This window comes from Cnephaeus nilssonii (genome assembly GCF_951640355.1).
Source record: "Cnephaeus nilssonii genome assembly, chromosome: X".
Lineage (NCBI taxonomy): Eukaryota > Metazoa > Chordata > Mammalia > Chiroptera > Vespertilionidae > Cnephaeus > Cnephaeus nilssonii.
The window spans coordinates 120,051,013-120,122,395 of NC_137071.1; the positions used below are offsets into that span (position 1 = coordinate 120,051,013).

Below are 71,383 nucleotides of genomic sequence, written 5' to 3' on the forward strand. Positions count from 1 at the left end.
AGAGAGATGCAGGCAACGGATGAGAAACTCCTTGTGGGCAAAATGCTTTCATGAGGAGAGCCAGAAGAGATGCCCCAGTAGATTAGAAAAGCTCCTCTTTGAAGTAGGAGCTTAAACTCCGCTAAGCCAGAACTTTACCTCCCAGCCAAGGCCCTCACTGAAACTACAAATTCTGCCTCCAGGGTGCTCCAGACTAGAGGCCTTTTGAACTTTCAGGCAGCACCTAGGACATGTTCTTCCAAACCTGACACTGCTCTTCCCATGCAGGTAAGTGTGGAGAAGTGGCTTGGAAGACCCCAAGAGGGAGGGGAAAGATGCAACAAGCAGGGGGGGGGGGGGCCAGGGAGGAGGAGCTGGCCAGAAGTTCAGCCTCTTACTCCTCAGGAAGGCAATAGACTGCAGGCTGTGAAGTCCCAAGCCCCAGTCCCCACCTTGATGCCCTGAGCCTCCCCTATCATTTGGGAGCCCTGCCTCCCCGATGCACCCACGATGGGTGACTGTTGCACCCATCAATCACCTATCATGGAGCCTGTGCACAAATAAGAACCACTGCTGAATGCCCAGACAGTATTTAGGGAGTCTCCTTCTAGGCAGCAGGCCATCCTGGGTGAGTGTGTGTCAAGTGTATGTTGTGTCTGGTCCTAGGAGACAGAGGGCCAGGCTTGCCCATCTGGGCCCTGCCCGCCTGGACCCTAAGGCTGCCTGGCTGGATAGACCCTGGGGGGAGAGGCATGGCCTCACTTGCCCCACCTGCGCCTGTGGGTGAGAGAGTTTTGTAGGATGGATATAGGGGTGGCTAACATCAGAGCACAGGAAGGGAGGGGATCCTCTCTTCAGGACTTCACACCCTGGGCCTTGAATTATATTCTTTCCCACCTGTGTCCCCTCAGTCATGTTCATTTCATCTCAGTTTCTTCCTTCTCTACCTTTATACCCTCAAACTCACCCTATCACTCCCTTCCCTTATTTACCCGCCCCCCCCATTTAACTTATTATTATTTTTCCCTCTCCCTCCTCTTCCTTCTCCTTGCCTATGCCTAGCAAGGATGTCAGCTTTTGGGGATGAAGCTCTGGCTAAATGCTAACATTCCCTTGTCAAGTGAACCCAGTCTGCTAGCACATATCTTTTAATTACCTGCAAAGCACAGGAATGGCAGGTGCTGTGGGGAAGTAAAGCCAAATAAGACATAGTTCCTACCCTCAGTGCACTTGTAATCTAGTTAGGAAGATAAGGTGTGCTCACATGAAAAGGTAACTAGCAAGTCAAACATAGCAAGGCATCTTGGATTTAGGCAGTTTCTAATTAAATGTGGCTGAGTGATGTGCTTCAATTCTAAAAGGGCTACCAGTCTATACCAAAAAGGGGAAGGAAGTGGTAGGAGCCCAGGACCTTTCCTAAGCTGAGGCCCATCCTCCAATAGTAAAATCCACAGACCTAAAATACAGTACTGGGCAGTCCCAGATGGGCAGACCCCTGAGAGTCATGATATCACAAAGACCTCTCAGAACATTCCAGCCATCCTTGAGCATGCAGGGCTGCCACAGGGCAAGTGCATCATTGAACAGTGCCTTGGTTAGAATATGAGTACTATAGCAGAGCTGTTCCTGGTTGCCTGGACTTTTTTCTTTTAAATCTATTTGTATTGATTTTAGAGAGGAAGGGAGAGGGGGAGAGAGAGAGATAGAAACACCAATGATGAGAGAGAATCATTGGTTGGCTGCCTCCTGCACACCCCCTACTGGGGATTGAGCCCGCAACCCGGGCATGTGCCCTTTACCAGAATCAAACCTGGGAGCCTTCAGTCCGCAGGTCAATGCTCTATCCACTGAGCCAAACCAGCCAGAGCTGCCTGGATTTTTGATAGTGATGCCTTGTTGTTCTGAGCCACAGTCATTACAGGCACTGGATGAAAACTCCAGGGTTGCCCTAGAGACCCGACCTACCCCACCCCAAAGACTAGGCTCTTAGAGATAAGAGAGTGGGCTTCTAGGTGCTGTGTGTTTTCTGGCCTATAGAAACAAATGGTATTAGACCTGAAAGGAAAACTATCCGCTGAATGGAACTGACACTCCCTAGCTGTGTGGTAGATGGCACACAGGGGGACAGGTGAGGTAGAAAATCTTAAACACATGGGAAAGATTTCTGTCTTGTTGGGGCAGTAATGCTCAGTGTTTCCACTGTTTCCCCTACCTTTCTTCTACTGCTTTTGGAATTATAGTTCTTTGGGGTCATAATTGAAATTATGTTTACATACTTGTTTGTAAATTTTATTATCTGGTCACTCTCTAGCCCATATATAGGATGTTCCACAAAATGTATACATACAGTTTGAATAATTATAAAGGCAGCATTTATTAAAATACATTTCAGCCCTAGTTGGTTTGGCTCAGTGGATAAAGCATCGGCCTGCGGACTGAAGGGTCCCGATATGGATTCCGGTCAAGGGCACATAGCCAGGTTGCAGGCTCGGTCCCCAGTGGAGGGCATGCAGAAGGCAGCTGATCAATGATTCTTTGTCATCATTGATGTTTCTGTCTCTCCCTCTTCCTTCCTCTCTGAAATCAATTATATATATATACATTTCATTGCCCGGCCAGTGTGGCTCAGTGGTTGAGTGTCAACCTACGAACCAGGAGGTCATGGTTCAATTCCCGGTCAGGGCACATGCCCAGGTTGCAGGCTCGATCCCCAGTGGGAGGTGTGCAGGAGGCAGCCGATCAATGATTCTTTCTTATCATTGATGTTTCTATCTTTCTCTTCCTCTCCCTCTCTGAAATCAATACAAAAATATTTTTTAAATACATTTCATTTTCAAAATGGAGCTATCAGCTGTTAAAGTATGTATACATTTTGGGGGGATACCCTGTATAATAATTGGTTTCTCTATGTTTTCCGGAACTGAGGAAGATACCTGCCAAGAAACAAAACAACAGATTGAAAAATGTGTTCAAATTAATTAAGAGCTAATAAAGCAGCAATTATATGTTTACACAAGTAAGATCTGGTAGGCCATTTTCTCAGTGATGCCTTGAAAAGAACAATTAGGTCTCTAACCCTGAATCAAATTTTGTGGAAATCCCCAAAGCAGTGATTTGGCTCTTCATTGCAAAAGAGCCTTTGGCGGTGAAGAAGGTCTATTATAGCCAACAGCATCAGACATAGAGTGTACACAGATAAGCCAAAGAAACGCTCGACAATTATAGGTTATGCAAACATAGCTCTGCATTTATTCTTGACATTTCCTTCTCTTGTCTCTTATCAACAATATATCAAAATATGAATGTTATAAGAATACTAGAGGCCCGGTGCACGAAATTCGTGCACGGAGGTCCCTCAGCCCAACCTGCACCCTCTACAATCCAGGAGCTCTCAGGGTTGTCCTACTGATGGCTTAGGCCCACTCCCCATGGTTCTCTGCTCTCTGCAGGGCCTGGAGGTTTCCCTGCAGCCATGGAGATGAAGTCCCCATGCCCTGCTGTCTACTCTCTGCCTGCTGCTGCCATGCGCCATGCAAAGGAAGCCCCAATGCCCTGCAGTATGCTCTGTCTGCCAGGCCTGGGGGCTTCGCCGACAGGGACACACTAAGGAAGCCCCCATGCCCTGTTGTCCAGGCTCTGTCTGCAGGGCCTGGGGGTGTTCCCACTGTCATCTTGCTAAGGAAGCCCCCAAGCCCTGCTTTCTGGGCTCTGTTTGCTGGACCTGGGGTGTTCCCGCCACCTCTGCTCTAAGAAAGCCACCATGCCCTGCTCTATGGGCTCTGTCTGCAGGCCTAGGGCTTCCCCTCTGCCGCAGTGCTAAGGAAGCCGCCATGCCCTCCTCTCGGGGCTCTGTCTGCAGGGCCTGAGGCAGCGATCAGGAAGCTGTCATGCCCTGTTCTCCCCGCTCTGTCTGCAGGGCCTGGGGCTTCCCGGCTGCCGCGATCAAGAAGCCGCCATGCCCTGTTCTCCCTGCTCTGTCTGCAGGGCCTGGGGCTTCCCGGGTGCCGTGATCCAGAAGCCGCCATGCCCTGCTTTCCCCGCTCTGTCTGCAGGGCCTGGGGCTTCCCCTCTGCCGCATTGCTAAGGAAGCCGCCATGCCCTTCTCTCTGGGCTCTGTCTGCAGGGCCTGGGGCTTCCCGGCTGCCGCGATCCGGAAGCCGCCATGCCCTGCTTTCCCCGCTCTGTCTGCAGGGCCTGGGGCTTCCCGGCTGCCTCGATCCGGAAGCCGCCATGCCCTGCTTTCCCCGCTCTGTCTGCAGGGCCTGGGGCTTCCCGGCTGCCGCGATCCAGAAGCCGCCATGCCCTGCTTTCCCCGCTCTGTCTGCAGGGCCTGGGGCTTCCCGGCTGCCGCGATCCAGAAGCCGCCATGCCCTGCTTTCCCCGCTCTGTCTGCAGGGCCTGGGGCTTCCCGGCTGCAGCGATCAGGAAGCCGCCATGCCCTGCTTTCCCCGCTCTGTCTGCAGGGCCTGGGGCTTCCCGGCCTCCGCGATCCGGAAGCCGCCATGCCCTGCTTTCCCCGCTCTGTCTGCAGGGCCTGGGGCTTCCCGGCTGCCGCGATCAGGAAGCCGCCATGCCCTGCTTTCCCCGCTCTGTCTGTCTGCAGGGCCTGGGGCTTCCCGGCTGCCGGGATCCGGAAGCCGCCAGGCCCTGCTTTCCCCGCTCTGTCTGCAGGGCCTGGGGCTTCCCGGCCTCCGCGATCCGGAAGCCGCCATGCCCTGCTTTCCCCGCTCTGTCTGCAGGGCCTGGGGCTTCCCGGCTGCCGCGATCAGGAAGCCGCCATGCCCTGCTTTCCCCGCTCTGTCTGCAGGGCCTGGGGCTTCCCGGCTGCCGGGATCCGGAAGCCGCCATGCCCTGCTTTCCCCGCTCTGTCTGCAGGGCCTGGGGCTTCCCGGCTGCCTCGATCCGGAAGCCGCCATGCCCTGCTTTCCCCGCTCTGAGGTGACTGGGCGCAGCCATCTTATGGCTAGGGGGGCCGCCATTTTTGTCTCGGAGTGATGGTTAATTTGCATATTACTCTATTATTAGATAGGATTCTTCAACTCTAATTCAGTGTGCTGTAGGGTCTGCTCCAGCTTTGTCTGGAAAACAAGGAAGAGCACATCCCAAAAGAATATTCTAGAGTATACACACTTCAGAGGTGAAATATTTGGTTAGGGGATGGGGGGTGGAGGGAGAAGGGGAGCATTATATAAGCACACAGACCCAAACCAGGAAGTTGAGTGCCAGTCTCTTTAGTTGCCTAAAATCTGCATCACCATACTCGGTAAAGAAAAAACTCTAATTTTTCCATGTGTTTTGTGTCTCACAAGAGTAGGAGAATTTGAGTTCTCAAGTCACAGAAGTATCAAGGTGATATGAAATCTTAAAAACCAAGTGATGTTTAACTTTCACCCCATTCCCCACTCTTACCCAGAAGCTTCCTGTTGAGTATGGTGGCCGGCTTCAATCCCATCTAGTCACCACCTTCTCTTAAAACAAGTGGCAACTGCTGAGAGGGGTAACCAGGAACTCGGTTCTCACAGTGGCATTTAGCTGGGTTTTCCTCTCTGTTTCCAGAAAATACTTTCAGAGCAATTGAGGTCAGTGTGGTCTGTTGTCTTTGTTTGCAGTGCTCTGAGAATATAGCACTTTGGTTGTGATCACTTATTCTAGGTGGGAATCCAAGACTGCTGCCAACCCCTACACTCAGTTATGCACTGGGACCAAGGATCCTCCTGACATTACATTTGGATAAGTGCCTTTGAGAGATCTGGGGGTGGCCTGGATAGCTGTTCAAGGGGTGCTTATAACACCAGCAATGATCCCTTCCACACACACAGGGTTGTACGGTTACAAACTATTTTATATACATGACTTCATGACAGTCTCACAAACCCAAGGACATATGCAGAGGATGTAGTATCTTCACTTGAGAGATAGGAGACCTGAGGCTCAGAGCGGTGAAGTGACTTGCCTAAGGTCACACAGCTGACAGGTGGTGGAGCCTCCTAATGTGATGGTCCTCCCAATTCTCCCAACATTGCATATCAACTCCTCAAAAAGGGAAGGGTTTTTTTTTCTTTGCTTTCTCAGCCTGAGGCACAACACTGCAGTGAGTTGGGATACATTCTTTAAAAAAAAACACTATTTATTTATTTATTATTATTATTTTCTTTTGTTAATCCTCACGCGAGGATATTTTTCCATTGATTTTAGGAAGAGTGGAAGAGAGTGGGAAAGACAGAGAGGAACATCGATGTGAAAGAAACACATCGATTGGTTGCCTCCTGCACATGCCCTGACCAGGGCCTGCAACCGAGGTACACGCCCTTGACCGGAATCTAACCTGGGACCCTTTGGTCCGCAGGCCAATGCTCTATCCACTGAGCCAAACCGGCCAGGGCCGGGATACATTGTTGAGAAACAAATGTCTCCAGGGAAGTGATAAAGTTTGGGTTTACAGAGGAGCCAAGGGAGAACCTGGGATCTTCAATTTAATGAAAAAAGAACTAGGAGTGGGAGAAAGAAAGGGGATTGCTTCCATATACTCCTGAAAAGGAGAAATTAAAAAAACAAATACTTCCTGTTATCCTCTTTTATGGAGGTCCTGCTACTGTTTTCAGGGTTTCTATCTCAGTACTATCGCCACTTTGGGCTACCTAAAACAGTCCGGGGGCTGTCCTCTGCATTGTAAGACATTTAGCATTGCTGGCTTCTAACCACTAGATGGCAGTAACAACTCACCCAACTCCCCATGTTGTGACAATGGAAAAAAGTCTCCAAACTTTCCAAATGTGTCTTAGAGGGCAAACTCGCCCTGGCTGAAAACCACTGCTTCAGTCCATCCTCTTCAGATCAGCCAGATAGATGTATGCAAATCACCACCATCTCACTCTCCTGCTTCCTGCCTTGCAGAGGCTGCCAATGTTTCCAGTCCCTTTTCCCTCTACTTCCTGCTTTGAGATCTTTGTTCTAGCTCTGCACAACTGCTTATAGATTGTTCCCACACAGTCATACTACTTTGTGTACCCACACTCATGCTATTTTTTTCTGCATGGTGTCCTCCTGTCAGTTGTTTATCTCGTAAATTCTACCCAAGCTTCAAGATTTGGCCAGGTGTGGGCATCACGTGGATATCTATCCTAAGCCCTTTCCCTCCTCCAGAAGACTGGGTCAAGCGCCATCTCTTTGCTCCCAACAGCACCTTCTGCAAACCTCTGTCATAGTACTCATCACCCCATCCTGTCATTGTCTTTCACTCTGTGAGCTCCTGGAGGGCAAGGCTGTATTGTATTCAAATCTGAGGCACAGTGCCTGGCATGTAGCATTTCCTTAGCAGTTTGTTGAAGTGAACTGCAAAAAACAGTTGAAAGCACACTAGGTTGTGTCAAAACACTAGGATTCTAGTCTCACTTCTGCCACAATCTAAGGTGATCGCTTCCCATCCCTGAACTTTTGTTTCCTCGTCGGAGGAATCAGAAATGTCTTTAAGAGTTGGAATTACTGATAGTAAAATGTTCCCTTTTTTTTCATAGATGTTTCCCAAAGGACAGGGCCATGCCCCACCCCACCCCCCACCGCTTCCTGAATGTGCATTCATAGGTTCCTCTAACCTTCTCTAACCCTTTTCCAAGTCTTTTCCTATTGACTATTTCACTTGACCCTAGAAATAATTATGGAAGCCTGGTAAATGTAATTTCAAATGGGATTATTCTTCATTACGGAAGACTGAAGAATATGTGTATATACACACGCCATAAAGAGACCTTTCTGGATGGCGTGATAATTGGGCAAGTGCTGGGCAGGGGATTAGAGCAAGTTTTTTTCACTGAATACCTTATATTGTTAGACTTTTGAATTATGTGAATATGGTATCTATTTAAAATCAAAGATAGTAAATATAACCAAATAAATGGCAGTGTTTCCCATTTCAACTCCTTAAGAGCAGGTGAGTTATGGACCCGAGGCCAGTAGCCAGACCACCCCATCCTGTAATTGCTGTATGAAAACCCTTCTGGCTAGCCGAAACCGGTTTGGCTCAGTGGATAGAGTGTCGGCCTGTGAACTCAAGGGTCCCAGGTTCGATTCCTGTCAAGGGCATGTACCTTGGTTGCGGGCACATCCCTGGTAGGGGGTGTGCAGGAGGCAGCTGGTCGATGTTTCTCTCTCATCGATGTTTCTGGCTCTCTATCCCTCTCCCTTCCTCTCTGTAAAAAAATCAATAAAATATATATTTAAAAAAAAAAAAAAGAAAGAAAACCCTTCTGGCTAAGTGCACTTGCAAACAATCAAGAGCAACGCAGGCTACAAAGTACCACTGTAATCTAGCTTCCAAGTGCCTTAATCTGGTTCACTCCCAAGGAGTAGAACATAAAAATAAACCTAAATTTCATAGCAGATGCCTCACAAAAAAAGAGGTGAAGAATTCAGACCCTAATGTTGACCAACTGATTTCTACCTGTCATCTTGTAGCCCCTCACTATACAGTCCTGACATTCACCTAAGGAGATAAACTTAGTGGATGATCCCTGCCCAGAGGAACAGTGGAGAAATAACAGGCCTAAAACTCAGTAGATTTAGTGACAGATTTAGTAATGTTGTCAATAAGTCTTCTGTATCCCTATTTGTACTACTTGCCCTCTTTCTTCCTTTCCAGGTAGTTCTCATAACTATCAATTAAATGAGGCCTGTGCAGCACTAAATGTAGATCAGAGGTTATATTAACTTTGCAATCATGACCATGACTTTCCTTGAAGAGTTTCATCATCATAAGATAGCACTGGAGGGTGGGGCGGTCCCTCAGCCCGGCCTGCCCCCTCTCACAGTCCGGGAGCCCTCAGGGGTGAGAGGCGACCCAGCGATCAGGGGAAGGCGATGCCCCCATCACACCTCTGGTGCTGCCACTGTCAGCAGCGCAAGCCTAGGCCGGCCCTCATTACCTGAGCCTCAGGCAGCCCTGGGCGGCTGGGCAGCCACCGTCCGAAGCTTGCCTGCACCTCGGGCCGGCCCTGGGCAGCTGAGGGGCTGAGGGGACTGAGGGACTCCGGAGGCAGATGCACGGAGCCCCCAGACCTGCCTGGAGGTGGGCCCGGCCGTGCCACGCGCCTGTCGCCCCAGAGGGGCTGAGGGGACTGGGCACCACCATCTTGTGGGTGTGGGCACCGCCAACTTTGAGGGTGTGGCAGTCAATTAGCATATTCCCTTTTTATTAGATAGGACTAGAGGCCTGGTGCATGAAATTCATGCATGGGTGCAGTCCCTAGGCCTGGCCTGCAATCGAAGCACAGGTCCCAGCTGACCTCTGAGCCCTGGGCAGCACCTGGGCCCCCAGGGACCCGTGTGCCCCCCTCCACCTGAGTCACAGCGCCTGAGTCCCCACCCGGAGATGCGGTGAGCTCTGCCAGACGCCGCGGGCCAGGGCGCAGCCTGGGCCTCTGGGCCGCACAGAAGCTGGGCAGGCAGCACGCTCTCTCCAGGCCAGCCTTGCAGACCGGCTCCTGCGGGAACCCACAGGGAGCCCGACAGGCCCCTGTGGTCCTGCTGGCTGCGGCCTGGCTAACCCGGAAAAACCAGGTGGATGCGGGGCAGGCTCCTCTCGGGGCACCCAGCCCCAGCCCCAGCCCCCAGGTAGCCAGCGAGAGGTCTCGCATCACCAATGCCCGCCATGTTCCATGCCGCCCCCTGGTGGTCAGCACACGTCATAGCGAGCGGATGAACTACCATTGGTCGAGGGGACAATTTGCATATTAGGCTTTCATTATATAGGATAAGTGTGAATACTGCCTCCTTACTCTGTAAACCCTGCCCAGTAAGATGAGGTCGACGAAAATCACACAGTGCAAATGTTTGTCATAAGCAGAACAAATCTCAAAGTGGATAGAGGATGGAGATAAAAAATAATTTTGTCTTCTAACCTAGAGGTCCTATGATCACCTGAGGTGTTGATCTATACACGCTGAGTTTCACCTTTTCAGATCTTTATGTGGTTACTTTTAGCAGTGAACATGCAATGCTTTATTTCAAGTGGTTAGTATACTCATTTTTTAAAAAATTGTTTTATTGATTTCAGAGAGGAAGGGAGAGGGAGAGATAGAAACATCAATGATGAGAATCATTGATCACTGCCTCCTGCACGCCCCACACGGGGATGAGCCTGCAACCCAGGCACATGCCCTTGATTGGAATCAAACCCGGGACCTTTCAGTCCGTAGGCCGACGCTCTATCCACTAAACTAAACCTGCTAGGGCTTAGTATACTCATTTTAATAAACAGAATGATTGCTGCTGCTCTACCATTAAAACAAAAATCAACACTTAAGCAAATATTATGTGTTAGATATAGAATGCATGAAAACTGAAAGAAAGTGCAGTCTCAGTTTTAAAAGCATCCTAACTGGAATTTTAAACAGTATTTGATTCACCCAGAAAAGGAACTAGAAAAAAATGTCTTTAAATATCTATTACAATAGCAGCAACTACCATTTATGACACATTAGGCACTGGGCATAGTAATAGGTGCTTGGTGTACATTATGTCTATAATTTTACAAGGCTCAGCTACCTTCTTGGTGTGTTTTTTTAAGTGATAAAGCTATCTTGGGTAGATTGCTTGATCTTGTGGAGTCGTATTTTAAAAAATAAAGAAAACCTTTGATTTTACTTTTTAACTTTTATTATGCATTACATAATACACTGCATAACCTCCTAGCAGGGGTAGATGAGCAAAACTGAGTTATTTTTCATTAATCAGGAAGTGCTTCCTTAATCAATATTCTCCAAACCCTGAAAAATAAATTAAAAAGGAAAATGTGAGAATTCTGTTCCCGTCAAAGATGTACCATGTACTCTTATTTCTAGTGTCACCAAATGGCATTCTCTGTTAGTAAGATACTTTTATATCCCACATTTCTTTCACTGCAACAATAACTTAGACTGAATTTTATAATCACTAACGTAAGAAAGAATAACTTATAATGACTTCTAGTTTTCATTTTCTTTAAAATGTTTTTATTGATTTTTAGAGAGAGGAAAGGAGAGGGAGAGAGAGATAGAAACATCCATGAGAGAAATATCAACATCTATCAGCTGCCTCCTGCACACCCCCTACTGGGGATTGAGCCCGAAACCCAGGCATGCGCCCTGACCAGGAACCAAACCCGAGATCTCCTGGTGCATAGGTCCACGCTCAGCCACTGAGGCCACACAAGCTGGGCTAGTTTTCATTTTCTGACAGCAGCAAACATACCATTTTATATGAAAAGACCCCCCCCCCCCCCCCGCAGTCAGAACTAAAGTCTAACAACTATTTAGAGAAATCTCTAAATCACTCTCAGAGAGTCAGAGAATACTAAGGTAAAACCATTGTATAAAATAATAGTCAACGTGAGGAAAATACTATTAGCCTCATTTCACTTATTTTTACAGATGAAAAAAGGAGGAGCGGAGAGGTTAAAAGTCGTTTAAGTAAGTAAGGAAGTAGCAGAGCCAGAATTCAAGTTCAAGGCCCCCCAACTCCAGAACTCTTGCCCTATGTAAGCATAACATGACGCTAGTTATTCAGAAGACCCACTCTATCTAAATCAGTTCACAACCAAATACTAGTACTTCAGAAATTATAGAGTAAAAGATTAGTGATTAGCATTTGTGGATTATAATGAACAACATAAACCGATGAACAAAAACAGATCCAGAGACAGAGAAGCATGGATCAGACCGTCAAACCTCAGAGGGAAGGTAGGGGAGGGTGTGGGTAAGGGGGAGAGATCAACCAAAGGACTTATATGCATGCATATAAGCATAACCAATGGACACAGACACCAGGGGGGGTGAGGTCATGAGTGGGGGGGTAGGGGGTAATAAGGACACATATGTAATACCTTAATCAATAAAGAAAAAAAAGATTAGTGATTAGTGATGACATTTCTTTCAGGTATTAAAATAACACAGTCCAGGTATTTTGATTACTACTGCAGGAAGAATCGCCTTAAGGTAAATTAAATTTAGAAGCCACGTTATAGAAATCCTAATTTGTCTGGTCAGGCCAGAGGTCTAGGAGTCTGCATTGTATCTTGTATGCCAAATTATGATAGTTATTCTTGGACCACACTGAGAAATACGGTTCTACATGAGTAGATAGCTATCATCGTGTTTAGACTAGATTCTGAAATAGCACTACACTGAGAGATAGATCACCTAATTTGAGTCCTCACAGTGTTATTTAACCAGTGACCCTGTGTTCTCTCATCTATGAAATGGGATTAATATTTAACTAAGTTTGCTGTGAGGAATAAATGAGCAAAGGGAAAATATAAAAATGTAACTAAAATTTTTTAAAATGAAGTAATGAAGATGAACTCCTACAATATAATAGAACATACTATTAGGCTGAACCATATGAAGATGCTACTACTTGGTCATTTTTTTTTTTTTGTATTTCCGCTTTATTTTTTAATTAAATAAATTTCAATTACAGTTTACATTCAATATTACTTTGTACTAGTTTCACAATTATGTACTTTACAAAGTGTTCCCCCCTCATATTTCCAGGACCTACTTTGCACCATAGATAGTTATTACATTATTGACTATATCCCCTGTGCTTCTACTTGGTCATTTTTGAACCACAAAAACAGCAATTTCATATTATTCATTCAAATAGAAAATAATAGTGAATCTTTACATTTGTATGATATTAGTGCAGGAATTTGCAAACCAATGGTGTATAGAAGAGCACATTTGTGAAACAGGCCCAAGTGTATATGGAAATTTAGTTTACCAGAGTGGTATTTCAAATAAAAAATGAACTGATCTATAAATAGATCATTGTGATAACTGCCTATCTCTTGGAAAAAAAGGGAAGTTAAATCCTGCATCCACATTATACCCCAAAATGACCAGTAGATGGGTCAAAGCTCTAAATGTAAAAAAAAAAAAAAAAAGAAAGAAAGAAAAGAAAAAAAAAAGTAACAGTATTTGGAGAAATTGGAGGAATATATTTTTATAATCTTAAATAGGAAGCTCATTTGTAAACAAGACATAAAACCCAACATTAAGAATAATAAAATACAAACTGAACATCAAAATTAAAAAATTACTATCAGCCTCAGCCAGTTTGGCTCAATGGATAAAGCGTCAGCCCTCAGACTGAAGGGTCCCAGGTTCTATTCTAGACAAGGGCATGTACCTTCGCTGCAGGCTCCATCCCCGGCCCAGGTCAGTGAGCATGGAAGAGGCAACCAATCGATGTTTCTCTCTCTGTCTCTCTCTTTCCCTTCCACTCTCTCTAAAAATCAATGAAAAAATATCCTAGGGTATGCCCCGCTGGCGTGGCTCAGTAGTTGAAAATCGACCTATGAACTAGATCAGTGGTCGGCAAACTCATTAGTCAACAGAGCAAAATATCAACAGTACAACAATTGAAATTTCTTTTGAGAGCCAAATTTTTTAAACTTAAACTTCTTCTAACGCCACTTCTTCAAAACAGACTCGCCCCGGCCGTGGTATTTTGTGGAAGAGCCACACTCAAGGGGCCAAAGAGCCGCATGTGGCCCACGAGCCGCAGTTTGCCGACCACAGAATTAGGGGGTCACGGTTCAATTCCCAGTCAGAGCACATGCGGGGGTTGTGGGCTTGATCCCCAGTGTGGGGTGTGCAGGAGGCAGCAGATCAATGATTCTCTCTCATCATTGATGTTTCTCTCTCTCTTCCCCTCTCCCTTCCTCTCTGAAACAAAAAATATTTTTTTTCAATAAATAAAGATATACTTAAAAAAAGAAAAATATCCTTGGGTGAGGATTAACAACAACAAAAAACTATTATAAAAACAAGCAGGAGACTGGCAAAAAATATTTGTACATATAAAAAAGACAAGCTTAACATCCATAACACATAAAGAAACCCTATAAATAAAAAAAGAGAGAACAGAGCAAGTAAAGTATATAAGCCAATAAGCCATAGAACAAGAAATACATCATTAAATGTGTGAAAGGCTGCTCAACCTTACTAGCAGGCAAGAAAATGCAAATTCAATTAGAACTGTAAGACCTTTGGCAAAACATTACTAGAACCCACCTCCACCCTGGCAGATGCCTAGTAGCATCAGAGCCATCTTACCTTTGACGCATAGTAACGATTAACTCTAGAGATGCGCTTATCTCTTTCCATCAAAGACCACTGATATGAATAATAGGCAACCCTTTTTTCCTATAATTAAAAGAAATAATTATTGCAACTTTAAGATGAGTGACCCAATAGAGGAATATTAGAACTTTAGTGACATTCTAGAATAATGGAATCATTACTGAAACAAAAACCAAATTAACAGTATAAGACTAGAATCCTAAATAAAATCGGACCACTGTCCTGGCCAGTGTAGGTAAGTAGTTCGAGTGTGGGCCAGAGCTCCAAAGGGTCCCATGTTCAATTCCCCGTCAAGGGCACAGTCAAGGGCATGTACCTGGGTTGCAGGTTCCATCCCCCACCCAATCTGGGCACAAGTGGGAGGCAACCAATGGATGTGTCTCTGTTGAATTGGTGTTTCTCTCTCTCCCTCCTCCCTCCCTCCCTCCCCCCTCCTTCCCCCCTCCTTCTCTGTCTACCCCTCCGTTAGAAAAAAAAAAATCGGACCACCAAACTTTAGAATTAACATGGTAATTTACACTTTCTATTTTAACCAGGATCGTATTTTTTCTTTCCTCCCCGCCCACACGCCCTCTTAACGACATAACTACTTGTTTCTTTTTGGGACCTAATAGAAAGAAAACAGCGGTTTTGTGAAGGGCAAAACCAAAAAGCAAATACATTTATACTCTGTACTCTAGAGATGACATAAAGGACTAGGAAGAGGGGGTAATTACAATATGAAAAAAACAAACAAAAAAAAACAGGATCTTGAGGTACATTCTTAAAGGCTTGCAAGAGAAAATGGGGGATAAAAAAAAATGTCAAGGTAAAAAACCTAATTAAGGTTGGGGAAGCAGAACGAGAAGTTACTAAGGTGTGAATACGAGGAGTTAAAATCAAAATCATGAAAGATTAGGAATGGGAAGGAGTGGAGACAAGCGTGACACCTCCCTCCTCTATGGAGGAGTTTGAACCTAACCTCTGCTACTCTACTTTTCCCTGCGCCAGTCTCCACTCGGCCCTCTGGCCCACTCTTCCCCACCCAACAACTAGCTGGGTTTTGCTAGAGTAGAATGTTGTTTACGTGGGGCTTCGTTCCGCAAACCTCCGCTTTTAGGCATCCCCTTATTTTCCAATTTCAAAATAAATATTTTGGAAATATTAATTTGTGCCCTTCCTTTGTAGGGGAAGGGGTGTTGAGGCGACCTTGGTATTCCCTGGTTCCGGATGCTAACAACCTCCCTAATCCACGGCCCATTACGTAACGCCGGGCCGCGGAGCAGCAGCCTCCTCACCTTGCCCCCGTTGCTGAACCTGTGAATGTGAGCGGTGGCAATTCCGGGGATGAGCAAGCACACGCCCATGACAGCGAGCCCGGGGAGAATCTCGAACCACATCGCGGCAAGGTTACCAAGGCCAGAAAAATACTAAAAATACCTCCAGGTCCTTAAAAGTGACCGACTTCGATCCTTTCCCACTGAGCCCCGCGGCTGGGCGGGGTCACGTACACCGGAGGAAACGACGGTGGCCCGCAGGGTTCTAAAGTGGCGCACTCGCGCACCCGCGTACTCCAGCTGCCCGGGCGCACTTTGCTCCAGGTGCTCGGCGAAGCATCTGTTTCGGAGCTCGGGGCTGCACAATGGCAGAACAACTTTCCCCTGAAAAGGCGACGGACCAGGTATGCACCTTCCTGTTCAAAAAGCCTGGACGAAAGGGGCCTGTAGGCCGCAGGAAGCGCCCGATCTGCGACCCGGAGCCCGGAGACAGCAGCAGCAGCAGCAGCGAAGAAGGCAGCACTGTGGTTCGCCGCGAAAAGAAGCGGGCGACCCACAATCCGATGATACAGAAGACCCGTGGCAGTGGTAAACAGAAGGTGGTTTACTGTGAATTGAGTAGCGAGGAGGAGGAGGAGGGGGATGGGAAGGGTAATGAGGCTGAGACTCTCCGTGTGGTCTACAAGTCCACCCGCTCGGCGAAACCCGTGGGGCCAGAGGATATGGGGGCGACTGCTGTCTACGAACTAGACACAGAAAAGGAGCGTGACGCACAAGCCATCTTTGAGCGCAGCCAGAAGATCCAGGAGGAGCTGAGAGGCAAGGAAGATGACAAGATCTATCGGGGAATCAATAACTATCAGAAATACATGAAACCCAAGGATACATCCATGGGCAATGCTTCCTCCGGAATGGTGCGGAAGGGCCCCATCCGAGCTCCCGAGCATCTACGTGCCACCGTGCGCTGGGATTACCAGCCCGACATTTGTAAGGACTATAAGGAGACTGGCTTTTGCGGCTTCGGAGACAGCTGCAAATTCCTCCATGACCGATCAGATTACAAGCATGGGTGGCAGATCGAACGTGAGCTTGATGAGGGTCGCTATGGTGTCTATGAAGATGAAAACTATGAAGTGGGAAGCGATAGTGAGGAAATACCATTCAAATGTTTCATCTGTCGCCAGTCCTTCCAAAACCCAGTCGTCACCAAGTGCAGGCATTATTTCTGCGAGAGCTGTGCACTGCAGCATTTCCGCACGACCCCGCGCTGCTACGTCTGTGACCAGCAGACCAATGGCGTCTTCAATCCAGCGAAAGAATTAATTGCCAAACTGGATAAGCATCAGGATGCAGAAGAGGATGGTACTTATGATTTTCCAGAAAACCCCGATTCGGGTCCAATTCCCATTACTTAGTTTTCCCCTTATTTTCCAATTTCAAAATAAATATTTTGGAAATATTAATTTGTGTCCTTCCTTTGTAGGGAAAATGACAGAGGAAAAGGCAGGTGATGAAGTAGGTTCCTGGATAGATGGCTTGTGAAAGCATCAAGGTAGGTATAATGTGTATTTTTACCTGGTATAAATGCTGCCTGTGTGTAACTTTTCAGAACTCTTTGGCATAAATTACAAGGATGGGAGAAATTTGAGCAAAGAGCTAGAATTTGCTTGAAATAACCAAAACTGTGGTGAAAGGAAGAACTGAATCTATTTATTGTATCACATTTCTGTATCACTTAATGGTTTGCAAAAATACTTTCATGCATTATTTCTATTGGGAGCCTGTGCCATAATACACCCCAGCCAAGGTATGGGGGTGGGCTGGGGGGAAGGTGAGTGGGAGATTTGGGTTGGGGGACTGACTAGTGGCTAGCACCACAGAATGCATGTATGGGAAATGGCCCTTGCTCTCTTTGAAACATCTACACTAACCACCCTTTCCATGGATAATTGAAATGATCTATGCTCTGCTGTCCAATATGACAGCTGCTTGCTTCATGTGGCTGTTGAGCACTTGAAATGTGGCTGGTAGCCACCATATTGGACATTGCAGTTGTAGACTGAACCTGTGAACCTGCAGAGGGCAAAAATCTAGTATTTATAATGCATTGTCTGAAACTGTATAGTCACAGACCCTGTAATATCACCCCCTATTAAAGTTAATCTAGATACCTGTCTTCCCAACTAGTTTGTGAACTCCTATAATTAGCCCAGTGCTTGCCATATAATAAGCCCTTAATAAATAAACCCAGAGAGGTTTCAAGAGGGAGATTGGAACCAAATGCTTGAATCCAAGTTGAGAAGCTTGACTATATATTCTGTTGGTAATGGGGATATAGCAGAGTTTTGGGAAAGGGAACAAAATCAGACTTTTTAAAAAAAATTTGTTGCAGACTATCAGATAGATGGCAGGGAGATGGATGACAAGAGGTAGGGAAGCCAGTTAGGCCAAATGATTAGTAAATTTTTTATTGATCTGGCTAGAATTTGGGCTGATCCCAGGAAAGAAATGCAAGAGTAAATTGTGGGTTAGGATTTTTTAATTAATCCATTTAAAGATATTCTTTGAGCAGCTATTCTGTGTCAGGGTAAGGAATATTAGCAAACAATGGACACAGCCCCTGTACTCATGGAGCTAGACATCAGTGACAGGTGTGATGAGTACAAGAAAAAAGTGCACTGGGTTGCTCTCTCAGGATAAACCCAATCCCAGCTTTGGAGGAGTTCAGAAACATAAACTCACAATGTGAAACTTTTTTGTTTGTTTGTTTATTTGCATTCCCGTAAAAAATTTAGATTCATCATGTCAACTACTGCAAAAACATGCTGGAATTTTTATTGGGATTGCATTGAAATAAAAAGTTGTAGTAAACAGATCTCTTATACACACATAACTGCATTCTGTTAGTAAAATTGCAATATTAACATTGGTACAATGCTGTTAAGTAATTTACAGACCTTATTCAAATTTCATCAATTGCTCTACTAATGTCCTCTTTCTGGACCACAATGCCATCCAGGGTCACACATTGCAGTTAGTTGTGATGTCTCTCTTATTCAGGAAGAACTCTCAGTCTTTCTTTTGTCATTCATGTCCTTGACACATCTGAAGAGTACTGGCCAGTTATTTTGTAGCTACCTCCAAATTTTGGTTTGTCTGATGTTTCCTTATTATTAAATTTAAATTATTCATTTTTAAAAGGAAAACCATAGGAGAGATGCTGTACGCTTCTCAATGTATTAATGTGAAACATTCTGTAACAATGTATAAAGTATAGTGGAGATGCCTTAGATACTTGAGAAGCCTCCTGGGAAAAGGGCTTAAGAAAGCATCACACAGGCCCTCGCTGGTTTTGCTCAGTGGATAGAACATCAGCTTGCGGACTAAAGGATCCCGATTTGATTCTGGTCAAGGGCACATGCCCGGGTTGCAGGCTCGATCCCCAGTAGGGGGCGTGCAGGAGGCAGCCGATCAATGATTCTCATCATTGATCTCTCTCTCTCTCTCTCTCTCTCTCTCTCTCTCTCTCTCTCTCTCTCTCTCTTCCTCTCTGAAATCAATGATATTTTTTTAATAAAGAAAGCATCACACAGAAATAGCATTTAAGGGATGAGAGAAAGAGACTGAGCCAAATAGGAAACAGGAAAAAAGACCTTGTAGAGGCAAATGGAGAAACAGGAGCAAAGGAAGAGAGTGTTTTTAAAAGGCCCTGGCCGGTTTGGCTTAGTGGATACAGCATTGGCCTGCGGACTGAAGGATCCCGGGTTAGAATCTGGTCAAGGGCACATACCTCGGTTGCAGGCTCCATCCCTGGCCCTGGTCAGTGGGTGTACAGGAGACAATCAATCAATGTGTCTCTCTTACATGATGTTTCTCTCTAAAAATCAATAGAAAAATATCCTCGGGTAAGGATTAACAGTATCATGGAGGGGTGGGAGAGGTAGAAGAAGGTAAAGGGGGGATAAATGGTGATGAAGGAGACTTGACTTGGGGTGGTGAACACACAATACAATATACAAACGTATTGTAGAATTGTATACCCAAAACCTATATAATTTTATTAATCAATGCTACCCCAATAAATTCTATTTAAAAAAGGTATCATGGCAAGAAATATGGCAATGAGTAACAAAATAATCATTAAAATGGTTAATTTTAAATAAATATTCCTGAGAATTTATGCTAAAAAAGTTATTCAAGAGTAGAATAAAGCTTTATAGAAAAAGATATACAGTGACTAAAAAAATGTATAAAGTAATAGTCATCAAATGGGAACATTGCTTAATTTTGATGGTGAGAGTCTAGGGATTTGCTTACTCTTCTCTTTGGACTTTTCTGAATTTCTTGAAAATTTTTTAGATTTTTTACACTATGGCTAAATAGTAAAGTTATGTTTCTGAGGGGAAAAATAAAAAGATATACATTGAATTGTTATATGTTAACATAAGCTGAGAGAAAGAGTCCAGGAGAAAACAAGAAGAAAGGGAAAGAATGCTGCTGATGACTAAGTTCTAGGAGGTAGCTAGAACTGAGAAAGGATGGAATTAAAAGCACATATCAAAAATTGGTCTTTTTTTTTTCAAATTATAAGAGAACATTTATGTAGAAAGTTACAAAGATAATAGAAGTGAGCCTACTGGGCTGCATAGGCTCAGGAAACAAAAGAAGGGCCCTTGAATAATGCTCTCCAGGTCTCTCCATACTGTCTCAAAGGATAAGAGATCCTTCTTTATAACTGCATAGTATTCCATGGTATAGATGTGCCACAGCTTTTTTATCCACTCATCTACTGATGGGCACTTGGGCTGTTTCCAGATCTTAGCTATTGTAAATTGTGCTGCTATTAACATGGGGGTGCATATAATATTTCTGATTGGTGTTTCAGAATTCTTAGGATCTGTTCCTAGAAGTGGGACCACTGAGTCAAATGGCAGTTCCATTTTTAATTTTTTGAGGAAACTCCACACTGTTTTTCCATCGTGGCTGCACCCTTTGAGACAGCATGGAGGGACCTGGAGAGTATTATGCTAAGCAAAATAAGCCAGTCAGAGAAAGACAGGTATCATATGATCTCACTCACATGTGGAATCTAATGAACCAAAATAACTAATGAACAAAATAGAGCTAGAGACATAAGCATAGAACAGACTGATGGATCTCAGAGGGAAGGTAGGGATAGAGGGTGGGTGGGAAGAGCTTAACCAGGGAACTTATATGCATACATGCATAGCCCAGGGACACAGACAATAGTGTGGTGAAGACCTGAACAGGGCAGGGAGAGGGCCTGGAGGGGGCCAATGGGAGCAAAAGGGGGACATTGGTAATACTTTCAACAATAAAGATAAATTAAAAAATAAAAAGAAGGGCCCGACTGGTGTGGCTCAGTGGTTGAACATCAACCTATGAACCAGGAGGTCATGGTTTGATTCCCAGGTCAGGGCACATGCCTAGGTTGCGAGTTCAATTCCCAGTGGGGAGTGTGCAGGAAGCAGCTGATCAATGATTCCCTCTCATCATTGATGTTTCTATCTCTATCTCCCTATCCCTTCCTCTGTGAAATCAATAAAAATATTTTTTAAATAATAATAATAAAAAGAAAGGCAATTGGCACTTAGGAGAGGGAAAGGCAAAGGTAAACTAATTGCCTGGGGGGAGGAAGAGGGGAACAGAAAGGTCAGGTCCTGTTCCCCAGAGCAAGAGCACACAAGAAGTTAAAGAGCTGAGAGAAGAGGAGAAAGATAACATTTGTCTACTATTCCACATGTTTTTTTAATACCTGTCTGTGAATCTTAAGAGAATATCCAAAATATATGCAAATAAACATTATTCTTAGAATCCAAAGCATTCAGCAGATTTTTTTAGTATAGTTTTTTTTATTTTATTTTTTATTTATTTATTTTTATTTATTTATTTTTTAAATATATTTTATTGTTTTTTTACAGAGAAGAAGAGAGAGGGATAGAGAGTTAGAAACATCGATGAGAGAGAAACATCGATCAGCTGCCTCTTGCACAACCCCTACTGGGGATGTGCCCGCAACCAAGGTACATGCCCTTGACCGGAATCGAACCTGCGACCCTTGAGTCCGCAGGCTGACGCTCTATCTACTGAGCCAAACTGGTTTCGGCTAGTATAGTTTTTTTTTAAAAAAAATATTTTAACCCTAGCTGGTTTGGCTCAGCAGATAGACCCTCGGCCTGTGGAGTAAAGGGTCCCAGGTTGCCGTCTCAATCCCCAGTTGGGGGCATGCAGGAGGCAGTGAATCAATGATTCTCATCATTGATGTTTCTATCTCTCCCCTCTCCCTTCCTCTCTGAAATCAATAAAAATGTATTTTAAAATATAATTTGATCAGCTGCCTCCTGCATGCCCCCACAGGGTATCAAGCATATGCACTGAACCGGAATCAAACCGTGACCTCCTGGTTCATACGTCAACAGTGAACCACTGAGCCACACTGGCCAGGCAGCAGATCCTTAAAGGGATAATAACACTACAAAAGTACATAAATCAATGGTGTACTCAAGATATTTTTCATGCTTACAAAAAAAGTGTGCCAGCAGAGATGAGATTGCAGCTGGACTCTGAAAGAGCTAACCTAGTCTGAAGTCAAAGGAGTCTCCCGTAGGAAATGACCCTGGTGGGAAAGAGAATATCCCAGGCAGAGAGTTAAGTATATTCCAATGACCTGAAGTACGAGACTGGTTTCAGCTCAGAACTCAAAACAGTCTAGGGTGGTTAAAGGGAAAAGGCAAAGTGGCCAGGTAGTCAGGGCCAAAGAACAGACACCTTGCAAGTTATGTTAAGGACTTTGAAGGGCAAAAGGGTGCCTTCAAAGGGTTTTAAGAAAGAAAGTGAAATGATCAGATTTGAATTTTATAAAGATAATCTTTTGGTGTGGGAAATGAATTGAAGGAACCAGACATGAAACAGGGAGATGGGTTAGGTTGGTGCACTGGTCCAGGTGACATGATGGTAAACCAACTAGAATCTGTGGATATTAATTTAATAGTTTTGAGCACTCACTATATGGGCAGGTACTAATTGATTTAAGCACTGGAGATAGAGCCATAACAAAAGCCCTCAAGTTCCTCCTCTCATAGAAATTCCATGAGAGACAGTAACAGATTTATACATACAGATACATAATATCAAATTGACTTAAGTACTATGCAAAATAATAAAGCAATGTAGGGAGATAAGAGTGCAATGGTGTGGAGAAGGTTATTTTATTTAGAATGGTGAGGGAGGGCCTCTTCTGATAGGTGACATTTGAGCAGAGACCTAAACAAAGCAGGTATACAGCAGAAGAGCATTCCAGAAAAGAACCATAAAATCATGTGCAAAGGCCCTGAGGCAGGAAAGTACCAGACATATGTTCTAGGAACAGTGAGGAAGCAATATAATTGGAGTGGACTCAAGGAAGAGGAAAGAACTCCAAGATTAGATAACAAATAATGGGGGAGGGGCAGTGCAGACTGTTTACAGCCTTATCTCAATAAGATGGAGAGCCGCTGGGAGCTTTTGTGCAGAGGAATGACATGATCTGATACTGGCTTTAAAAAGGATCCTTCTGGGGGCCCTGGGCCTCCCAGCCGGGGACTCTGCTCCTGTGCCAGCCTGGCCACCGCCCACTCTCCCAGCGCAGCTGTGGTCCCAGCTATGGCGCACCGCCTGGGTGTCTGGGCAATCCATGGGCAGCAGCGAGGGCAATGATGACAAACTACGGCGAGGAGCAGCCCAAGGAGCTGGAGGCTCTGGAGTCCATCCACCCCGACTCCTTTATAGTATTATCAGAAAATTCTCCTAGCTTCACCATTACTGTGATATCTGAGGCTGGAGAAAATGATGAAACTGTCCAGACTACCCTCAAGTTTACATATGGTCAGAAATATCCAGATGAAGTCCCTCTTTATGAAATACTAGAGGCCCAGTGCATGAAATTCATGCACGGGGGCAGGGGGGGAGGCCCTCAGCCTGGCCTGCACCCTCTCCAATCCGAGACCCCTTGGAGGCAGTCGGACATCCCTCTCACAATCTGGGACCGCTGGCTGTAATCACTCACCTGCCTGCTCCCTTGATCGCCCCTAACCACTTCTGCCTGCCTGCCTGATCGCCCCTAACCTCTCTGCCTGCCTGCCTGATCCCCCTAACTGCTCTCCCCTGCAAGCCTGATCCCCCTAACTGCTCTCCCCTGCCAACCTGTTCGCCCCTACTGCTCTCCCCTGCCTGCCTGATCCCCCTAACTGTTCTCCCCTGCTGGCCTGATCCCCCTAACTGCTCTCCCCTGCTGGCCTGTTTGCCCCTACTGCTCTCCCCTGCTGGCCTGATCCCCCTAACTGCTCTCCCCTGCTAGCCTGATCACCCCTAACTGCCTCTGCTCAGCCCCCGCCACCATGGCTTGTCTGGAAGGATGTCCAGATGGATGTCTGGTCTAATTAGCATATTACCCTTTTATTAGTATAGATTCTCCCAGGAAAATCTAGGAGATAATATTATCTCAAGCAACTTAAAATTATTAGTATTACAGGCAGAAGAAAACCTTGGTATGGTGATGATCTTTACTTTAGTGACAGCTGTACAAGAAAAATTAAATGAAACAGTAGATCAAATAAAAACTAGAAGAGAAGAAGAAAAGAAACAACAACAAAAAAGCAGAAGAAGAAGCTGAAAAGCAATTATTTCATTGCACTCCTGTTACAGTTGAGAATTTCTTAAGTTGGAAAGCCAAGTTTGATGCAGAACTCTTAGAAATTAAAAAGAATGAAAGAAAAAAAACCCAAACAGGAATAAATAAGTAGGAAACAGCTATTTGAAACAGATCACAATCTTGACATATCTGATATCCAGTTCTTGGAGGATGCTGGAAACAATGTGGAGGTAGATGAGTCGTTGTCCCAGGAAATAGATGACTTGGAGCTGGAGGATGATGAGGATAATCCATACTACAATACTCCTGACCCAGAGAGTGACTTGACCAATTGATGGACCATCCCCTGAAGAGAGGCTTAGACTGCTACAGCATCTGTGGCTATGCTGAGAGGGTGTTGATTTTTCTTTCTTTTTTTCTAAGAAAAAAACAATTTTCAGGAGAATATTCTTCTGAAAGCTTTCATCAATGAACTTAATAAACTGGCCTTAAAATTTAATAAATAAATAAATAAAATAAAAGGGATCCTTCTGGCCCTAGCTGGTTTGGCTCAGTGGTTGGAGCATCAGCCTGCAGACTGAAGGGTCATGGATTCAATTCCAGTAAAGAACACAAAGAGTACCTACCTCTGTTGCAGGCTCCATCCCCAGCCCTGGTCATTTGTGGCGAGAGTATGGGAGGCATTCACATTGATGTTTTTTTTCTCTCTCTCCCCCTTCCCCTCTCTCTAAAAATCAACGGGGGAAAAATATCCTTGGGTGAGGATTAACCCCCCAAAAAGGATCATTTGGGGACTTTGGGGGGACAGAGGAAATGTTTTATATCTTAATTGGAGTATCTGTTACGTGTCTACATTTATCTCATTAAGAAATACCTTCAAGTCAAAGGAGAAAAAAAACCTGGTTGCTAGGGAGAAAGTAAACCAAACCAGGAGGGTCAAAGGATGAAGGGGACAGATTAGTTAGAAGGCTACTTATTGCCTTTGTCCAGGTGAGAGATGATAGTGGATCAAACCAGCTGGTGAGAAGGGGTGAAAGTAAAACTGACAAGGTTTTCTGGTTAGTTAGATACGGGGTATAAGATAAAGAGAAAAGTCAAGGTAACTTCAAAATTTTTAACCTGAGTAACCAGATGGAAGATGGTGCCACTTACTGAGATGGAAAGATGCACATCCAGGAAAGTGCATAAAGCACAATTTTTCAGTATAAGTAATTATATAGGCACACCTGCAATAACCACCACCCAGGTCAAGAAATACAGACCTATCCCAGATAAGGAAAAGCTAAAGGAGTTCATCATCACAAGAAATGTTAACGGCACTTCTTTAAGAAGAAGAAAAAGGGGATACAAATTTGAATAATAAAATGGCAATAACAACATACCTATCAATAGTTACTTTAAATGTAAATGGATTAAATGCTCTAATCCAAAGACAGGGTGGCTGAATGGAGAAGAAAAGAAGACCCATCCATATGCTGCCTACAGGAGAACCACTTCAGATCAAAAGATACACAGATGGAAAATAAAGGAATACAAGAAGATATTTCAGGCAAATGGAAATGGAAAAAAAAAAAGTTGGGAAAGTGCCCCAGATCCTTTTAGGACATTTGGTCTTTTGGGCGTGACACAAATTGAGTGAGGGAGGAAGGAGAAAAATCCACTGGATCCCTGCAGGATTCATTTATTCAAAAAGGAAATAATAGAAAAATACTCAACATGCAAAAGTCTTGTGAAGAAAATGAAGGAAAGCCACAGAACATGCCAAAGGCCAAGGAAAACCACCCTTATGTACCACAGGAAGCAGAAGGAAACCTTAGAAGCAGGCTGACTCAACCTGTCCAGGCATTTAAAGAGGACACTCCCATTAGGCATTTGGACCCTGAAGAAATGCTAAGAGGCGTATATGAGTTGGAAAGGCTTGGAGAAGAAATAAGAAGAGTAAAAACAAGTTTGTGATGATGCATTGAAAGCAAAGACATTCTCGCAGATGACCTTATCCTGTGTACTTTAGGCCTTGAATTCTTTTCTTTTTATCTGATAGTAAAAATCTGGCCCCTGCTTTCTGTTAGCATATTCTGATGTATCTTTTTTCTTCATTTTGCTTTTAATCATCTGGTGGAATTTTGTTTTAGATAGTTGCCTTGTTAACCAGCATCTTACTGGATTTTGTATTTTGACCCATTCTCCAGGTCTATTTTTCAACTAGGAAGTTTCACACAAATGCATAGAAATATGTTCATTCCATATTGTAAAGTAACATAAGTTACAAAGCATATTTAGTATCAGCTCACATATGTACGATAAAAATCCCAAATTGTGCCCTAGCTGGTTTGGCTCAGTGGATAGAGCGTCAGCCTGTGGATTGAAGGGTCTTGGGTTTGATTCTGGTCAAGGGCACATGCCCGGGTTGTGGGCTTGATCCCCAGTAGGGGGCGGGCAGGAGGCAGCCGATCAATGATTCTCTCATCATTGATGTTTCCATCTCCCTCTCCCTCTCTGAAATCAATAAAAAAAAATTTAAAAATCCCAAATTGTGTGTTTGCGTGCATGTGTGTATACATATATACATCAAAAACTTAACTGTGCTTATTTCTGTGTGGTGAGTTTTCTTTTTGCTTATATGTATTTTTTAAATATATTTTTACTGATTTTTTACAGAGAGGGATAGTTAGAAACATCAACGAGAGAGAAACATTGATCAGCTGCCTGTTGCACGCCCCCCACTGGGGATCAAGCCCGCAACCAAGGCACATGCCCTTGACCGGAATCAAACCTGGGGCCTTTCAGTCCACAGCCCGACGCTCTATCCACTGAGCCAAACCGGTCAGGGCACTTATATGTATTTTTAATGAACTTGTGTCACAGACAGAATTAAAATTCTTTAATAAGTAAGAATCAAATAATTTGCAACCAGTTTATAAGGGCAATGGGGGGCCCTAAACTCTTGATGAAATAACTATTAAAATATAACCCTGGCTGGTTTGGCTCAGTGGATAGAGCATCGGCCTTTGGACTGAAGGGTCCCAGGTTCGATTCAGGTCAAGGGCACATACCTGGGTTGTGGGCTTGATCCCCAGTAAGGGGTGTGCAGAAGGCAGCTGATCAATGATTCTCTCTCATCATTGATGTTTCTATCTCTCTCCCTCTCCCTTCCACTCTTAAATCAATAAAAAAATATTTTTTTAAATGTAAGCCTCATATCACCTCTCGATCTCTTAGCCAGATAAATAAAAATATTTTATTTTTCTGTAATTATTGCCAGTTTTGAGTAACAATTTAAATATTGGAGTAACAATATTTATATCAGACAAAATAGACTATAAAACAAAGTCTATAACAAGAGACAAAAATATGAAAGCAACCTAAGTGTCCATTGATAGATGGTCAAATATGCAATGGAATATTACTGAGCCATAAAAAAGAATAAAATCTTACAATTTGCAATAAGATAAATAGACCTAAAACGTATTATGCTAAGTGAAATAATTCAGAGAAAGACAAATGCCATATGATTTCACTTAATATGTGGATCTGAAAAGCAATGAATAATCAAAACAGAAACAAACTCATAGATATAGAGAATATATATATATATATAATTGATTTCAGAGAGAGGAAGGGAGAGGGAGAGAGAGAGAAACATCAATGATGAACAGAGAATATTTTGATGATTGCCAGATGAGAGGGGCTTTAAGGAACTGGGTGAAAAAGATGAAGGAATTAAGAAGTACAAATTGGCAGTTACAAAATAGTCACGGGGATGTAAAGTACAGCATAGGGAGTATAGTCAATAATATTGTAATAACTATGTATGGTGTGGGAGTGGGTACTAGATTTACCAGGTTGATCACTTTGTAAGTTTAATAAATGTCTAACCACTATGCTGCATACAGGAAACTAATATAATATTGACCATCAACTATTAAAGACAAAAAAACACACACACAATATTGAGGTAAGGAGCAAAAGCTATATATCCAACCCAGGTCCTATTTTGCTTTTTAGCATAGTATAAAAAAAATCACAAACAGGGCCCATTACATGTTAACCTACTAAAATTCCTCTTTCCCAATTATACAAAGAGTTTATGAATTTTGAATTAAAGTTCCAATACAAATTAGGTATGACTATTGGGAAGGAAGCAGAGAAAGAGGATTAGTTATGGATTTGCTTAGAGATTCAAAGTTGTATTTAAACTTGGTAAAGCAGCCTTACAAGTCTTTCTTGGGTGCTATTTACACATTATTTTTTTTTCTGATTACAATTATGCAGTATGATTCCATTTGGGATTTCCAGTGAAACTGAAGTGCTATATTCCCTAAAAACCAAATAGTGTTTAAAGAGGAAAAAAGGAATGTGATAATTTTTTTCTTCTTTTTTTTTTTTATTGTTTAAAGTATTACAAATAGTAGTACATATGTGTCCTTTTTCCCCATTAACCTTCCCCCGGCCTCCCCTACCCCCCAGCACATGCCCTCACCCCACCCACCCAGTGTCTTGCGTCCATTGGTTATGCTTATATGCATGCATACAAGTCCTTCGGTTGATCTCTTACCTCCCCCCCCTCCCCAGCCTTCCCACTGTAATTTGACAGTCTGTTTGATGCTTCTCTGCCTCTGTATCTCTTTTTGTTCATCAGTTTATAATGTTCTTTATTATCCATAAATGAGTGAAATCATGTGGTATTTTTCTTTCATTGCCTGGCTAATTTCACTTAGCATAATGCTCTCCAATTCCATCCATGCTACTGCAAATGGTAAGAATTCCTCCTTTTTTATAGCGGTGTAGTATTCCATTGTGTAGATGTACCACAGTTTTCTAATCCACTCATCTGCTGATGGGCACTTAGGCTGTTTCCAAATCTTAGCTATTGTAAATTGTGCTGCTATGAACATAGGGGTGCATATATCCTTTCTGATTGGTGTTTCTGGTTTCTTGGGATATATTCCTAGAAGTGGTATTACTGGGTCAAATGGCAGTTCCATTTTTAAATTTTTAAGAAAACGCCATACTGTTTTCTACAATGGCTGCACCAGTCTGCATTCCCACCAACAGTGAAGGAGGGTTCCTTTTTCTCCGCATCCTCTCCCACACTTGTCGTTTGTTGATTTGTTAATGATAACCAAGGAATGTGATAATTCTGATCAAAAGTTCTCTTTCTAGAATTCATGATAAATGAAAATAATTTTGGCAGTTCCTATATCATTATGCATCTCCCAAGCAACGTGCAATTCCTCCTGTCACTACAACTTGGTTAGTCACTGAAGCACTGATCTTATTACAAAACAAGTTAAACGAAGTCTCCTTCAGTTACTGCCTTGATTCATTATTAGCATTCGCCTTTCCTTTCACCTTGCCCATAATCCCCGATATTGAATGCCAAATGGTGATCTCACTGAAGGACAGGACATTCAACAGTTTAAACCAGCAAAATTGAATTTGGCTATCCTTAGTCACTGACTGATGACTCTATTCCTATTTTTACATATTTAAAGTAATGCTATGTCCTTCCTGGAAGTTCCTTTTGTATTCCAAATTACGACAGGGACTGAAGTACAGCAAAGGAAAAATGCAAAAAGTTAAGTGTCAGATCAAGTTAGAAGCATACATACATATGTGGGTAAGTCTGGTTCAAATTCCTGTTCAGCAAGATAGTAATTTTTATGAAAAATTTAAAGAAATATTACTTAATTTAGCTTAAAGAAACTTAATTCTGCCTTAGTATCAAATTTAAAATGTGATCAGAAAGTATACTTTGTAACAAATATAAGGGAAAGTATTTACAAAGCATTTTACAACTCTAATAAATAATAAGTAATATTTGATTGTACCATTAAAAAATACAAAACTGACAACACTCAGAAGTCCTTTATGTATTATCTTCCAGGTCCTACCCCTCCTCCTCATATGCACACAGGTAACCACTATACCGACTTTTATGGTAATCACTCCCTTGCTTTTTTCCCATTGACCCAGCCTTCCTCTTTAGCTATTTATCTCTCCTTCCCTCTCAACAAACCAAGGATAATGTCTGCCTAATATCTTGCCCTTCTCATCTCCCTTTTATTCTCTTTTGTAACAGCTTTATTGGCATAATTCACATATCATATCATGATACGATATTTATATGAGTGGCTTTTAGTATATTTACAAGGTTATGCAAGCATCACTATCTAATTTAAGAACACTTTAAACACCCCCAAAAGTAACCCATCCCTGTTAGCAGTTACTCTCCATCATTCCCCCTTGACCCCTACCCTCACAGGGAACCACTGATCTCCTTTCTGTCTATATATTTGCCTCTTCTGGATATTTCTTATCAGTGGAATCGTATAATATGTGGCCTTTTGTGACTGCCTACTTTCACTTAGAATGTTTTCAAGATTCATCCATGTTGTAGCATGTGTCAGTTCATTCCTGAATATTGCTAAATAATATTCCATTATATGGTTACTAGTGGTCCAGAGCATGAAATTCGTGCACATTAAAAGGGAATTAATTAGAGGAAATAATTTAATATTGCTATTTGCCCTCCCTCTATAATAGAAGTGTCAGAGATGAAAGAAAATTAGTAAAATATATATGAAAATCTTCCTCCTGTCAGAGTCTGGGCGCGCTGCGGGACCCAGAGTCAAGTCCCCGCCCACCCGCACGCACCTTGAAATTAATTGTGCGAGACCCAGACCCGGCCGGCCCCACCCCCATCAAGCCCTGCAGGACGAGGAGCACAGCCTCAGGTCCCCTGGCCCCGGCGCAAGGGCACGACGACCATTTGCATATTAGCTCTTTATTATATAGGATACTACATTTTGTTTATCCATTCATCATTTGGTGGACATTTGGGTTGTTTCCACATTCACATAACATAAAATTAACCAGTTTAAAGTGAACAATTCAGTGGTATTGAGTACAATAACAGTGTTGTGAAGCTACCACCTTTATATCATTCTAAGATATTTTCATCACCTCAGAAGAAAACCCCATACTCCTTAAGCAAATGTTTCTCATTCTCTCCTTCCTGCAACCCCTAGAAACCACCAAACTGCATTGTTTCTGTGGATTTAGCTATTCTAGATATTTTATATAAATAGAATCATATGATATACAATCTTGCTCCTTTCACTTAACATAATGCTTTCAAGGTTCAACCACGTTGTAGTATGTATCAGTACTTCTTTTTGGGAACTGAATAACATTCCATTGTATGTATATACAATTAATCCATTCATCTGTTGATGGACACTTGTGCATTTTCTACCTTTTGGCTATTATGAATAGTGCTGCTCTGAAAATGGGTGTACATAGAATAGATTTGAGTAACTATTTTTCAATTCTTTTGAGTATTCTCACCTAGGAGTAGAATTGCTGAGTCATATGGTAAAACTATTCTTAACTCTTTGAAGAACTGGCAAACTGTTTTCCATAGCAGCTACACCATTTTACATTCCCACCAGCAATGTAAGCGGGTTCCAATTTTTCCACATCCTCACCAACATCTGTTTCTTTTCTTAAATGTAGGTGTAAAGTGGTATCTCATTGTGGTTTGGATTTGTACCTCCCTAATGACTAATGTCCTTGAGCATCTTTTCATGTGCTTGTTGACCATTTGTATTATCATCTCTGGAGAAATGTCTATTCCAGTTCTTTACCCATTTTTAAATTGTGTTGTTTGTTGTTTGTTTTTTGATTTTTCAGTTGTAAGTTCCTTATATATTCTAGATACTAGACCCTTATCAGATATATGGTTTGCAAATATTTTTTCCCATTTTATGTGTTGTCTTTTTACTTTTCTTGTTGGTATTCTTTGAAGCACAAAAGGTTTTAATTTAAATGAAGTACAATTTATTTCCTTTTGTTATTCATGTTTTTGGTATCATGTCTAAGAATACATTGCTAAATGTATCCAAGAGATTTATAGTTTTTGCTTTTACATTTAGGTCTTTTATCCATTTTGAGTTGATTTTTATATATGGCATGAGATAAGGCTTTGCTTTCATTCCTTTGTCTGTAGCTATCCAGTGACCCAGCACCATTTCTTGAAAAGACCATTGAATGTTCTTGGCACTCATAAAAAAATCATTTGACCATAGATACATGGGTTGATTTCTGGACTCTCAATCCTATTCCATTTATCTATGTCTATCCTTATGCCAGTACCACAAGGTCTTGATTACTGTTGTATTATAAATAAGTTTTAAAGTCAGGAAGTGTGAGTCCTCCTACTGTTTTAGATATCCTGGATCTCTTGCAATTCCTTATACATTTAAAAAAAAATAGATTTTTATTGATTTCAGAGAGGAAGGGAGAGGGAGAGAAAGATAGAAGCATCAATGATGAGAGAGAATCATCAATCGGCTGCCTCCTGCACGCCCCACACTGGCAATTGAACCTGCAAACCTGGGCATGTGCCCTCACCAGGAATTGTGCCCAAACTGGCTAGGCATTCCTGATGAATTTTTTGAATCAGCTTATCAATTTCTACAAATAAATCAGCTGGGATTCTTTTTGTCCAGCTGAGATTCTGATAGAGATTGCATTGTATCTGTCGATCAATTTAGGTAGCAGTGCCATCTTAACAATACTAAGTATGTTTATGTTAATCTTCCAATTGATAAGCACATACTTTTCTATGTATTTTAATCTTTCATTTTTTCAACAATGCTTTTTAATTTTCAGATTATAAATATTGAACTCTTAATAGCTTCATTCCTAATATTTTATTTTTGATGCCATTGTAAATAAAATTGTGTCTATATAAATTTCATTTCACATTGTTCATTGCAAGTATATAGAAATAGAATTGATTTTTAATCTTGTTCTGTAATCACGTTGAACTCCTCCAGATTTTCTATATACTTGGTCATGTCATCTGGAAAGAGAAATAGTTTACTTTTTTTTTTCTAGTCTGGATGCCTTTTATTTCATTGTCTTGATGAACTGCTACAGCAGGACTCTCTAGTACTATGTTGAATATAAGTGGTGAGAGCAGACATCCTTGTTTTGTTCCTGATCTTAGGAGGAAAGCATCCATCTCTCACTGCCTAGGTGTGTTGTTAGCTGTGAGTTTAGCTGAGTGTTAAATACTTTTTGTGTGTGTTGAAGAAGTTCCCTTCTATACTGACTTTAGTGTTTTTATCATGAAAGAGTATTGGATTTTCATAAAATGCTATGAATATTTTCGGGGTTTTTTTGTTTGTTTTTTGCTGTTGTTGCTGCATTTTTAACTGTACATTCCACTTCCTTTTTGCTAAATTTTCATTTACATTTCATGTATTTTGTTTTTAAAGTGTTTATAGATTAGCCGAAACGGGTTTGGCTCAGTGGATAGAGCGTCGGCCTGCGGACTCAAGGGTCCCAGGTTCGATTCCGGTCAAGGGCATGTACCTTGGTTGCGGGCACATCCCCAGTAGGGGGTGTGCAAGAGGCAGCTGATCGATGTTTCTCTCTCATCGATGTTTCTAACTCTATCCCTCTCTCTTCCTCTCTGTAAAAAATCAATAAAATATATTTTAAAAAAATAAAGTGTTTATAGATTAAACAGTACATTAGACATGTACTGTATATAAGAAAGGTTAAAACAGGGAATCATTTGGGAGTCTGGAATGGATTAATTCAATTTACATGTTTTCTAATGGGAAAAAAAGGAAAAAATGATTCGGTTTTCGAACAGCCTTCCAGAGTGAATTAGAGAGGAGGTTACACTATAGAAGCTACCCTTTGTGAAAGGAAGTTTACATTTATAAGGGAAATCTTACAGATGTAAGGGTCTTTCCCTTACTGTGCCAGGAAGAAGATATCGAAATCTGTAGAAGAAACTGTTAATAATAGATTTATTGGCCTGGGCTTAAATCTTCATAACAATCTTATACTTGTTTAGTTTGCTTTTCCTGGTAACCTCCCATAAGTGGCTCTCCATTCCCAAGGTCTTTTGTCTTCAGCTGAAGGTGGTATTTAAGGTGGTGGCTTCCACCATTTAGGCAAGTTACTCACTTTTCCTGGATCTCTCCCATGTATACAGGAAGTATGAATGTTATTAAACTTTAATTTGTTTTTTTCCTGTTAATCTGCCTCATTTTAATTTTATTATTAGATTAGCCACAAGAACTAGCCTAAAGTAATCCTTATGCCAAAGAGATATATTTTGGAGTGACAAATTTTGCTCCCCCACACTCCCACATGTGAAATTTCAAATAAGAGTTTCACATTTCAGAAGCTAAGTTGACAGAGTGTTCCATGTTGCATTAAACCAGTCTCAGTCTTGAGACTAGGTCAGTTCAGTTAACAGTTGTGCCTCATTTCAGGAGGCTGTCTTGCAGGTAGGCTCCCAAAACTAGGCCTGTATTATGCAAGCAATCAGGTAATTAATAAGAGGCGTGCCCATGGAAACAAACAGAAAACAATGGTTAATGATTGCAGCAAATTATAAAAGTTTCTGAGCCAAGGGTGCAGCCAGTCAAGATTTCTAGATGTCAGGATTGAAACATCTTTTGATGGAGTGAAGGCAGGCAGTGACAGTCTGATAGATTTTTCAGTTTGAATATCTCTGGTGATCCTGCTGCAATAGGCACAAAGATTGTCCATATGTTAGCTATTGTGGAGATTCCTCTGGGAGTTTACAAGTCATCTAGTGTCATTTTGTTTGCAAGGCTTCAGGAAAAAGGGCAGTTTTACTTCTCAATGATTCCAAGTCAGAAGTGAGGAAGAAAATTTGAAATGTGAGTCTGGAGAGCTACAGCCAAATATTTGAGGAAACTAGAAGAATTCAGGACCCAGTCCAGTTTACAGGGGGGAAATAAAACCTCGAAGACAATTAACTAGAATCTGATATCCACAAATGTGTATTTTAGTGTCTACTGAAACATATTTTTTCTCTCTAAAATCACCTGAAATTTGTAATGTTTTGTTAACCAGTGTCACCCAAATAAATAAAGTTAAAAATTACCCCCCATTTTTACCAAAGACCGTCAAATTAAGACTAATTTGTTTGCAAAATAAGTCTAGATTCAATAAACTTGTCCTGTTATTTACATAGGAGCAGCAAGAATAGCAATTAACTATAGATGCTCTTATAAATTGCTTTACTGAAATTTTTCATAAGGAATCTTCAGATTGAACTTTAAAAGACTTCTCAAGGCAAGGACTTACCATCAGACTGCTTGCAATACAAATAGATTTGGGTGAGTTCCTCTCTTCTTGAGGTCACCATAACATCTTGAAGTCTCTGCACCGGCCAGGAAATGACCTTCCTTACTCACTTGGTAAGGCCACTAGGAACCTTGTAAGCAGGGTGTCAAGGCAATATTTCAAAGGGTTTTATTGGCTTCCATAAGTCCATTTTTTAATTCCTTAAACCTGTCTGGTCATATTGAGTCTGTGCATGTTTCTCTAATTTGACTTCCTAGTCAAAGCCTTGGTAATATAATCAGTTTCCAATTGTGTCCTATACAAGGAGAACAGATTCTTATTGAACTTATACAGATAACAATATGACCATGAAAATAAGAATACTCACTGAGAGTTTCTGAATTCTGGAGGGATCAAGCAGGGAGAAAATAGAAATGTTTCAGTTCTGCTTACAAAGGGTATAATTAATCAAATTGTTCTAAGTCATACTTAGCTTAAGAGGAAAGATTTCCTTATATCTGGGAAAGAAACAAAAATTAAAGAACCAGCTATATATGAAATAAAAAGTCATAAAAACAGTAATTATCCTCATCATTCAGTCCTGTGTAAGTAAGTCTTCTTTTGCTTGAATCTGATTTTTCCGCTAGTTCTCTCAAGCTTGCCTGATGATTGAGGGTTATAGAGAAAGTGATAATTCTAAGAAGTTTTCAAGGCCTTCATCAAGGCTCATATGATTTTTACCCAGTGAAGTGGGTGCCTCAATCACTAGAGACCATGGGAGGTATACATCAAGTGTAAAACACATTTTCTAACAATTTCTTTGCCACTGTAAAGGATCATCCTTGCAGCAGAGGAAGGCTTCAACCCATCTGGAAAATATACATACAACAATAAGAGCATATCGATAACCTTTAATTAGTGGCAGTTAAATGAAATCTAGCTTCAGTGTACTATAATGGATAAGGAATATATATAAAAGGAATTTACCAGGGAGCCTGGCAGAACCAAGCAGCTGTTTTGGGTTTCCCAGAATCCCAACTATTCATTTAATTTACAGCCATTCTTGACCCATACAATATACCCTACGAGTTTATCATCACTTATTTCACAATGCTTCCCATGTAATTTAACATACCAAATAAGCCTAATCAGTTTAATATCTATTTTATAGAGAGAACAAAAATATTTTGAGATGTTCCAGGGGCCCTCTGGAATGCCTCAAAGTTACTTCCAGGTCAAGAAAAGGGCTCTATTTAAAATTGGAATTTGGGGAAGTTTGTCAGATTATTAAGAAGTTCTAAAATACTTGACTTAAATAGGATTATAGGTCGTTATGAAACAATTAGAGGCCCGGTGCACAAATTGGTACATGGGTGGGGTCCCTCTGGGAGGCCTGCAAAAATTGGGCCCTAGCTCGCAGCCCCAGCTTGCACCCCCAGCCTCACAGCCCCGCAGCCCCGCAGCCCCGCCTGGCACCCCACCTTGGCCTGGTACCTCCCCCTCACCTGCTCCACCATCCTGCCTGCAGGGCGATCAGGACTGGGCCCCCCGCCCACCTAGCTCCCTCAGTGCCTGGGAACCAGCTGCAAGGTGACTGCCCGAGGGGACAATTTGCATATTAAGCTTTTATTATATAGAATACTTATTCAGTTAACCAAAGTGACAATAAAAGATTTCAAAAACATACAAAAGGTTACATAACTATTAGCAAAACTTTGTTCTTTTATATCTATATATATAAAAGCCTAAGCAACTGTTTGACTGGTAGCTATGACGCACACTGACCACCAGGGGGCAGATGCTCAATGCACAGGCATGGAAACATGGAACATAATGATGAATCTCAGGGGGGACAGCGGGAGGAGATTAATCAAAGATCTTATATGCATACTAGAGGCCTGGTGCACAGATTTGTGCACCCATGGAGTCTCCCAGCCTGGCCTACGGGGATTGGGCCGAAACTGGCAGTCTGACATCCCCCGAGGGACCCCACCAGTGCACGAATCTGTGCACTGGGCCTCTAGTATGTGTGTGTGTGTGTGTGTGTGTGTGTGTGTGTGTGTGTGTGTGTATACCCTTTGATTTCAGAGAGGAAGGAAGAGGGAGAGAGAGATAGAAACATCACGCCCCCACCCCCCCACCAGGGATGGAGCCTGCAACCTGGACATGTGCCCTGACTGAGAATCGAACCGTGACCTCCTGGTTCATAGGTCAATGCTCAACTACTGAGCCACGCCATCCGGGCAAAACTTCGTTCTTATTATTGAGATGATTCAGTTTTCTTGAGTAATTAAGGCATCATAAGATACAGAATATGATGTTGATATAAAATAGAATCTTTTCTTGGCAAAAAACTTTTCTCAGTACTGTATCTTAGGAAGAGCAGACCAATAATCCATAAAAACTTTATCCTTTAAACAGAGAGAAAAAAACAAATTAATTTTGCATCAGTTTAAGTTTAGTATTTAAATTTGCTTACTTAAATTCATTCTAATCTTACTTGACCACACGGAAAATTTCCTTTCTTGAGAATCCTTTTCACAAACCTTATACAACTTTCCTCATTCAGACATAATGAACTTATTTTAGGACAAACTTATTTTCTTATAATTTCCCTCAAAAAATGTATCTCTATACCTAATATCTTCCATTACTGAAAACATATATACTACTTTCCTTGCATTCTAAGTTGATTCACTTATTATTCCTAGTAGTTTCAATTACATATATTTGGCTTTTTAACCACTAAAACCTCAATTTCTAAAGAAAACTAAGTGACTGTGAACTGTTGAAACTGATAGCAAATCATAACAGAATTAGAGGCCCGCCACCGCCGCTGTGCTCGCCAGCCGTGAGCCGGCTTCTGGCTGAGTGGCGCTCCCCCTGTGGGAGCGCACTGACCACCAGGGGGCAGCTCCTGCGTTGAGTGTCTACCCCCTGGTGGTCAGTGTGCATCATAGCAACCCGTCATTCCACTGTTTGGTCAATTTGCATATTAGCCTTTTATTATATAGGATAGGTATACTAAAATTTAGCATTTAGTTGAAATTATTAAATTAGTTCTTTTAAGAGTCTTAGTTGCACTGGAATGTAGTCATGTCCTGGGGCCTGGAGGCCTGCATGTAAAGTAAGTTTCTGGAAGAATGTAAAAGTATACTTTGCTTAAGATAATAGAAGAATATAACCGTTAAGCATAGGATATATAGCTCTGTTTTTTTTCTGCTCTTAAGATAACATTACTGACTCACACTCCCAAGATGTCTTGCAGAAATCATTAAGCAGAAAGGACCACCTGGCGTGACGAAGACCCTGGACAGGATGCCACCAAGAACTAAAATGAGATTATGAAGCTTGCACAAGAACTGACCAATCAACAACGCAGCCCACAACCTTGAACCTCTTACTCATGCTTAATCATGATATTTTGCCTTTAAAAGCCCCCAATTGTAAGCCATCAGTGATCTGGGTTTTTAAGTGATAGCTTCCAGTTCTTCTTGTGTGGTGCCCTGCAATAAAGCTACCCTAATTCCTCCACTGCAATTCTTGGTATTCTGTGTTTGACTCTGCTGTGTGCTGGGTGAATGAACTATCTTATCTATAGCTTCCATTAAGACTTAATCAACAAGTTTTGGTATTACAATACTGGGTAGGGGAAATGTTCCACAGCCAGACACAATATCCATTCCTATTTAAATATTCAGGTAAAGTTGGCATAACTTCTTTACATAATACCTACTTAAAACAACACAACTTTCATAATCTTATTAACCATACTGTTTTATGATCTCTCAATCTAATTATAGTCTGAGTCAGGGATTCACCAATGGGTTTTGGTATCCAGGCCCTTCCATCAATCTTTATTTTTAATATTTTTCAATGATCATTACCAGCTCCCATAGGCTACTGATATGAACTTTCTTTGAGACTTTTTTAAAATATATTTTTATTGATTTCAGAGACAAGGGAGAGGGAGAGAGAAATAGAAACATCGATGACAGAGAGTCATTGATCGGCTCTCTCCTGCATACCCCCTACTGGGGATCAAGCCTGCAACCCAGGCATGTGCCCTTGACTGGAATCAAACCCCAGACCCTTGAGTCCGCAGGCCAATGCTCTATCCACTGAGCCAAACCGCTAGAGCCCCTCTGTCAATCTTTAACTTGATAAATTGGCCTAAACAGCTGCTCCAAGAAATTGTTGGTCAGGTTTCTCATTGCAATTTTTGCCATTCTGCTTTTTAAATTTCTTCAAAATGCGGTAGATTGGACATGTTTGGGCCCTTTAATGTTGGGGGACTGAAAGGGGGCTCTTTGGCCTGCCTAACCTTAGGTTTTAATCCCAGTAATGTCCACTTATCCCATTTCTTAACCATCTAAAGATTCCCACCCTGCTAGGACAAGTGTTGTGAACCTTCCCTTTCTGTTTCCTGTTTTTGTTTGTTTAATTTTATTAATTGGTGAGAGAGAGAGAGAGAGAGAGAGAGAGAGAGAGAGAGAGAGAGAGAAACATCAATGTGAAAGAGAAGCATTGATCAGGAGGGACCAGAAATTGAACCTATAACTCTTTGGTCCATGGGACGACACTCCAACCACTCAGCCACACTGGCCATGGCTCTGTTTCCTGTTTCTTTTGCTCCTATCAATATTTGCACTATTCACCCTATTTTTAAATAACCTTTTGTAAAAAAAAATAAAAATCCAAGAGTCTTTTGACTCCTTAGCCTCTTTCCATTCTCTTATTAAACTGATGCTTTTATTAGCATCTATAAGACCCATGAGGGAAGCTGAGAGAAAATTCAGTAAGATTTCTCAACCTGATTTTTGTTTGTAAGGCTAGTCATTATAATGCTTTGCACTCACTTTTGAAATTTGGTCTTTCTATAGGTACCAATGAAATAGCTACTGTGATGCGAGCTCTCTAAAAGTTTTCCAATTTAGAAGCTTTTTCCAATTTAAAGGATACATCGTCTTGTTATCAGTGGGGATTGCTCCTTGTCCCCACCTGTTGCTGGTGGGAGTGGGCTTCTTGCCATGTCTTGAGTAAGGGAATTTTCTGAGACTCTACAGAAGGATGTGATATTGTAGAAAGCTTTATTTCTGTGGAATTACACCCCTGAGTTTCCAAGGTACTGTTTCCCTTCATTCCACAAAGAATGAAGTCCTGCTGTGCCTTTAGCAGGGCTATGATTAAAACTATTGCCCAGGCCTGGCCAGCGTGGCTCAGTGGTTGAGCATCGACCTATGAATCAGGAGGTCATGGTTCGATTGCTGGTCAGGCCACATGCCTGGGTTGAGGGCTCGACCCCCAGTGTGGGGTGGGCAGGAAGGAGGCAGCCTGTCAATGATTCTCTATCGTAATTGATGTTTCTCTCTCTCCCTCTCCCTCCCTCTCTGAAATCAATAAAAAATATTTTTTAAAAAGAAACTGTTGCCCAGAGTTTCTGTTGCATGTCTGCACAGTCCAATCCAGAATCAGGCTAGCTTAGCTAGTGTTCCCCACTGCAATTCATCAGTCCATTGTGTGTGGGGTCTGCAGGGCCACATGGCTATGGAGGCAACATGAGCAGGAGTAAAACCAAGAGAGCCTAGAGCCCCAAGCCCAACAAGAGAGAGAGTGAATTTCGAGGAATTATATATCCCCAAATTTTCATGGGCTTGTGTAGGCCCCACCCATTCTGACCAATGATTTCTGTTCCTGGATTTTTGGGTTTGTTTTGTTTGTTTTAGTTTTTTTATTTATTGATTTTTAGAGAAGGGGGTGGAGAGAAAGAGAGAGAAACGTGTATTCTACTTATTTATGCATTCATTGGTTGCTTTTTGTATGTGCCCTGATAAGATCAAACCCCCAACCTTGGTGTACTGGAAGGACACTAACCAACTGAGCTGCCTGGCCAAGGCTGTTCCGAGGTTTGAGTGACAGGCAGGTACCTTCCCTATGTCAGCTGGATTCACTGCGCATGCACTCATCTTCCCCTTTGTCCAAGTCCTTCCCCCAATAATCTGCAGGGAATGGAACAGTGGTTCCCTGGAGAGTGGAAATCTGCAGCTTCCTGGTGAAGCTGCCCAGATGGTCATGCTTATAATGTCTGGCCTCCCTTTTTCTCCTTTCCTATTATTAATAATTAGCTAATTACAACGACATCAGTCTGAATATCTTAGTAGGACTGATTAATCTCAATAGCAACTGAAACCACTCTGTTTTGTTGTTTTGTTTTGTTTTGTTTTGTTTTGTTTTTGGCTTAATAAAGGAAGCAAGAGTGGTTTGCAAGAGAATACAAAGGATGCAGCCTTCATGACATCCAAAAGCTCACTCCCAGATTAGTCTAAGACAGTGAAAGCCTTTCATTATTACAGGTGGTCAAGATTGAGAAGACAAAGGCCCTTTATGAACTGGCACCCCTCGTGACAAATTCCCCTAAGAGTTAGGGCGGTCAGACAAAAAGGCAAGATACCAGTCAAAAGGCTACAGCTGCCCAGTCCCAAGCCCCACATAGTCCTGTGCTTCAATCCTACTGGATGCCGCTGCCCGGAACCCCCAGTCTATATGACTGGGTGCCAAATGCATGCCAATCTGTTCACCGTCGGGATAGCAGAGACAAACGAGGAGGTCAGATCCAAGCTCTTAAAACAGAACAAGACAAAGAAACACTGACCATCTCAGGGAGGATAATCAATGGATAAAAACCTGAGTCACTAGGCTCAAGAAGCTAGCTTCACAAATTTCTCCTGCCAATCTAAGGAAAGAAAGGACTCTCAACACTTCTAACTTCCACCAAAACCCACAGCCAGAGATCAGGGAGACTGACAAGGTAAGAATGCTTACCTCTTGGCAACATTTTGTCAGACATCACAGAATTTTCTGCTGCAGCAGTTCCCAGCATGTCCCAGCTAGTGAGTTCTCCTGGCTTACTTGCCTAAACTGTTGGGAAAGAAAAATTTTACTCTGCCTTTCAAGGTTTTTCTGGCTGGTCTAAACAAATTGGCATGAGACATTAGCAAGAGAAGAACAAAGTTTAGTAACATAGGAGAGACCCAGGGAAACTGAGTAATTCTCACCAAAATGACAAAGCCATCACCATAAATACCACCTTCACCTAAAGACAAAAGAAGACTTTGGGGGTGGAGACAGTTATCGAAGAGTTCCAGAAAAAGCACAGTAAACAAGAGTAAGATTGTTATGAAGATTGAAATCCATGCCTTTTCAACTGATAGTGAAGGAAGGCCTGGTCCAGTGAGGGAAACACCCTTACAGATGGAGATTTCTGTTAAAAATATAAAAGTCTTCTCTGGCCAGGTGGTTCAGTTGGTTGGAGCACTATCCAGTACACCAAAGATTGTGGGTTCAATCCCCAGTCGAGGCGCCTACCAGCAGCAACTAATCAATGTTTCTCTTTCCCTCTCTGTCACTTTCTCTCTTCCCTCTCTTTTCTCTCTCTCCCTTTCTAAAATAAATGAAATAATTTTTTTAAAAAAAGCCGAAACCGGTTTGGCTCAGTGGATAGAGCGTCGGCTTGCGGACTGAAGGGTCCTGGGTTCGATTCCGGTCGGGGGGCATGTACCTTGGTTGCGGGCATGTCACCAGTGGGGGGTGTGCAGGAGGCAGCTGGTCGGATGTTTCTCTCTCATCGATGTTTCCAACTCTCTATCCCTCTCCCTTCCTCTCTGTAAAAAATCAATAAAAATAAAATAAAATAGTCCTTTCTTTAAAAATAAATAAAGAAAGAAGAAAGAAATTAACAGTGTTTAGCATCTAGGATGTAGGATTGTGGGTGGGTTTCCTCTGCACTCGCCTGTACAGTAGCTTCTCAATATCCTCTAGTAAATATGTATCTGATTCTTGGTCACATTCACCCTAACAGAAACCTGAGCAGCCATAGGGCCTACATGTGATAGATTTAAAAAATGCAGTCTTGTTACCTCTAAAACACATGATAAAACTACGCTGATCTTGGTTATTGATTTTGAAGTTTGGAAACTAAGGTCATCGTGGCCGAGAGGTTAGCACCTGTTTCTAGAAAGTGCGGATGAAGGGGCGAGGGGTTGAGGTCAGTCTAGAGAACAGGGGAGCTTCCCTAGTGAGGGGGACCCTGAGGACATCTACAGGGAGAGAGATGGTCCCTCTTTCCCTCCTTTCTACTTCTTTCCCTCACATGTTTGGTCCATTTACTCAGTCAGTCAGCAATCCTTTACCAAATACTTAAGGCTGTGCAGGCACCGGACTAGACCCTAGGGAAACAGGATGAGAAGACATGGTGCCTGTCCTCAGGAAGATCACACAGTTTACTGGAGAAGACAGACAGGAAAATCACATGAGAGCCCAGCATTAATTGAGGCACGTACAGGATGCTGCAGGGTCACAGAGGGACCGTTGGCTAACTCTACCTGGGGGCATAGGGGCTTCACAAAGGTGGTGACAGTTGGGTCAGGTCTTGAAGGATGAGTTCTACAGGCAGCCCTAACCGGTTTGGCTCAGTGGATAGAGTGTCGGCCTGTGGACTGAAGGGTCCCAGGTTCGATTACGGTCAAGGGCATGTACCTTGGTTGCGGGCACATCCCCAGTAGGGGGTGTGCAGGAGGCAGCTGATCGATGTTTCTCTCTCATCGATGTTTCTAGCTCTCTATCTCTCTCCCTTCCTCTCTGTAAAAAATCAATATAATATTTTTTTTAAAAAAAAGAGTTCTACGGGCTGACTAGGAGGAGGAAGGGCCTTCCAAGCAGAGGGAATAGCATGGGCAAAGGCACGGAGATGTGAGGCAGCATTGTAGGATTCTTAGCTGGGAGAGCAACATGATTAAATTGATTCACTCTTCGACTCAACACATGTGTGCTATGCACTAGCCTAGGTGGTGAGGATGACGGCAGTACAAAAACAAATCCCTTAACTCACGGAGCTTACATTCTAGTTGGAGAGACAGCCAAGGATAAAAATAAAGCAGGGGATGATAACAGAGAGGGAGCACAGGGTGGTGTTAAACAAGGGTGGCCAGGCAAGGCATTCCTGACCCAGTGACTTTGAGCAGGACTGAATGAAGTGAGGGAGCAGGCCTTGGTAATGAATGGGGAAAGGGAATTGCAGGTGCAAAGGCCCTGGGGTGGGGAACGTGTTTGGAGTGATCAAGGAACAAGCAGGTGGAAAGGCTTGTCTGGCAGCCAAAGAGCCTGGCGCTGTCCTGATTGGGAGGGCTCGGTGTGGAAGAGATGAATCGGACAAAGGTTGATGAGGAGGAATGTTGGAATAGCTCCAAGTTCAAGGCTTTCACCTTTGATGACGAAGATGATGAGCTCTCTCAGTTAAAGGAATCCAAGAGGGCAGTGAATAGCCTTCAAGACTTCGTGGATGATGACGACAATGATGACCTGGAGAGAGTCAGCTGGACTGGGGAACCTGTGGGAAGTATCTCATGGTCCATCAAAGAGACTGCTGGTAACAGTGGGTCAAACCATGAGGGGCGTGAACAGCTAAAGAGCTGAAACAGCTTCTCCTCCTATGCACAGCTACCCAAACTTACTTCTACCTATTCCCTGAGCAGCTTTTTTAGAGGGAGAACTAGACTTGGAAGTTTCCAGTCCCTTTCTGATGCTCTTTTGGACACACCTGCCAAAAGCTATGCTCCAGAGCTGGGGAGACCCAAGGGGGAGTTTAGGGACTACAGCAATGACTGGAGCCCCAGCGACATGGTGCGATGCCTTCAGAAGGGCAAGGTCTGCTCACTAGAAAGATTCCGCTCCTTACAGGACAAGCTACAACTATTAGAGGAAGCAGTTAGCATGCATGATGGAAACGTCATTACTGCCGTTCCGATATTCCTGAAGAGGACACTAGCAAAGAGGTCCTCTTCCGAGAGCTAGAGGTGCAACAGGTCACCCTGAGACAGACATCTCATTCACTTCTTTAAGGAAATAGGGGATCAAACGCTGCTTTTAGATCTCTTCAGGTTCCTAGATAGAACAGAAGAGCTTGTGCTGTCCCATTATCGAGAGCACTTGAGCATTCAGGACCCTGAGAAACGGAAAGAATTTCTTAAGACCTGCATCGGTTTGCCATTTTCAGTGGAAGATTCTGCACACATACAAGACCATTACACGCTCCTGGAACGTCAGATCATTATTGAGGCAAATGACCGCCATCTAGAATCAGCAGGACAGACTGAGATCTTCCGAAAGCACCCCCACAAAGCTTCCATCCTCAATATGCCACTAGTGACGACACTCTTCTACTCCTGCTTCTACCACTACACGGAGCCCGAGGGGACATTCAGCGGTCCAGTCAACCTGAAGAAGACATTTAAGATCCCAGATAAACAGTATGTGCTGACTGCCTTGGCCGCCCGCGCCAAGCTCCATGCCTGGCATGATGTAGATGCTCTCTTTACCACAAAGAACTGGCTGGGCTACACCAAGAAGAGAGCACCCATTGGCTTCCATCGGGTCGTGGAAATTCTGCACAAGAACAGTGCCCCCGTCCAGATATTACAGGAGTATGTCAATCTAGTGGAAGATGTGGACACAAAGTTGAACTTAGCTACCAAGTTCAAGTACCACGATGTTGTCATTGATACTTGCCGGGACCTGAAGGACCGTCAGCAGTTGCTAGCGTACAGGAGTAAGGTGGACAAAGGATCTGCAGAGGAGGAGAAGATCGATGCCATTCTCAGTAGCACGCAAATTCGGTGGAAGAATTAAGTGGCATCAATTACCCTGAGACCTGCCTCATTTCTTCCTTTCCTGCCTTTGAAAAGAGTGTACTCACTTTTTTTTTGTTGTTTTGTTAATCCTCACCCGAGGATATTTTCCATTGATTTTTAGAGAGAGTGGAAGGAGGCGGAGAGACAGAGAGAGAAACATCGATGTGAGAGACACACATTGATTGGTTGCCTCCTGCACTCGCCCAACCAGGGCTGGGGATCTGGCCTGCAACCAAAGTACGTGCCCTTGACTGGAATCGAACCCAGGACTCTTCAGTCCGAGGCTGACAGAGTGCGTGCTCTCCTTTGGGAGAATTACAGCAGCACATTGCTTGGGCCTGTCATCAACAGGTGACACCTGCTACTCTTGGGACAGAAACTGGCGCCTGAGCACTGATCTTCTGTTCAAGGGCCATCACCTGAGGGCCGAGATCTAAAGCTTCAGCTCAGGGGAATGATTCCCTCCACCTGGTGCTCACGTGAAAGTGGAGTCATTTCTAGACTGGGCCCGTTTGTGGCAAGATCTCTCTTGGTCTGAGAAAAGTGACTGCTCTGCTAAAGAAGTCTCCTAGGGCAGTGATCGGCAAACTCATTAGTCAACAGAGCAAAATATCAACAGTACAACGATTGAAATTTCTTTTGAGAGCCAAATTTTTTAAACTTAAACTTCTTCTAACGCCACTTCTTCAAAATAGACTCTCCCAGGCCGTGGTATTTTGTGGAAGAGCCACACTCAAGGGGCCAAAGAGCCGCATGTGGCTCATGAGCCGCAGTTTGCCGACCACGGTCCTAGATTAAGAGGTGCAGCTATCCTAGTGACCACTCAGTTCCTCTCAGTGACTATGACCCTGGACTTGGTGCTGGACATGGCCAGTTCTGCTGTGAATGGAGTCAGAACAGAACCAAAATGGCTCTCCCAGGCTCCTCGAGTAGGGAGCCAATGTTGCAGGACCTGCTGGAGGTGCCCTCACTCCAGACTGCATGGAGCGCTCCGAATTATGACAGATGGCCCAGACGTTGTGTCTTCAGCCAGCGTCCCTCTGCTGTCCCGGTCTAGCCTCTGTTCAAGGACCTGTGGTTCCTCTATCACCTGCAGACTGAGATGACCTTGTGTGGGTGATGAGAACATCCCCATTGCCTTTCCCTCTAACTCTCCTGCCCCAGACTGCCTACCTGTGTGGAGCTTAGCTTCAGCAGTACCGGAGCTCTCCCGTATGCACAGAGCTCGCTGTTTCACTAGGAGCCTCCAGAAGTTCCAGTAGGGCTGACCTCAGCAGCATTTCTGACCATTAGGATACTGAGATGGAGGCTTTAGTATAATACTTGGTTTTTAAAAGGACTTTCTGTAATGCTAGATGCCTGCCCTATACAATGTTAGCCTCTCTTCTCTGTGACTGGACTGGGTTTCCCCAGACATGCGTAGACTCCTAATAAAGCTGTTTCTTCCTTGGGAAAAAAAACCGGAACAAGCAGGTGGGACTGGGAAGTAGTGGAGCAGCATGAAGGGGGATGGTGGGGGATGAAGTTGGTAGGAGATGGAGTTGGTGAGATAGAGAAAGACCCAATCATGTAGGGCCATGTGAGCCACAGCAAGCGGGGGGGGGGGGGGGGGGGGAAGAGAACTCATTGTAAATGAGATGGGAAGTCTTTGCTGAGACTGCATGTTATGATATGAGAGGAAAGTGAGATGCTAGAATAATGCAAAGGTTTTCACCCAAACTGGAAGGATAGAGGCGCAAAGGACACTGGTAGGAAGCTCAGGAGGATTTCAGTTTGAACATGCTACGTTTGAGAGGCCCATTAGATCGCTAAAAGGAGCTGTCAAAGAGGCATCTGGATGGGTCAGTATGGAACCTGATTGGGGGGGGGGGGGATCAGGGCAGCAGGTGTCCATGCTGAGAGGCATTTAAAGACTTGAAATGAGATGTCAAGCTCTGCTGGCCAAAGTCCAAGGCCAAGACTCAAAACAAGCCCTAGGCTGCCACGTAGGCTCAGGCTCCCAAAGGTGCCCCCAGGAAAGCTCCACAGTAGAGTCCTCTGTCTACCAATGTGAGGATGAAAGGACTGGTGTGACCCTTGGGTTGCTGTCTGCATGGAGTTAGTGTCCTCCTGTGCTATCATTACTGAAGCATAGTAATGATCCCTCCTTTGGAAAAACTGCTTTTTGAAACTGCTGTTTGAAATTCTCTGCTATTTTTAGATAGTCCCTTGCTCCATAAGTCAACTCTGTTATTTTTAGACGGTCTCTTATTCTGTAAAAATAACTTTGTTTTTTAGCTTGAATAGAAAAGATAAACTTAACTGTCTGACCTTTAGAAGCTAGCTATCTAAAAAGGCTGATACGCTGATACTGATAATAATTTCCATATTCTCATGCCAAGTGTTTGTTCATTATGTATTCAAGGTTACAGGTGTCTGTATAGATATGATATGTACTCAAGGTTACAAGTTGTCAGTATAGATATGACAGGTGTTCGTTAGATATGATATATACTCAAGGTTACAAGCTGTCTGCAAAAATAACTTACACAAAGACCTAGAAGGATATAAAAATGGAATACTCCTTCCTGTGTTTGTTCAGAATTTGACAGAGGTATTCTGCTCTGAACCTACTCGAAATAAAGATGATTCCTAACTAATTAGCTCATTAAGGCGTCTTGTCTAGCTTGCTGATTGACAATACAACAGCACAAATAAACTTGAGGCAGGATCTGTCAGTCAAAAGAAGAAGAAAAATTTAAAGATGTGAATGCCAACAAGAGAATGCAGCTTCCAGATAAAATGTCATTTCCTCTGCCAGAGAATAAAGTTGCTTTTCCTTGTTGTATCGCAAATAAGCGAGCTGGACAAGACGCCTAATGAGCCAATTAGTTAGGAGCCTTCTTTATTGCGTGCAGGTTCAGAGCAGATTACCTCTGTCAAATTCTGAACAAACACAGGAGGGAGTATTTCCTTTTTATATCCTTCTAGTTCTTTGTGTAAGACAGCTTGTAACCTTGAATACATATTATATCTAATCAAACATCTGTAATATCTATACAGACAACTTGTAACTTTGGGCACATATCATATCTATATAGATACCTGTAACCTTGGACGAACAAACATTTGGCAGAATTATGTGAATTAATATCAGTATCAGTGTATCAGCCCCTTTAGATGGGGCTGATACACTTTGCAAGGTCAGACAGTTAAGTTTATCTTTTCTATTCAAGCAAAAAACAGTTATTTTACAGTCTAAAAATAACAGAGTTGACCTACAGAATAAGAGACTGTCTAAGAATAACAGAGTAGTTCAAACAGCAGTTTCAAACAGCAGTTTTTCCAAAGGAGGGACAACTATGCTTCACCTTAAATGCTAACAATCATTCAAGCTCAATAGTATCCTAAAATGAAATACTTTGGTCCAATAATCTAACCTTATCAATAAACTCCAATCCCAAAAGTCTTGCTGTGTTTTTTTTTTAATTTTTAATTGATTTTAGAGAGAGAAAAAGGGAGAGGGAGAGATAGAAATATCAATGATGATACGGGAAAGTTGGACTAGAACACATGGTGTTCCTCTGGGCAGGATGGTTCCCGGATTCTTGTCTGGTGGAGTCGAAGAATGAAACCACAGACGAAAGGTGGTATAGTAAAAGGTGGAAATTTATTGAGAAACAAGCACAGAATCCCACATGGGGAGGGGGGAAAGAGTCCCATTAAGTCCCTTTTTTCTACGGTTTATAAAGGCTGTAGTTCTTTGTGCCCTGACATCCCCTCTGATTGGTCACAATCCCCTCTGATTTGGTCACTATAGCAACTTCAGAGCTCAAACCTCACGTGAGGTACTTGAGGTTCCCTCCTTCTTCTCCCTTATTGTTCTCCAATTCCCTTTGGGCTTTCCTCTTCCCCCTCTGAATGAGGGGCTTCCTTCCCTTTATTCTGTAAATGTATACCTTCTGCTGCTCCCAACTCCCTTATTCAATGGAAATGTACCTTCTGCAGCTCTGTGGCCCTGTGCTTTTTCCATGGACCCCTTCATTCCTAAAATTTCCTAAACCTGCCTATTTCACCCCTAAAACTCCTATTTTACCCCCCAAAACTCCTTTCAATGAGAATCATTGACTGCCTCCTGCATATCCCCTACTGGGATTGAGCCCGAAACCCAGGCCTGTGCCCTGATGAGGAATCTGTTAGGTCTAGGCAGGGTGGAAGTCCAGAGCCCATGCAAGCATCTGCAAGGTAGATGGTGACAAAGATTAACTGGCGCCTTCCCAGACCCTTGCCCGCCTTCCCAGACCCCTGGCCCGAGGGAGGAATTCCGCACCTCTCATGCCCTCCATCCTCCCCTCACTAAACAGCTGTATAAAGGAAGTACCTAAGCCCCCTTTTTGGTGCGAACTTCCCTGGCCCACTCTCGGACCAGTGAGTTTCACCTGGGAGCGCAAGATTAAAACCTACCCCCCTTTTCATCGCCTGGACTCTGTGTCTTGTTTTCTGCATCGCAAACCTTTCATCTGGTGCCAAAACCCGGGTGGGGATTGAGTGTGTATCCCATTTGGGGTACCCCTCCCCTCTTGTTTCCCCGGAACCCTCAGGCTTCTTTCCAGCTCGGCAGCGTCAGCGGGTTAGTCCCAGTCCCTATTGACTCCTAGGGTCATCCTTCTGGCGTCTCTGTCCTAAATCATGGCCCGCATCAGAGATTGCTTTCCTGGCATAGCCCTCCGGACCTTTCCAGGAAAGGTTCTGACCCTGGGGTGGTAGTGAAGATGTTCCTGCCCCTGCTCGGTTTCCCGGCCTTTTGGCCTCACTGCGGACCCCAGGGGTTTGGGGAGACGTCCCCTGCCATCCCTCGGATCCCCATCCGTAGCCTTGGCTCAACGATTGGGATGCTGATCCTTGGGCCTCTGCTACTGACCCTAGGTTTCAAAATGGGCAATCAGAAATCCAAAGTTGACCCTAAGATGCCACTCGGGTGTCTCCTCACCAATCTGGCTAAGCTGGGCCTGTCCCAGGATCTGCATCCTAAACGCCTCATTTACTTCTGTACCGTGGCATGGCCTCAGTATGAATTGGACAACAGGTCAAAATGGCCTGAACATGGAACTTTCGATTTTAACATTCTGACCGACCTTAACAATTTCTGCCAACGAGCTGGGAAGTGGCTGGAGGTTCCATATGCCCAGGCCTTTTTCAATCTGCTCTCCCGTCCCTCCCTCTGCTCCTCCTGTTCCACCACCCAGGTCCTCCTAGCTCTCGAGAAACTCCCTCTGCCAACCGACACCCCTCCACTTTCCACCTTATCTGAACCCCCTGAGAATCTTTCCTCCCCTCCGACTTGCCTGCCTCCCTACTACAGGGCTCCTTCTGCCCTGCCTCCTTCTGCCCTGACTTCCGTTCCCTCCCTTCCCCCATCCTCACTCCCCCGCCCCCTCCCCCAGAGCCTTCTCCCTTACCTGCTGACCTTCCCCTTCCCCCATCCCCGCCTGCTTCCCCAGTCAGCAGGCACACCTGCTCCCGGGCTCCTCCTCTACTCTGCCCCCTCCGGGAATTTGTAGGGGCTGAGGGAGTGGTCAGGGTCCATGTTCCCTTCTCTCTGTTGGATCTCTCCCAGTTTGAGAAGCGGCTGGGGTCCTTTTCCACCAACCCCACCGCGTTCATCAAGGAATTCCGATACCTTTCTCATGCCTATGACCTCACCTGGCATGACATGCATGTCATTCTTTCTTCTACCCTAACATCAGATGAAAGGGAAAGAGTCTTAGGAGCAGCGACGGACCACGCAGATCAGATCCACCTTACAGATGCCTCTATGCCTGTGGGGGCCCAGGCCATTCCTCGTCAGGAACCAGGCTGGGAGTACCAACTAGATACCCCCAAAGGGCGAGAGGGGCGCCAACATCGCAACCAGATGCTCCAATGCCTAATAGCCGGCCTACAGGCCGTCTCCCACAAGGTAGTTAATTTTGACAAGCTGAGGGAAGTTACTCAGGGACCAGATGAGAACCCCGCGGTCTTCCTTAACAGGCTGACTGAGGCTCTGACCTTATATACTTGTCTGGACCCTGGGTCCCCGGCCAGAGCAACAGTTCTAGCCACTCACTTCATTTCGCAGTCAGCCCCAGATATTCGAAAAAAGTTAAAAAAGGCAGAGGATGGCCCTCAGACTCCTGTCTGGGATCTGGTGAATATGGCATTTAAGGTTTTCAATGCCCGTGAGGAGCAGGCAGAATCAGATCGGGAGGCCCGCCTTCAACAAAAGGTGAACCTGCAAACTCAAGCCTTGGTAGCAGCCCTAAGGCCGGCAGCCACGCATGGTCCAAGGGGGACTGTGCATGGTGGGGGTGCAACGAAAGGACAAGCGCCACCTGGAGAATGCTTCAAGTGCGGAAACGAAGGCCACTGGGCTAAACAATGTCCTCAACCCCGGGCTCCAGCCAAGCCCTGCCCGGCGTGTGGTCAAAGCGGCCACTGGAAAAGTGACTGCCCCTGGAAAAGTGACGGGCCCTCTGCGTCTCAACATAGAGGGGCCGTCCTTCCAGGTCATGACCCGCCGCTGGCCATGCTGGGACTGGCTGAAGACTGAAGATGCCCAGACTCGGCGACCCCTATCACCCTCGCCGAGCCCCGGGTAAAGCTCCAGGTAGCGGGTAAGCAGATCTCTTCTAGATCGATACAGGGGCTACCTTTTCTGTTTTTCCCTCCTTTTCTGGGCCACTGTTCCCTTCCACAATCTCGGTCATGGGTATTGACGGCAAATCCACCTGCCCACTGGCCACTGGGCCCCTTCCCTGTCTCCTAGACAATAGCCCTATAACCCACTCGTTCCTAGTCATGCCTTCATGCCCCGTGCCCCTTTTAGGACGAGATATCCTCACCAAACTAGGGGCCACTCTGCAGCTCACTCGGAGTCCTTCAGCCTCCCTGCTTCTTCCGCTCCTGGCTCCCTACCTTCATGGGAACACTGATCCCCCACTGCCTGCGTCCCTTGTCAACCCAAAAGTATGGGACACCTCTACCCCGGTGGTTACTAGACATCATACCCCGGTCAGGATCAGACTTAAGGACCCCACCTCGTTTCCCTCCCGTCCCCAGTTTCCTATCTCCCTAACTCATCGCCGAGGCCTCAAACCTCTCATTATTTGGCTTCTGGGGCAGGGTCTCCTCCTACCTATTGACTCTCCCTGCAACACCCCCATCCTCCCCGTTAGGAAGGCAGACGGGACCTACCAGCTGGTGCAGGACCTCCGACTAATCAATGAAGCGGTGGTCCCCATCCACCCGGTGGTCCCCAATCCTTACACTCTCCTTTCCCGCATCCCATCTGGTACCACCCACTTTTCCGTCCTTGACCTTAAGGACGCCTTCTTTACCATCCCTCTGGATCCAGACTCTTACCATCTGTTTGCATTTACTTGGGAGGAGTAATACCTGCCCAGATGAGGAGGTATCCTGCCAACTCACCTGGACGGTTCTGCCCCAGGGATTCAGAGACAGCCCTCATCTGTTTGGCTAGGCCTTAGCCAGAGACCTCCAACAATTCTCATTAGAACCCAGCACTCTTCTCTAGTATGTAGATGATCTTCTCTGCAACCCCTCTTTAGACATTTCTTGGAGGCAGACAGCTGGCCTCCTCAACTTTCTAGGGGACAAAGGATACCGTGTGTCTCCTGCCAACGTGCAACTGTCGGCCCCCACCGTCACTTACTTGGGAATCTGTCTGACTCCCAATTCCCGAGGACTGACAGTTGACCGAGCACAGGCAATACAAGACCTACAGCCTCCTACTTCTGCGGAACAGCTCTTGTCCTTTCTAGGGCTGGTAGGATTCTTCCACCATTGGGTCCCAAATTTTGCTCTCCTAGCTAAGCCCCTATACCAGGCTGCTAAAGAAACACCAGTAGGCCCCCTCTCTTCACCCTCCCTCATTCACCAGGCTTTTTCTAAGCTCCGGGATGCCCTTCTGGCCTCTCCCCGCCCTCTCTCTCCCGGACATCTCTAAGCCTTTCCAACTATTTACTGATGAGAAACAGGGAATAGCCATGGGAGTCCTCACCCATCCCCTTAGGGCCAGCCTTCACCCCTGTAGCCTACCTGTCCAGACAGCTTGATCCCACGGTTCGGGGATGGCAGCCCTGCCTCCGGGCTCTGGCTGCAGCCTCCGCTCTCACCAAGGAGGCCCAGAAGATCTGCCTCCAGCAACCCTTACAGGTCTTCTCCACCCATAGACTACAGGATCTTCTGTCACACCGATCCTTATCTCTCCTTGCCCCCTCTTGAATGCAGGAACTCCATCTCCTGTTCCTCAAGAGTCCTGACATCTCCCTAACTCACTCCCCAGCCCTGAACCCAGCCACTCTCCTTCCTGCTGCCTCCACCCAACCTGTGGCAATGCACTCCTGCCCCGAGGTCGTCGAGGCCCTCACTCAACCTCGGGCAGGACTCTCAGATCTTCCTCTCTCTAATCCTGACTTAACTCTGTTTGTGGATGGAAGCTCGTGCCTAGACCCCCAGGGACGTCGGAAAGCCTCCTATTCGGTAGTAACACTCAAGTGGATCCTGGAGGCGGCCCGGCTCCCAGAGGGTACCACCTCTCAAAAGGCTGAGCTCATTGTGCTGACCAGGGCCCTGCATCTGGCAAAAGGAAGGAGGGTAAACATATATGCAGACTCCAAATATTCCTTTCTGATAGCCCATTGCCACACGGTTATTTGGAGGGAGAGGGGCTCTCTCTCCACTAAAGGCTCACCTATTATCAACGCTAGACTCATAACCCACTTACTTGATGCCTTACAGCTTCCCTCCCAGGTAGCCATCGTGCACTGCCGAGGCCATCAGACTGACTCCTCGATGGTTATGCGGGGAAATGCCTGAGCAGATGCGGTGGCCAGAGGCTTAACTCAGGGTGAAGGGTCCCCAGCCCCGGTCTTGTTCCTTTCCCTTCCCTCCATTACCCCTCAGTATACAGAAGAAGAAAAAAATAAACTCCTACAACGGGGAGGCTCTTCTGGTCCTGAGGGATGGATCTTCATAAATAACAAGATTGCCCTTCCCAAGGCTCAGGTAGCATTGCCCAACAGGTCCACCAGTCATTGCACATTGGACCCTGGCACTTTGGAGGTTCCTCGAACCCCTCTTCACCTCGCCCACACTGCATGAGGCAGTCACGAGTGCCTGCTCCTCCTGCTCCACGTGTGCAGCTGTCTCACCCCAGGGAGGAATGCGCCCCAACTTTCCTACCCATCAAATGAGGAGACACCTCCCAGGGCAGGACTGGCAGGTAGACTTCACCCATATGCCTCCCCACAAGAAGACCAAATATCTGCTTACCATGGTAGACACCCTGACAGGGTGGGTAGAGGCCTTCCCTACCTGCAAGGAAACTGCTGAGGTTGTGGCTGAGACCCTAATAACACACATAATCCCAAGGTTCGGCCTCCCCACCTCCATACAATCAGACAACGGCCCGGCTTTTATATCAAGTGTCGTTCAGCAGGTTAGCACCTCACTTGGCATCTTCTGGAAACTGCACATACCCTACCGCCCACAATCATCGGGTAAGGTTGAGAGGATCAACGGCCTCTTTAAAGACCATCTAACAAAACTCTCTCTAGGAATTCGCAGCTCCTGGCCGGATCTCCTGCCCATGGCCCTGACCAGAATCCGGGCTACACCAAGGAGCCTCACCTTCTTAAGCCCTTTTGAACTCCTATATGGGAGACCCTTCTTGCTCAACCATCGTCTCCCTACTGACCCTCCTCTCCTGGCTACTTATCTTCCATACCTGTCTCTACTCAGGCAGCTGCTCCGGGAACACACTGACAGGTTTCTGCCCAGGCCAGAACCAGCTGACCAAGGCTCGCAAGGACCAGCCCTTCAGCCGGGGGATTCAGTCCTCCTTAAGAATCTACATCCCAAGGCCTTGGAACCCAGGTGGACGGGACCGCACACAGTAATCCTCACAACCCCCACTGCGGCCAAACTACTTGGAGATCCATAGTGGCACCACCTCTCCAGACTCAAGAGGACCCCAGAACAGCATCCTACCTAATAATAGACAAATATGCAAATTGACCGCACCTTCGCTATGCCCAAGCCACCCCCACCAGCCAAGCCACACCCACCAACCAATCAGGACGAGTATGCAAATTACCCCAACAAAGACGGCGGCTAATTTGCATATCAAGACAGCGTAGAAAGAAGCCAAGAGATGCTGAAGGGAGCAAAGCTACGGAGAAGCAAGCAAGCTTGGGGGGGGGGAGGGAGGAGTGGAGGCAGGGCCGGGGGACAAGGGAGGAGAGCGGAGCGGGCTGGCAGAGAAGGCCGGCCAGGGGACAAGGGAGGAGCGGAGGCGGGGCGGGCTGGCGGAGAAGGCGGGCCGGGGGACAAGGGAGGAGCGGAGGCGGGGCGGGCTGGCGGAGAAGGCGGGCCGGGGGACAAGGGAGGAGCGGAGGCGGGGCGGGGTAGAGTGCAGCAGGAAACCCTATTGCAGGATTTTTCCTGCAATGGGAACGCTAGTGATTTCTATAAGTGTGAGATGTTGGGACCCACTGAGGTCCGCCTTAGCCACCCTCCCCCTCCTCCTTCTCCTCCTGGCCCTGGGCAACCTACACCCACCCCCACCTGCTTATGTGTGGCCATTCAAGGTCCGTGAAACCTGCGACCAGGACAGCACACAAATCACCCGCAGGTAGGATCTCAGGACTGCCCTCTGGTCAGATGCCAGGCAGAGATCCTGATTGCTGTCGACCTCTGGTCAGTGTCCAATGGTGGCCGACCATATGCCTGCTTTGCTTACGACCAGCGGAACCCAGACAGGTGTAATCGAGACGTCAACACCTATGGGGGTTGCCACTGGTCAGGTTGTGTCATCCATGATGCCTACAATGAGGTCAGGTCTGGCCCCTTTTTCTAGAAGGACGGGACCTTCAACATCAGGGTCCGGGACCCCTGGGACCAGCGATGGGTTGCAGGTGTTATGGGAAAACTATATGGGGATGGTTGGAGCTCAACCCCTTCAGGGACCATCTACATCTCCCGGGAATATGTCATGGCCCAGGAGGCCCAAATCCAGGTCTCCAACAGCATCCTACAGGCCGAACATTCCCTTAAAGGGAAGCTGCCTGATTCCCCCTGGGTAGAAGTCCTATCTTCTTGGCTCCAACTCATCCAACACACTCTACTATTCCTTAACGAGACCCGCACCCTGCCCAATGTCTTGCACTGCTTTTTATGTGTCTCTCTCCAAAGACCTTTGCTGGCTGCCGTCCCACTCATGACTCCTCCAGGAACTCAAGGACACGGTGAATGTCAGCCTCCCCTGGCTGGCATTCCCCTCTGGGAACCCGAAACTCCAGAACCCACCTTGCCCCCGCGGATATGCTACCAGACCAGCAACCCGGTAACTGTGGGACGGGTCACTTGGAATTGTACCCAAAACCACACTGCAGCTAGTCCCGCCAAGGCCAGCCCGGGTACCTTCTTTTGGTGCAATGGCACCTTAAGCAACTGCATCAACTCCTCTGACCCCGGGCCTTGCATCGTGGTCACAGTAGTTCCCCAGCTAACCTTGTATGGAGAGTCAGAGCTCGCCTGGTTGCTCCCTTCATCCCACCCCCGGGCCCGCAGGGCCGCCTTCCTCCCTGTCATGTTGGGGGTAAGTATCGCTGCCTCGATAGGCCTAGCTGGGGGGGGGGGGGGGGCGGGCTTGGGAACAGCATAATCTCTGCTCAGGATTTCAATGACAGACTCCAGATAGCCCTGGAGTCTACTACTACCTCCTTAGCCTCCCTGCAGCGGCAAGTAACATCGGTAGCCCAAATAGCCCTGCAGAACCGAAGGGCCCTAGACCTTTTTACTGCGGAAAGAGGAGGAACCTGCATGTTCCTTCAAGAAGAATGCTGCTACTACATCAACGAGTCAGGAGTGGTGGAACAGAACATGCAGACCCTGACTAAGCTGAGTGAAGAATTACGTGCAAGACACTCCCAGGACAACTCTCTTTTCAGCTGGCTCCAAAGCCCTTTAGCTACCTGGATCCTACCCCTGATAGGGCCCCTAATTCTCATCTGTGTCTTTTTTTCCCCTAGCTCCCTGCCTCCTTAAATTCATCCGCTCCGGATCGCAGAAATGTCTCGGGTGACTGTAAACCAGTTCCTGTTCCACCCCTACACTAGGCTGCCCTTCAACCTGCCTCTGCTTGACCCTGGCCTTTAACATCCCCCACCCTCTTCGCCCCTGGTCAGCAGGAAGTAGCCAGGACGATTTCGGCGCCCCCTATCACCAAAAGGCCAGGATGTTAGGTTGAGGCAGGGGGGGAGTCCAGAGCCATGCAAGCTTCTGCAAGGTAGATGGTGACAAAGATAACTGGCGCCTTCCCAGACCCTTGCCAGAGGCAGGAATTCCACACCTCTCATGCCCTCCACCCTCCCCTCACTAAACAGCTGTATAAAGGAAGTACCTAAGCCCCCTTTTTGGCGCGAACTTCTCTGGCCCACCCTCGGACCAGTGAGTTTCGCCTGGGAGCGCAAGATTAAAACCTCCCCCCCTTTTAATCGCCTGGACTCTGTGTCTTGTTTTCTGTGTCGGAAACCTTTCAGTCTTGTGTGTCAATTTGCGCATCAGCTCTTTCTCCAAGCCTTTGAACCTGAAAGGCACACTGGCCGTGGATTTTCAAAGGAAGATTGAGGGGAGAGTGATTGTCAGAATCCAGGACAGAGACCACATGCAGCACCAAGTCTTGGAGGACCCCAGGCAGGGTGGCAGTCAGGGCTCTCAGTCCAGAGTTCAGGCTAGGGGGAAAGAGCCCAAAGGAGAGAAGGTGGGGAGGAGAGCAAGAGAGGACCAAGGCTGGGGAAATCTCTGAATCATCCTCACCAGCTGGATGTTGCAGGGTGTATCTGAAGAATGGCCCAGTGACCTGCCATACTCCTGTCCTTAATCTTAGAGTCCCCCTGCCTCTGTCAGGAAGAGTATAGCTGGCTCCCTGCATCGTTCAGATGAACTACATCTCTTGACTACTCTAGTGGTGTCCTGGGGCTGGGAGCTGTCATGATGCCTGCTAGCAGCTGGGGACTTTCCACCTGCATGCAGGGCAACCCCACATAGAGGTTGGGGCTATGTGAATGAGTGGGGTTGGTGACTGGGGACCGAGAGCTGAGATAGGTCAGGAATACCCATGAGCTGTGCCTGCTGCAAGGAGGGTGAAATCATAAGGGGAAAGTCACAGGACTAATCATTTCAGATTCTGCAGACAAAGGGCTGGGTGTGGACATGCTTGGAAAAACTATGTGTGTATTGTTCCTGGATCCTACTGCCTCAGAGGTTTCTGAGTTCTTGGCACAACAAGGGCAGGTGTCCTGTGGCTACCACTGCTGGCCTATGTTGCCAGCAGACACTGTCTGGGATACCAGATTGGTCCAGGTGCAGATGTTTTCAGGGTGAATGGAAAATCCAAGGGGATGGCATTTTAACTTGGGACCTTAACTTGGGGATGTGTCGAGTCCAATGCAGGAAACACCATGGATGATCCTGTTGAGAGCACCTCCACCTCCAAGATGGTGTTTGGCCCCAGGGAAGAGGTGCCCATAATGACACACTCAATAATGATTCCCATAGGAATTCTGAAGTTACGTGAGCAGTTGGAGCACTGGGGGTTTCTGCCATGGAGGGGGAAGGCTCAGGCAGTGGACATGCTCCACATTTTGAATCATTGAATGGGACTCTCCAATGATTTGATTCCTTCCTTCCTTCTTCCACCAAAAACTTATGAACACATACTAAGAAGTCCAAGTAAACAAAACAAAATAACATAACAAAGCACTTAATTTAGTCTGGGTGGGAGGATGGTAAGATATAGACAGATGCAAAAGAATTATAAGAAGTTATGAACTGTGAGGTGATGGGGAGAGTCTATAATGAACCTGTATTCTGAGGTTTCTGACTAGACTGAAGCTGTTCCTCTTAGTTGAAATTGAGGATAAGTGAGGAGGATATGGTGGTGAGTTGATGAGGAAAGATGTAAAAGATGTGATCAGTGTGGCTCATATAGATGGTGAGCTTCTTCCAGCTGTCCAGGTGGATCTGTCCAGTGGTCAGTAAGAAATATAAGTCTGTCTATCAGGAGAGGGGCTTGGGCTAATCATTAGGTTAGGCTGCCTCAATAGGGGTCATTTGAGACCAAAGCTTTAGCTTAAAGGGAGTGTTGTATACATAGTGACCTATGTGCTATAGGATACCTCCTCCTCCCCTGCAAAAATAGTTGGAAACTAAAGTCACACAAAGATTAAATTTAGGAATGACTTTAATGAAAGAAACTGCTCAACCAGAACATCAAGTTATAGAAAGATTTTCTGTGTAATATACATCCCATTGACTATTTTCTAACTACCAATTTGTACTTCTTAATCTTTTCACCTTTTTTACCCAGCCCTCCAACACACTTCCACCCCTGGCAACCATCAGTCTGCTCTCTGCTTCAATTAATCTGCTTCTATTTTGTTTGTTCATTTATTTTGTTCTTTAGATTCTACATATAAATGAAATAATATATTATTTGCTTTCTATGACTGACTTATTTCACTTAGCATAATACCCTCCAGGTCCATCCATGCTGTTGCAAAAGGTAAGATTTCCTTCTTTTTTATGGCTGAGTAATATCCCATTGTATATATACCACCACTTTTTTATCCACTCATCTATTGATGGGCACTTGGGTTGCTTCCATATCTTGACTATTGTAAATAATGTGGCAATGAACATAGGGGTACATATATCCTTTGAAATTAGTGCTTTGGGTTTCTTTAGTTAAATACCCAGAAGTGGAATTGCTGGGTCATACGGTAGTTATATTTTTAAGTTTTTGAAGAATGTTGGAATGGGAGAATTCTCTGAAGTCACGAAAATGTTCTATGATTTTATTTTGGTGGTGAACACATGAATATATGCACTTGCCAAAATTCATATAACTGTGAACTTAAAATCTATGAATGCTATTTTTTAAAATAAACCTGAATAAAAAGTTTAAAACTCAGGAGAAATTAACAATATTGTTAATAAATGTATTGGAAGTTAGTAAAACTGGGGAAAAAAGGAAATGATTATCATAAACCTCCCTTTTATTGTGGAGGAAGTTGGTTATGATTCACATGGGGGACTTCTTCATTGCTAGTAATAGTCTATATCTAGACTTGTGTGGTGATTATATGGGTATTAGCTACATAATCACTACTAAACTATGTGTATATGCAGTTTTCTGTATGTATGTTTCACACTTATAAATCATATTTAAAACAAATATATTTAACAAAGGATTGGTAACCAGGATATATAAGGAACTTCTATAACAAAACAAACAAAAAAAACCTACTATAAAATGGGCAAAATAAACAGGAGTTTCACATGACAAGTAGCACAAATGGTCCATAGGCACTTTTAAATATATTTTATTTATTTCAGAGAGGAAGGAAGAGGGAGAGAGAAATAAAAACATCAATGATGAGAGTGATTCATTGATCGGCTGCCTCCTGTTGGGGATTGAGCCAGCAACCTGGGCATGTGCCCTGACTGGTAATCGAATTGTGACCTCCTGGTTCATAGGTAGATACTCAACCGCTATATCACACTGGCCAGGCCATAGGTACTCACCATCTATATGAGCCACACTGATCACATGTACTTTTAAACAGCTTTCTTGAGATGCAATTCACATACCATATAATTCATCCATTTAAACTTTACAATTCAATGTTTTCAGTCATGTATTTATTTACTTATTAGTTATCCATTACACCCTCTCTCTCTCTCTCTCTCTCTCTCTCTCTCTCTCTCTCTCTCACACACACACACACACACACACACACACACACACACACACTTAAACACATACCAGAATGTAAAATCCTTAAAGGCAGGGACTTTGTCTTATTCACTTGCTGTGTCCTAAATATCTAGATTGGTGACTCAGAATAGTTGGTCCTCAATAAATATTTGTTAATTGACTGAGGTGGAGGTAAAGAGAAGTGAACTGATTTGAGGAATTTTAAGACCTGGAGATAGATAGGGTATAGAGACTGAAGGAGAGGGATGTGTCATGGATGACTCCCAGATTTCTGGTTTGGTGGTTGGTGTTGTCAATAACAGAGATCCAGAACATCAGAGGCAGAGAAGGATTGAAGTCTCCAAATGACTGGAGGAGAATGTAATGAAAAGAGCATGGAGGTGGATGGCAACAAAACTGGATTATAGTCCCAAATTTCCTATATGACTCTGCTCAGCTCATTGCCCATTTCTGGGCCTGTTTTTCTTTTGTTACATGATGAGTTTGTACTATGCAACTTCTTGGTTTTGGCATATAGATTTTGGTAAATATTTCTGAACATATAGAATCTGATCACAAAGGTATGTTACATTGCATGCCCCTTAATTGACCTCCAGCTAATAGTACAAACCTGTCATTAACATCACCCTCACCTAGGGATCTCTGGGATTTCCAGAGTGTGGTGCACAGGGCCTTGAAAGCAATTCTTTCACCTACACTCAGCCTGGAACACAAGTTATATCTTCCTTTGCTATTCCTGCCCCCACAGTGCACTTTTGTGTTCAGGAAAGCCAAGTGAAAAAAACTCCTACCTCCTCCCACTGCCTGCAGTTCCCTGCCTAGCAGTGATAATGGGTTCACCAAAGGTGTTTATATATTTATAAATCCACAGTAATATGACTTACAGTTATAAAATTATAAATTATATTTATAAAATTATATAAACTATACTTGTGCTATTATAATTATACTAGAGGCCCAGTGCACAAAATTTGTGCATGGGTAGGGTTCCTAGGCTTCGCTGGCGATCAGAGCCAATCTGTAGGGTGACTGGCAGGGCAATCAGGGCCCCCCCACTGGCACTCATCTTGGTTGGCCTGGTATGAGACCAGTGGGTGCTGCCCACTAGCCGGCCCCGCACCCCACTACCGCTGGTCGGGGCCTGCAGGCTGGGGGAAGCTCCTGCATTGATCATCTGTCCCCTGGTGGTCAGTGCACATCATAGCAACTGGTCATTCTGCCATTCAGTTGATTTGCATATTAGGCTTTTATTATATAGGATAAAAATTATTATATTTATTTTTATTTATATATATAAAACAGTAAGAACAATGATGATGATGATGATGATGATGAAGAAAATGCTTAATTTTAGGAGAATAGAAACAAAACAAAATAATTGGAGAACAAAAACACATAAGGTGGGGAAAAACAGAAAGAATGTCTTTAATAATGTTCTAAGATCCTGTGCAGTGTAAGAGGAATATAGAGATGATGATTAATTTTATATTTCGTTTAGTCAATTGTAAATGTTGAATACTCAAGGGTAAACCACTTAAAAAATAGAATGTATAAACTTCCAAACCATTAGAAGGAATTAGAATGTTTGAAAAACTTATTTTATCTAATAGATAGCAGGAAAGGAGAAAAAAGAAGCATAGAAACAGAAAATACAAAAGAAGATGGTAGAAACAAATCCAAATATATGAATAATTATAATAAATGGAAATAGAAGGCAGAGAACAGTGGGTTCTCCCTGGGCAAAGCCCATGCCACTCCCACCGGCAGGAGGCCATAGGAGAATAGTTCTCTCCCCAGCTCTGTGTTCAGCCTGCTTGGGCCTATGCTCTTGAAGGATTCTGCCACCTTGCCAGCCATACCTGTGAAAAGGAGAGTAGCTTGGGTCATAAGGACCCATTGGTAGAGCTCATAGCTGCCAGAATCTCTCAGGAATTGAAGGAACAGAGGGACAAAAGTTTGGCACTGGACTTCTTCCTTTCTTTGAAGCCTGGCTCCCTCCTTGTTCTTATTGTTCTTTATTTTCTGTTTTCCTTAACACTGTGCCTGTCACATAGCAGATGTTCAATACATTTTAGTTAAACAGATGAATGTAATCTTATCTCTGCTGTCTCTGTTGCTAAATACAATGGATAATTTGCAGTCCTTTCATTATTGGATAACTGCAGAATGTGACAATGATAATGGCAGATGGTGTCCCTAGAAATGCATGATTTGCACAGTATTTGAGCCCACAGTGCTGGAGGTACGAAGCAGAGTTTCTGGTAGTGGAGCCTGAGAAGATACATGAAACAAAGGTCCTGGGAACAGTGTGCATATTCTTGAGTATGAGACCAGTTTAGCAGATAGAAGTGGCAACATGTGTATCTGTCCCTGCAGCCTCTCTACTTTTAGTTGCCTGGTTGCCTCTCTGCAGAGAGCCTGACCTCACTCACACTGCCCACCAGCACCCTGCCCTAGGGCAGTCAGGCCATGGAGGGAATCCTAAGTAGGACCGCCTATCCACTGCTTTCCCCACCTACTCTCTCGGCTGCCCCTGCTTTCCTAAGCCCACTGGGGGGGGGGGCACTTGCCTTCACTAACTTGAATAGTTTGCAGCTGATGCCTGGACCCAGAGCCCCAACTTACAAATCCAGGAGCTCTAGCCAACATGGGAAGGGGACAGCAGGCCCCAGCCTCTGACCACTGTGCCTCAGCAGGTTCCATGAAAGTCCACTTGTGGGGAGCACTGTGTGAGAACCCCACACCTGCAGCCTGCATCTTTTGACTACCTATATAGTCATCAGATGTATCTTATCTTAAAAAAAAATTAGATCATATTTCTCCCCTGATTAAACCTTCCAGTGGCTCCCTACTTTTCCTCAAGTAAAATCCAAACCTCTTTCCATGGCCCACAAGGTCCTGTACAACAAGGACATTGGTCCCCCTATCCAGCTTTGCCTCCTGCCTCACTTGACTACAATCTGAGGCTCAAGGCTTCCCCATCCTTCAAGTGAAACTCTTACCCCATCTTACTGGGGGCTCCTATGCACACTGCCTTTGTGCCCTTGAACTTCTGTGGCCTGTGAGTGCCAGCCTGTGCAAGGGCTCAGGCTTACCAGGCCCCCAATCCTCTGATGACCCAATCATGGGATTGTGGGTTAACACCTCCTCTGGCTTCACTTCCCCAGGTGCTTGGCTAAGAAGCCACCTCAGCCCAACCTGCAGGACTTGAGAAGCTAGAAAGTGAGAAGTCTGGAGGTCTGGGAGCTGAGAGCTGTTGTCAGATCCCTCAGGGCCCTCCAAATAGTTCCTTGTAGCAAGATTCCTTGTCATGGGCATTCTTCTATGATATCCGATGAGGCAATTGGGTTATGCAGTTCATTGGTCCCAAATACTGGCTCACTCACCCTCAGGTGGTGTGACCATACAGTAAGGTTCTTGATTCCTGACTGGTCCTCTGCCAGGATTCATGGGCAGCTTTTTCCCTGACAAAGCATTTTCAAGCCAAGAGTCTGCCTCTTCCTTTCCCTCAGATCTTTTTAATTGCTGTAAAACACACATAAAAACTTTGCTATCTAAATCATATTAAGGGTACAGTTCAGTGGTATTAAGCACATTCGCATTGTTTTGCGACCATCACCAATACTTATCTCCAGAACTCTTTTCAACTTGCAAAACTGAAACTCTGTTCCCATTAAATACTAACTTACCATCCCCCCATCCCCCAGCCCATTGCAAAAAACATTCTACTTCCTTTTCCTATGAATCTGACTCCTCAAGGGACCTCATACAAGTGGCATCATACAGTAGTTGTCCTGTGTTTGGGTTCTTTCAATTAGCATAATGTCCTTAAAGGTCCATATAGCATGGGTCAGAATTTCCTTCCTTTTTAAGGCTGAATTATCTATAATAATAAAAGCATAATATGCTAATTAGACTGGATGACCTTCCTGAGGAAGTCGGGGCTGCGAGGGGAGCCCGGTGGCACAGCTGGAGGGAAGCCCAGGTCCCAGGTGTCAGAGGGAAGTGGGTGCAGGCAGCCGAGGGAAGGAAGGCCTACTCTTGCACGAATTTCGTCCATTGGACCTCTAGTATTCCATAATATGTAGATACTGCGTTTTGTTTATCCACTCATCTATTGATGGGCATTTGGGTGTTACCACCTTTTAGTTATTGTGAACAATGCTGTTATGAGCATTGGTGAACAGATATCTGTTCAAAACCCTTTCAATTCCTTTGGGTATATACCCAGAAGTGGAATTTTCTGGGTCAATATTATAGTTCTGAGCATTCTTGCCAACAGTTGTAATTTTCTGCTTCATTCTTTCTATCTTTTTTTAATAGTAGCTATCCTACTGGGTGTGATGTGGTATCTCATTGTGGTTTTGATTTGCATTTCCCTAAGAATTTGTGATGTTGAGTATCTTTTCATGTGTTTATTGGGCATTTCTATATCTTCTTTGGAGAAATGTCTATTCAAACTCCTACCCATTTTTTTTTAAATCAGGTTGTTTGTTTTGTTGGTGCTCAGATATAAAAGTTCTTTCTTTAAAAAAAAATTTATTGTTGAAAGCATTACATATGTCCCCTTCTCTTCCCATTGACCTCTTCGAGCCCACCCCACACCCCCTACCCCAGGCCTTTATCACCCTATTATCCATGTCCATGGGTTATGCATATATGCATAAAAGTTCATGAGTTGATATCTTCCTGCCCACCCACCCTCCCCTGCCTTCCTTCTGAGGTTTGACAGTCTGTTTGATGCTTCTATGTCTCTGAATCTATTTTTGTTCATCAGTTTATGTTGTCCATTAGATTCCACAAATGAGTGAGATCATGTGATATTTATCTTTCTCTAGCTGGCTTATTTCACTTAGCATTAGTGCTCTCCAGGTCCATCCATGCTGTGGCAAATGGTAAGAGGCCTTTCTTTTTTATAGCTGTGTAGTATTCCATTGTGTAGATGTACCACAGTTTTTTTATATATTCTGGATATTAGCCCATTTTGAGATACAATGTTTGCAAATATTTTCTCCCATTCCATAGGTTGGCTTTTTAGTCTATTGGTTGTTTCCTTTGATGCATAGACGTTTTTAATTTTGATATCACCCAATTTATCTATTGGTCATTTTATTGCCTGTGCTTTTGGTGTCTTATTAATAAATTATTGCTATGTCCAAGGTTATGAAGTTTCTCCCTTATGTTTTCCTCTAAGAATTTTATACTTATAACACTTACATTTAGGTCTTTGATCCATTTTAAATTAATTTTTGTACATGGTATAAGATGAGGGTCCAACTTCACTCTTTTGCATACAGGTAGATAGCCAGTTATTCCAAGACTATTTATTGAAATTCCTCAGTTCTTAAAGGAATAAATGACAGGGAACACTTGACTGAAGGTAACTGGATGACTGTGAACAAGGCCCTTACCCTTCCTGAGCCACTCACTTTCTTAACACAATCTGAATAGGTGACTCAGCTCTCACTCTTTCATCATTTTTTATTCTTCATTTGCCATTCATTCATTCATACAGCATGCAATGTCCAAACTCAGAACTCACAACCTACATAGAATTTAGAGAGTTTTTGGAATTAGATGGGGAAAGAATATACTTTATATTCACTAACCTCTAACTGAAATTTAGCATAATGAATGCAAGCTAGCAACTACAGGAAGATTAGCAGTAACTGACTTTTTCACCAAGAGAAAAACCCTGACATTTTCATATCGTGTTACCATGGCAGCAGCTCCCTCAAAATATCCTTTACACTTGTTACTACTTACAAATTACAGTAGTCATTAGACCTGCCATTCTTATTTAATGCATCAATGAAAATACACACATATTTTACAATATCACAATCATGATTTTTAATATGTTTTGATCACTGTATTTCAGTAAAATGTTTTCCTTTGTAATCCTACCTATTTACTTTCACACCTTGAAAAATATTATTCTGAGAAGGACTCCACAGACTTTCCCAGATTATCAAGGAAAAGGTTAAGAAGCCATGCCCTATGTTGGTTGCTGTGGACACAGCCTTGGTAAGATCCCAGCTGCAGGGAGTGAGAAGGAACACAGATGGATTGAGACAATATAGTATGGTGATTTCTGTGGCAGGGTACCAGGTACTATGGGAGCCCAGCGGACTATGCAACTCCAAGTTGACCAGTCATTTCTTGGAGATCTATGTATGAGGAGAGACCATTCACACTCATAAGCCTTGAGGAGTGGTCCTGCTCCCAGTGACCTGCCTCTCTCTGTGCAGGTAATGAGATTCAGAGGATATAGACCTCTCCCCTTGGCAGCCAAACATCAGCTTCCATTTTCTCTCTATTACTGACACCAGATATATTCAGCTGCAGTTGGGAGATACTCACTGTACTCTGGTAGCTATGGAAATCCCAGAGTTTCCCCAACAACAGCTCTGGTTCAGCCTTGTTGCTAGGGAACTGAGATTTCTTAGGCTGTTGCATGAGCAAGACTGCTCTAGCCCTTGGGCAGAGGCTTGAGCACAGTTGTAGGCCTGAGCCTCCAAGAAATGGATGGTCTCCTTTGGACCCTGATCCTTTCAGGGCACCCTAGCCCATAGCCAAGTGAAAGTGGGATGCACAATGTATGAGAAGTCTTGAGAGGGGGATGAAGAGGGGGTGCTGTGGAGTAAGAAAACTAATTAGAAAAGTCCAAATGAACCCAACAGATGTCAGGAAGTGGAAGTCACTGGGTTTCAGGAAGCTTTTCAATCTTCAAGCCTGTTTTCACAAGAATTTCACATAGCACACACCTGATTGGTTTCAAGAGAAGGCCCAAGGTTATAACTAAGGCCAGCCTCATGGCTGGGAAAACTAGGCAGTCCCACAGGGCCCCCTGTTTAGTATGGCTCTGCATGTTTGATATAATGCTCTGCTATCACCATCTTGAAATTTAATTTTTAAACAAGAAGCCCTGCATTTTTATATTGTACTAGTGGCCTGGTGCACAAAATTCGTGCACGGGGAGGGGGTGGTCCCTCAGCCTGGCCTGCATCCTCTCCAATCTGGGACCCCTGTGGGATCGGGCCTAAACCTGCAGTTGGACAAACGCCTCACAATGTGGGACTACTGGCTCCTAACTGCTCACTTGCCTGCCTGCTTGATCTCCCCTAACCACTCTGCCTGCTGGCCTGCTTGCCCCCAACTACACCCCCCCTCCAGCCTGCTCACCTCCAACTGCCCTCCCCTCCTGGTCTGATCACCCATAACCGCTTCTGCCTCAGCCCCGCCACCATGGCTTTGTCCAGTAGGACATCTGGAAGGTCTCATGGTCTAATTAGCATATTACCCTTTTATTAATATAGATAATATGACATACTGCCATAACTATAACATATCTACCAGTATTACTCTATGAGAATACATACTTCATCCAATAGGAAGGTATCTAATACATTACATTGTATATGTTGTAAGTAGTAGGAAATACTGTATTCGTAGCAATAATATATACCCCGTGACTTCCCTTCCTGATCTGGGAATGGTTCCCCACTTCTTTTGACGTTTTCTGGCCCCTAATGTATTTTTTTTTTTGTCATTCAGTGTAACTTTATTTACTGTTTATTGCACATGATTTGAGGTCTTTAATTTCTAACCACCAAAGATTCAAAGGATTATTTTTTCCATGAAATTTAACATTAACATTAGTGAATTCCTGTATTCATGTGTTTTTATTGTAAAGATCTGAATTATTCACATTGTCATAGATCCTGAACTCATAAGCGTGGACCATGCACAGCCTGGCAGCAAGCCAGGAAGCCACTCTGCAAGCAAACAGATACTTTGCATAAGGAGAAAAGTCATAGTATAACATTTAATGTCCAACCTGAGTCACCTCAGAATGTTATATATATTGACTTCTTAATTCATATAGTATTGGGAACTCAACTGCTTGGTTGGTGGCGGGGTTGACCTGGTTTTGGGAGGATTATTCCTGAAATAATTAAGGAAAGGAGGGCTCAATCTTTCTTCTTGGTTGCTTGCTCCTCCCCAGCACCTTCATCTTTCTTCTCGTCCTCAGCTTCTTGGGCATCTTCTCCTTCACCCTCACCTCCTTCTTCCTCCTTTGCATCCTCAAATTCTTCCTTGGCACCTTCTTCCTCTTCCTCTCCTTCCTCTTCCTCAGCCTCTTCCTTCTCCTCCTCTTCAGCTTCTCCTTCAGAAGGGGGTTCATCCTTAGCTTCCTCGGCTTTTGCAGCCTCAATGGTCTCCTTCACCTCGATCTGCTCCTCCTGGACGTGGCTGGTGTATTAAGAAGGGAAGGAGTGAGCAGACATCAAGTAGGAGCTAGTCTGTAAACCACCGTAGGCAGATCACCAAAGACCTGGGAACTCTGGTAGTAGCCGCTGACTATGCTTCCCACGCTGGTGAAACTGAGCCGGTCTCCTCACCTTCCAAGAGTTTCCTGTAAGCTGCAATGTAAATGTCCAAAACTATCTTCACATTGAAGAGGTCCTGGTATTCTTCTAAGTATTCTGCCATTTCACTCTTTGTGGTTCTCAACTCATTTTCTAATTTGTTGATTGTGTCCTGCATAGCACTAACGTCAGAGTTCTGCTTATCCTCCAGCTCTTGCAGCTGCTTTCCCAGCGCTTTGTTCATGCCCCAGCTTGCTTCACTCTCCAGGGTCTTGGCCTTGAGCAGTTGCTGGCCCGCACCATGTAGATGCTCTTGGCAGTGCTCTCTGTCAGCATGGTGAAGCGGCTCTTGTACCATTCTTCGGCATTCTGCATGTTCTTGGCAGCCAGCTTCTCATACTGGGTGCGGATGTCCTTGAGCATAGTGGAGAAGTCGGACTTGGAGAACACATCCATTTCCACGGAGATCTGAGCATACTGGACATGCACCTTCTTCAGAAAGGCGATTTTGTCCATCAGGCTTTCGATGCACTTTTCCAGCTCAGTGCTGGCAAGAGCCGCCTCATCTGCACCTTTGCTCACCTCCATCAGCCAGCCCTCTGCATCCTCATGGTTCAGCACCTCTTCCTGGTAGCTCGCCTGCAGGTTGTTCCCAGCCACTTCAGAGCCCCGGTGCCTCCTAACTGCCCACTTCCCTCTCCTCTCCAGGGACAGGGCACAGTGGGGCAGGGCACAGGCATCACATTTTCATTAAAATGTTCAACCCTGGCCTGCTCCACCGGTGTCCTCAGGTGGCCCGGGGCAGACAGTGATCCCGGAGACCCTGGCCACCCCCGCCTACGGAGCCCGCAGGCAAAGTCAGGTACTGACCACGCTACCTGCCCAGTCCTGATTGCACCCTGGACCCGCCGGTGACATCAGGTGCTATCCATGCCACCTGCCTGGTCCTGATCGCTGCCTGGACCCCGCGGGTGACATCAGGCGCTGTCCATGCCGCCTGCCTGGTCCCGATAGCTCCCTGGATCCCACAGACAGCATCAGGCGCTGCCTGCTAGAACTGCCTAGTCCCGATCACCGCCTGCACCCTGTGGGTGATGTCAGGCGCTGTCCATGCCACTTGCCAGGTCCTGATCTCCCGCTGGACCCCGCGAGCAGCGCCAGGCGCTGCCTGCTGAAACTGCCCAGTTCCGATCAAAAACTGGACTCCGCGGGCAACATCAGGCGCCATCTGCCGGGCCAGCCCAGTCCCGATTGCCGCCTGGACCCCACGGGTGACATCAGGCGCTGTCCATGCCGCTTGCCCTACCGGATCGCCCCCTGGACCCTGCGGACAGCTGCCATGCTTAGTCCCAATGGCTTCCCAGTCCCTCAGGTGATGTT

General features: G+C 44.7%; 3 protein-coding genes and 2 pseudogenes across 6 annotated transcripts; 4 read left to right on the forward strand and 1 right to left on the reverse strand.

Annotated features, from left to right (window-relative positions):
• Positions 1-10,606: 10,606 nt before the first annotated feature.
• NDUFA1 (NADH:ubiquinone oxidoreductase subunit A1) lies at positions 10,607-15,583 on the reverse strand. Its single transcript, XM_079764717.1, has 3 exons — positions 15,374-15,583; positions 14,070-14,159; positions 10,607-10,739 (listed from the first exon to the last, which is right to left on the reverse strand). Exons 1-3 carry the CDS (start codon positions 15,473-15,475, stop codon positions 10,719-10,721), a joined length of 213 nt encoding a protein of 70 aa, XP_079620843.1. The 5' UTR covers positions 15,476-15,583; the 3' UTR covers positions 10,607-10,718.
• Positions 15,584-15,591: 8 nt separating this feature from the next.
• RNF113A (ring finger protein 113A) lies at positions 15,592-39,779 on the forward strand. Of its 2 annotated transcripts, none has more exons than XM_079764715.1 (3): positions 15,592-16,714; positions 16,836-16,904; positions 38,384-39,779. In XM_079764715.1, the coding sequence occupies exons 1-2, from the start codon at positions 15,718-15,720 to the stop codon at positions 16,892-16,894; spliced, it is 1,056 nt and encodes a 351-aa protein (XP_079620841.1). In that variant the 5' UTR covers positions 15,592-15,717; the 3' UTR covers positions 16,895-16,904; positions 38,384-39,779. The 2 variants fall into 2 exon arrangements, with proteins under 2 accessions (XP_079620841.1, XP_079620842.1); XM_079764716.1 differs by having other exon boundaries at positions 38,395-39,779.
• Positions 22,544-24,668, forward strand: LOC307096390 (RWD domain-containing protein 1-like; annotated as a pseudogene). Its single transcript has 2 exons — positions 22,544-23,285; positions 23,819-24,668. The product of its transcript is annotated as an RWD domain-containing protein 1-like (transcript).
• LOC307096290 (transcription elongation factor A protein-like 8) lies at positions 24,905-26,435 on the forward strand (annotated as a pseudogene). The gene has a single exon. The product of its transcript is annotated as a transcription elongation factor A protein-like 8 (transcript).
• Positions 39,780-44,324: 4,545 nt separating the features above from the next.
• LOC307096217 (spermatogenesis-defective protein 39 homolog) lies at positions 44,325-45,848 on the forward strand (the record flags this gene model as incomplete). The annotated part of the gene is given in 4 exon segments (XM_079765783.1): positions 44,325-44,520; positions 44,668-44,943; positions 44,946-44,995; positions 44,997-45,848. Coding segments are annotated over 4 exon segments (1,335 nt in total). The 3' UTR covers positions 45,810-45,848.
• Between the last annotated feature and the right edge of the window lie 25,535 nt (positions 45,849-71,383).

Excerpts from the sequence above, each read along its gene's own strand:
- NDUFA1 (XM_079764717.1), bottom strand. The coding sequence starts at position 15,475 with ATGTGGTTCGAGATTCTCCCCGGGCTCGCTGTCATGGGCGTGTGCTTG. Across the intron at positions 14,160-15,373 it reads GGTTCAGCAACGGGGGCAAG|GAAAAAAGGGTTGCCTATTA; the intron begins GTGAGGAGGCTG and ends TTTTAATTATAG. Across the intron at positions 10,740-14,069 it reads ATCGTTACTATGCGTCAAAG|GGTTTGGAGAATATTGATTA; the intron begins GTAAGATGGCTC and ends TTTATTTTTCAG.
- RNF113A (XM_079764715.1), top strand. The coding sequence starts at position 15,718 with ATGGCAGAACAACTTTCCCCTGAAAAGGCGACGGACCAGGTATGCACC. Across the intron at positions 16,715-16,835 it reads TCAGGATGCAGAAGAGGATG|GGAAAATGACAGAGGAAAAG; the intron begins GTACTTATGATT and ends CTTCCTTTGTAG.